Source organism: Aplysia californica, unplaced genomic scaffold (genome assembly GCF_000002075.1).
Source record: "Aplysia californica isolate F4 #8 unplaced genomic scaffold, AplCal3.0 scaffold00316, whole genome shotgun sequence".
In the NCBI taxonomy this organism is placed as follows: Eukaryota; Metazoa; Mollusca; class Gastropoda; order Aplysiida; family Aplysiidae; genus Aplysia; species Aplysia californica.
The window spans coordinates 446,810-508,496 of NW_004797586.1; the positions used below are offsets into that span (position 1 = coordinate 446,810).

General features: G+C 38.5%; 2 protein-coding genes across 5 annotated transcripts; one reads left to right on the forward strand and one right to left on the reverse strand.

Annotated features, from left to right (window-relative positions):
• Nucleotides 1-6,845: 6,845 nt before the first annotated feature.
• LOC101861297 (sorbitol dehydrogenase) lies at nucleotides 6,846-27,551 on the reverse strand. 3 transcript variants are annotated; one of them, XM_035970752.1, is made up of 9 exons: nucleotides 27,516-27,551; nucleotides 19,911-19,944; nucleotides 18,891-19,055; nucleotides 17,360-17,519; nucleotides 16,422-16,540; nucleotides 13,817-13,882; nucleotides 12,404-12,579; nucleotides 10,409-10,530; nucleotides 6,846-7,944 (listed from the first exon to the last, which is right to left on the reverse strand). In XM_035970752.1, exons 1-9 carry the CDS (start codon nucleotides 27,534-27,536, stop codon nucleotides 7,791-7,793), a joined length of 1,017 nt encoding a protein of 338 aa, XP_035826645.1. In that variant the 5' UTR covers nucleotides 27,537-27,551; the 3' UTR covers nucleotides 6,846-7,790. The 3 variants fall into 3 exon arrangements, with proteins under 3 accessions (XP_035826645.1, XP_005102246.1, XP_035826646.1); XM_005102189.3 differs by lacking the exon at nucleotides 27,516-27,551 and adding an exon at nucleotides 26,351-26,854; XM_035970753.1 differs by lacking the exon at nucleotides 27,516-27,551 and adding an exon at nucleotides 24,034-24,936.
• Nucleotides 27,552-31,323: 3,772 nt separating this feature from the next.
• Nucleotides 31,324-60,485, forward strand: LOC101861520 (pre-mRNA-processing factor 40 homolog A). Of its 2 annotated transcripts, none has more exons than XM_005102190.2 (24): nucleotides 31,324-31,350; nucleotides 35,915-35,968; nucleotides 36,401-36,470; nucleotides 38,676-38,738; nucleotides 39,958-39,992; nucleotides 40,782-40,892; nucleotides 41,341-41,461; nucleotides 43,095-43,125; nucleotides 44,447-44,605; nucleotides 45,585-45,684; nucleotides 46,074-46,211; nucleotides 47,546-47,637; nucleotides 48,363-48,471; nucleotides 49,070-49,220; nucleotides 49,920-50,053; nucleotides 51,197-51,403; nucleotides 51,739-51,855; nucleotides 52,350-52,406; nucleotides 55,185-55,259; nucleotides 55,737-55,910; nucleotides 56,284-56,386; nucleotides 57,292-57,362; nucleotides 58,228-58,353; nucleotides 59,699-60,485. In XM_005102190.2, exons 1-24 carry the CDS (start codon nucleotides 31,339-31,341, stop codon nucleotides 59,804-59,806), a joined length of 2,418 nt encoding a protein of 805 aa, XP_005102247.1. In that variant the 5' UTR covers nucleotides 31,324-31,338; the 3' UTR covers nucleotides 59,807-60,485. The 2 variants fall into 2 exon arrangements, with proteins under 2 accessions (XP_005102247.1, XP_035826647.1); XM_035970754.1 differs by lacking the exon at nucleotides 31,324-31,350 and adding an exon at nucleotides 34,573-34,616.
• Nucleotides 60,486-61,687: the final 1,202 nt, after the last annotated feature.

Sequence of the window (61,687 nt, forward strand, 5' to 3'; positions counted from 1 at the left end):
AGTTCTTCAAAAAAGGTTACAAATGCATATAATTTAACAGTGCAACTGATTTAATCTTCTCAGTCTGCTTTATTAATATTAATACAATACTGTAGCAGTTCAGAACAAGAACGCTTCTTTAGAACATGGGCTTCTTTTAATTTTACTCCTTGCTGCCAGACATTTGACTTGAGGCAAGAAGCAAGTCAGACCCTAAGCGTGGCACGAAGATGCTTATTTTTTAGTAAGTTTTGAGCTGTACTTTGACTTATTGGAGTTCGTGGTGGAGAACAGCCTTTCAGAAAAACATATAGATCTATGCCTATGTTATCAAAAAGACGCATTGTCCGCTTGAACAACCTGGAAAGCTCAGGGACGAACCAAGGTTTGGGCGCATTACATGTTTATTGTCCACATGTAACAGCGATTTTTGTGTACTGTAACCTGTGGTTAGGCACACACATTATTTTATTTTTCCAATAGCATGCCCTGTAACTGATGTTTGAAAAAACATCTTTATCTATCTATCTATCTATCTTAGATAGTATCTATCTATCTCTCTCTCTCTCTCTCTCTCTCTCTCTCTCTCTCTCTCTCTCTCTCTCTCTCTCTCTCTCTCTCTCTTATATATATATATATATATATATATATATATATATATATATATATATATATATATATATATATATATAGTAGTAGTAGTACATGTAAATGCCTTAGACGTTGAGCCCGAGGAAATCAAGTAAAGTTTAGTGTTACAAGTAGTTAAGTAGTTGACAAGTCAGGAACCATAATTTGACGTGGGGGTTGTCCCATCTGGGAGAGATATTTGGTCATTGGTTGTAGATGTTCATCCCATCGATATAATACATGTATATTAGCTGTCCCCGTGGTTTTATGCACCCCGCTTAATTTAGCAACATTCAATCATTTTTTGCATAATTTCTGATTATTTTCCGTCATCAATGTTTGTTGAAATTAACAAAATCGCATAATTTCACATTTTTGGGCTCAGTTTGTATAATTTCATTTTTAAAAAAATTTGTTTGCATAAAACTACGGGGACAGATCAAGGAGGTAGGCTACTTTTCGAACTTATCTGTCAGGGCCAACCTGAGTTAGGATAAATTTTATACTGTAAACTATAACAGCACAAAAGCTGAGATGCTTATAGACGTAAATGCATTCAAATTCGTTTGATGTCGGGACAATTTTCATCTTTACTATCACATGTTGATTAGTTGATTTTTAACATGGGAGAAGGCATTGGTGACGTCACAGCATGGATGTTGGACAACAAACTCGAGCCGAAGAGAAAAAGCGAACTGTTGATGTAGAGTACACATGCATATAAGCTCTAGGATTGGAAGGAATAATAAACTTTGAACACAAAGCAAAACCTCTGGGGAAGTTTGTTGACTAAAAATTGTCTATGGTCCAACACATTTCTCATTTCATTTGTGCTAAATTTTCTACTGCGAACTGAGTAAAATTGAGCAATTTTATTGTCTGTATTCTTGAACGAAAGTTGAATAAATTTTCAATGAAAACTACATTTGTAATTTCATCGTTTGTGTTCTTCAGCATGAGTTACTGCAACCCTCTCTACTCAGAACTACTCTTTGCAAATCTCTCGCGTATCGCCATTAAAAAACAAAAGCGCTTTTAACCCTATCCATACGCCCTGAGGTAATTTTGTACCCCCAGGGTTGTAGTCTTCTCATTTTAGAATACTTCTAGTACGAAGATCTTTTTGAAACTTTCAGTATTTCTCAAAAAATAATTTTGACAGACTGCTAATAGCTATGCAGAGCGTACGGATCGGACGGATTAACGAGTAAGTTTCCTCTTTGAAAGTTGTGGCACACAGTTCCCCACATCGTACGGATACGATGGGTAAAACACGACGTATGGATAAGGTTAAAACCAAGCAGCCAGAATCGTGTCTAAAAAAAAGGAAGAACGGCCATACCTCCCCGATTTTAGAATACTCCATTGGGCACCAACAACAGCTATTGAAGAAGTACTAACACGATTGTTGTTCTTTGTCATAAAATGTGTTAACAATAAAGCCCCCCCCCCTCTCTATTTCGAGCGACCTCATTCAAATGTATGTTCAACAAAAGTATCTAAGATCCAGATATGAGTCTCTTGTGAAAGCATCTTATTGGGAGGGAGGTTACAATTTGCTAGGAGGAGGTCCTTTTCTCATCTAGCTCCATTTCTATAATTCTCTTCCACAACATTTGATGGTTACAAAAGTCAAAATCGAAGTTCTAAAAACCATTCAATTTATAACCATTCTTCATAAAATGCCACTTTAACAGTTAGTCTTTATTTAGTATTCTTATCATGTTCTTAATATGATTTATATTGTCATCAATTGTACTGTAATTATTGCACAGTGTCTGTGGTACAGCATAATGTGCTGAGCTACTCTTTCATCTGTTCTGTGCGCCAAACCTACCAAAGAGAAAGCACAAAGAAATGGTCGCTTTTAAGCATAAGGAGGCTATCTCGAAAAATGCGGTTTTGAGAAAATCGAAGGTAAAGTTATTGCCCCTTGTTCAGTTTCATTAAAAGACAAGGAAAGTTTTCTCTATAACCAAGCAAATATATACACGAATGAAAACAAGCTTCTCCTATTGGTAGGGCAAAGCCCACTTTCGAAGTGGGTCAAGATTTCTGGAAACCACCGAAATCTGGGTTAGCCCGCTTGTCCTTAAGAAGCGACCAAACGTTGTTGAAGCAGGAAACACTTTTAACAAAAACAAGCAAATAGTGATGATACACGGGAAGAGAAAGAACAGAATTTAGGCTTTTGCGCAAAAGCCAACTGCGGGCTATAAAACAAAAGACCGTAAACACTACATCCCAATCTAATACACGAAGAGAGGAGAGTATCCCCTGTTCATTTTTAAGGCTTTTTAAATGTCAGGGGAAAGTCATGCTTCTCCTTGGAGATGGACATTGCCTCATATTCTATATGTGGAAGAAATTAGCTGAAAAAAGATACTTGTATACATCTGTTCAACACAACTTCTATTCCCCACTTACAGCATTAACTGTGTCCACAGTTTGTGTTGTGTCTCATTATAATTAAATGTATGTAGGCCTAGGCCTATTATGTGAGGCAGTTGGCTGTTTCTTGTACCCTGCTCAGATATTATCAAGTCAAAATGAGAGAGAGATTACACATTATTGTACACTTGTAAAATCTCTCATTAACTTAAGGTCTATATTTCCCATCTTAGAACTACAGTCAAACCTGACCAGACAACCACCTGTGCAGGACAACCACTTGTACAAACGGCTACTTCACCCTTTGCCTTTTTTTCTAAATGATGGAGTTACCCAATAAAGACAACAACTTGTATGTGTAATACTAACACAGCCGCTATATTTTTATCAACTAACAGCCTCAAAAATCTGTCCAAATTGCCACACAAATCTTTCTTCGCATAATGTGTTCAATGAATTATATTATATCCGCCCCATGACATTATGGATGACCCTTCATAATCCATTCATCTATGATCTATCTATCAGTAATGTTAGCCCCTTCGATGAATGAATTTCTCGCCGAACAGCATCAGGTCACTGGTCACTACCACAGTTTCCCTAATTTGACTAGTCGGTAACAAATTTCCAGCTACAGATGAGTGAAGCATGTGAACTGTTAAAATCTATTAGCCCTTCACATAACTGAACGGTTCTCTGACCACACACGAATCACACCGAGTGCCCCTCTGTGTACCCGGTCGGTAACAATGGACGTCAAAATTATCTTAATAATTGATAATAATAGATAGCATTTGCATAGCACAAATCCCCGTTCAACAGCAAGCTCTTTGTGCTTCACAATCTATACTATTACCCCAGCAGACCTGAGCATTCTGAAACAATCTCAACTTCCTTGGAAGCATACAGTGCAAACGGCCATTTATAGGAGCTAAAACATTAACAACATACTGACCAGATATTTCGCTGTCTATGGCCGAGTACCCATTCCCACCTGGGTGAAGTGAGGAAAATTTGTGCAGAGTGCCTTTCCCAAGGACACAACGCCGGGCGTGTGACTTGAAACCCCAAACCCACAACCTCATGATTACGAGTCCGGTAGCCTAACCACTAGGCCACCGACGCTATAGAAGTGTCAGTCATTTGCTAAGAATTTATTTGTTTTAACAAAGGCACTCAGTTTTCGTAGCCTGATTCGTTTCGGGTTTTTTTTTCGTTTTACCCATGCACACCGTCTTCCTCATCTGATACACTTGGAAGAATTTAACACTCACAGCAGTTGTGAAACCTCCCTTTCCGCCCTCACTTCCAAAAGAAAAAAAAACTAAGCCTCACAGTAGTCCTAAGCTTGCCACCATCTCCAGCTGGGACCTCGGAAGGGAACTGTTTGTTTTCTTCATTTTCATCAGTCCTGCCCAAAATGTCCACCTGTCTAAGACAACCACTTTTCTCCTTGACAATGGCCAACAGTCTTGGACAATTTCAACTGTTTAAGATTTTAACGCCTGCCCGTCTCCTCTTTCCAACTTTTAATTGTTGTTTACCTCAATATTCAATATTATTATATATTCAATATGCACCCATTCCGTTTCTATTTCTGATATTTTATCTATTAAAATATTTGTATGGAATACCCAAAACACACATGAAAAAATTAAATGAAAAGATTATACATGATAATGTATAAAATATGTATTTAATGTAATAGGTTGCAATCACCCTGACAGTAAACTGTAAACTCTGTAGTTTTCTTGTAACTTTTCCGAGCACAAATCAGTCAAAGTATTGTCCCTCAGTTTAAAATAAGATGCTTTCAATGTGGCTTCACAAAATGGAAGGAGCGCTGACTAAACAGGACAAACATTGGGTAAGATGAAATCAATACATTGGAACTCATGCTACTGAGCAATTTCACTATGAGAACATGTTTGCATGTGAAAACAAACTAAATATCATGAACGATGAAAGTACAATTGTTCCTGAAAGAGTGGAGCGAGCTTTATTCTGAAAGTGCTGTTCTTTTAACTTTAAAAAAATCTTAAGCACTTTTTAAGGAATGGCACATTTTGAGAGTCAAAGTTATTCATGAAGAGATACACAAAAGGAAAATAAGGATGATAAAGTCTCAGTTTTTTAAAGTTTCACAGCTTCAGATGATTCAGAGTTAATTTTCTTTACAATATCTACATGGTATTAAAGGCAAATTGTGTATTTCATCTTATGATCTGAAAACGAACAATCATTTTTCAAGAACTTTTCCACACATGTTGAACTCTAGCGCAAAACTTGATGTGCCACCATTCGGTCTTTTCACAGACCCTCACACAAATAAGGGCTTCATACTACATCTTAACTTCTCTCTTCATGTCAATGGTCATCAAAAAGTTGAGAGTAGATCTTGACCATTCCAAGGAAGATTATAATTAGTTGTCTATTGTTTATAGCAATGCAATGAGGAGGCCCCAGCATTTTTTTTTTAAAGAGAGACTCAATCATATGAGTGGCAGGGTACAAAAGAATGAATTTCAACACTATTAGACAATACTTCTTCTATACTTGTATTCTTAAACTTTAACATGTCGACCTTTTATTATTTGAAAATAAATAAAACTCCCCTTTTAACCATTTAACCAGCAACCTTGGAATAGAGTAAGTGAATCATATACAAGGTCATTACAAGATCAAATTCCCGATACATAATATATATATATATGGAAATAGAGTAGATAAAGTGGCATTAGCATGACTGCCTCAAAAGGTCAACCAGCTTCGTTATTTAGATGAATACAAAGGCACAATCCCACAGAAGCGACAACTCCTCTTGTAATGTATCAATAACTCAAGCTTTTCTTTCAAGTACCACAGGGACACAAGTCTGTGATATTTTTCTTCCTTTATCAATTAAAAAAAGGAAAATTCCTTTCTAAAGTTGACTGCGGATGAGTAGATGTTGTTAGGGGAGTGAAAAACAGATCAACTCATCCAAAGTTTCAACTTATCCGTTGGACCACAAAACCAAGGGACATAAACAAAATCTGTTCCACTGCTCATAATTGTTTTTAATTTTCGAAGGCTATTGAGGTAAAAATGGTTACAGAGCAATATAGATTAATCACCCCACACTCACAAATTTTGTACCTACGTGTGTGAGTTTGTGTGTGTGTGTGTGTATGAGTGTGTATGTGTGTGAGAGAGAGAAAGAGAGAGAGAGAGAGAGAGAGAGAGAGAGAGAGAGAGAGAGAGAGAGAGAGAGAGAGAGAGAGAGAGAGGGAGGGAGGGAGAGTAGAACAGTTGCAAGTATCCACTGGCGCCAGATACTAACAACACGAGAGTAGAACAGTTGCAAGTATCCACTGGCGCCAGATACTAACAACACGATACTAACATGTACCTCTGCATACCATGGTTATTGCGTAGTGGTGTCAAATACATTACACCCGCTCTAGCGCTCCCCTCACTGTTTCATTGAGGTATATTATGTAGGCCTATCATTGCGTGTTGATCAGCTCTTTATATTATTGTACTTATATGTTATGTTTCACTAGTGTCAAAACTGCTTTAAAATCTGATTTTACACATGGGGAAAAAAATCAATACAACCATTGCATACTTGCTGCTGGGGGTAAAAAAGCACTTCAACTCAAGCGTTTTGATGGTAGTGCTGAACTCAACATAGCAATTAGACTCCAATAAATGTAAAAAGTAAGAAAGGTTGGGACCCGACAAAAAGATAAACTAATCCAAAGATCAACTCAAGCGAGTTTAACACAAGTAGAATCGGCTGTGTAAGCTGACAATAAGGAACTCGAGCATTTCAAACCGACGAAGTTAAAGATTTTTTTCCATGTGAAATCATCGTTACAGTCTCGATTCACAGAATGATTGAGCAAACAATACAGTATAGTATTAAGTAAGTTCTGAATAACATGAGCACTGATTACAAAAGTTGAAGGTACACAATAGCAATGTCCCAGACATCTACAGGTGTCGGACAAAAAATGTACAACAATATGCTGCATCACATCCCGCAACAGCACATATAGAAGATAGGGAGTCAACAATCTTTGTAACAAACTTGAACTAACTGTGGCCCAACAATTAACAAATACATTAAACATTTGTTCTTAGAAAAAAGTTGTGAAGTCAGAGTTGGGACAATAACTAGTTATGTGAATTCTTAAATTCAAACCCAGTGGCCAATGGCACAGTTACAATATCAATAATTTGAACTAACATCAACATTTTAGGCTTTATTCAAACATATTTTCTAAACATAGACATTAATGCACAAGGTTTTCAGGACTTCCGTAGACTGATGTTTACTAAACATACACTGAAATGAAATAATGTTCTATAAATTCTAATCCTTCTTTCTGTTGTATATTTCTCTAAACCATCTCCAGTGCCTGCTTCAGACTATTCTACACGACTCTACAAAAAAGTCAAATAGTCAGCAAACTACATGTACATCTTAAGATAAATCAGAAATTCTGATGCCTCTGTGGACCATCAATAAGATGTGAAACGACCAATTCAATCAAATTAACTGCGTATAAAATATACAAAGAGTTCAAAAGTAATACTGAAAAACTAAAGTTTTGTTATCCAGACATATTTTTAATGAGGCTGTGGAAAATTCACTCTGCACTTAAAACTTAAAAGGATCCCCTGAGCTTTTTCACTACTTTCCGGATCTAGGGAAGCATACAAGTAGGATTTTCATGTAAATGTGGTGGCAATGGATAATGGTAATGCATCTTTACCAATTTTCTTGGCCAAATCACTGCAAATCAATTTCGAGTACAAGTGATCATTATTTTAATGCCTTCTCCTCTCTTTGCAGCCTCAAAAGCCTTGATGGACTCTTCCAGTTTGAACTTGTGTGTAATAAGTGGCTTCACATTCACTTTTCCTGAAGCCACCATGGCCAAGGCTGTGGGATAACTGTGAACAAGATGAGCAAAAAACACAAGCTTAAAATCCCCTGCAACACTCACAAAAGTAATCATTTTCTGTTGATGGTTTGTAGCCCAGAGAATGACACATGTAGGCCTACTGTACTGGCGATAAAAAAAGTACCACTTTTTGGTTGCATATATAAAAACAACATTTTTTTAGTCTTTACACTCTTCTCTTCATGAAAGTACTACAAAGTACTCTAAAAATTAGGTCATGTTATAAAATTAAGATTTTGGTGCCTCAATACGTATTCAAATTCAGCAAATAAAAAATTGGCATTTTCTCCTGACCACATGGTGGACTTTCTCTGTTCTTTGTTCTTTTTAAGAAGTTTAGGTCTGAAGTGTGTCTATCAAAAGCTGCAATAACATTTGATCATTGTCACCCTAGAAAGATACAGTAGTCTCCGCCTAAACGCACGCCATGCAAAAGCACGCTCCGCTCAAACGCACACTTTCGTCATATGACGGGTTTTTTACTATATAATTTAGATGTGCAAACACACGGTCACTCCCTTTAAACACATCCTCCGATCCACAAAACACGGTGACAGGGAAAGCTTGACAAAGGGAAATTTTCACTACAACCTGCACAGCTTGCATTAGACAAGCTTAGAAAACGGACATTTGGTGAGACTGCCCCTCACCCCGAACAAAGAGAGTGATGGACAGCTTTTTCACACTCAACTTTCCCCAGACAGTACAATGGTCTAGGACTGATTAGTGAACTGTTGGGGGGGGGACGGAAATGTTTTTTGATAGGTAACTGGAAATGAATCTTTGAGATAAGGTTTCTGACTGGTGTTTGGGTGAGTGCATCTAATGTTAAGTTAGACCTAGGCCTATGATGCGCAACATGCGTGAATGCTGTAAAACACTAGATAGGCCTCTCTACAGGATTAAAGATTAGTCAAGTAAGCCTAATCAGCTGCCTTCAAAGAGCTTATAACGTACTTGTTCAACAAATCATAAGAGTTCTCTGAATGTAGAGATCTATGATTTTGATGTAGTTCATGAATTTACGGTCGGGGGTGGTCGCTTGGAAAGCCACATGGCTGGGCCGTCGTCTCGATGACTATCACCATCAGTTTCCTCTTAGGCTATCCTGTTCCCGACATTTTATGGTGCATATCATTACATTGAGTCTGTCTTTCTGCCCCCCCCCCCCCCCATTCAACCCCTTTGTATTCTTTACCGCAGTCACGGAATCCTTCACAAAACAGTCACGTGTCGTCGCATTATCGGCCAAAATAACCCCCCACCCTCCAAGGGAGGTCATTAGAATAATAAAGAATTGAGATGACTGCGTCACTTCCCCCCTTTGCACAGGTTCATGCAAACGCACGCTCCGTATAAACACACGCTGAAGAGCCCTCCCGAGCACCGTGCATTTAGGCGAAGACTACTGTAGTAAGTTTAACACAACATCAGAAAGTTGATCCGTCGGCATACTCCACACGTTTTTGCTGTTGCAGTTCATTTAACACATTACACCCTAACTCGCCCGGGATTGCCCAGGAATTCCCTTACGCGCTCCACACTGACTCACCCGGAACCGCCCACGCCGACCCAGCGTCTTTAGAAACGAAGTCTCGCCTTGACGAGACTCTGGGACCGAGATTTTGATTTGCATAGTCAAAGCAAAATGTTTCTTCTTTCGTTTGATACCGAAACGAAATTTTTCGGGCCAGTAGTTTTAGTATTAGAGCTGATCGAAGTGCGATCGCGTTACCGACACTTCGAAAGTGTCTCGACTTGTTGAAAAGCGACACAATTGAGTTCGAAAACGGAAATAACGATGGATTTGAGCAAAATCAAGCATGTGACAAATCAGATGGCTCAGATTTTGATGAAAACGTTGTAGCAAGAGTTTGGGGCGATTCAGATTGATCAGACGTAGAAAATCTAGAATTTAGATCGAGGGCCCGACCGCGAGGCTGAGAGTGAAAGTGACGGGTCGGACACCCCGAATGAACTAAAGTTAGAACATTTCCAACAATTTGCGCATACATAAAGTTATATTTTTCTGAAACTACATTCAGTTTTCTTTTAAACTTTTACTTTTTCAGGATTTTTGGAATTTGTTTAGTATTTTTAAAATGTGTTTTTTAAACGCTTGTATTCACCGGAGGTGGGTTCTTTCCCCTTGCTTAGGATCTAACAATGGACTTCCCGTCCAGGCCCTTAGGGTGTAATGTGTTAACCTCTGTTTTTCTGTTGACGTTGAATGTCCTGGCAACAGCAGAAACACACGGAGCATGACAATGGCATGCTGAAGATAGCAGTTGTGGTTCAACTGGTTATGACTTTGACCAACAATAAGAACTTTTAAGTTTCAATTCATTCCTTAAGTTTTTTCAAGCCAGTCCTGAACAGATCCAGTAGAGTAATCCTTATTCTGTGAAGAAGAGTGACAGACATTTTTTTTTAAAAAGCATTAAAAAACTTACCAGTTGACATATCTGAAAATGCCCCTAATGTCCACTTCTCTAACTCCGGCATTGACCACGGGCATCTCAACATGCTCTTGCCCGAGACCAACCAGTACCACAACTCCCCCAGACTTGGTGGCCTGCCAAAACACACAAAAAGTGTTAGGTGAAATATTTTCAGAAATAATCTACTCACATAGGGCTCCCAGCACAACCAATGGTAATTGGAATTTTAAATACTGTATCATTTAGGCAAAGATTAGGTCAATTGAGAACAAAAGTTTTTTTCAGCTGTGGTTTTATTGCTGAAAAATGTGAACCATAGGTTGAGAATTTCATCTTTGATGCTGCATTGTGAGCACATCCTACAACTTGAAGCTTGAGGTGTGTGTGTGAATTTGACAAATTGTGACACTTTGATCAAAAATTCACATGTCACCATTAATATTGAATAGCTGAATCAAAGTGAAATGGTGAGTAAGGGCAACAGCGGCTGCATCTAACCAGGAACAAATTATAATACGGTCAAACAAAGATAACTTTACACAATTCATGGATAACTCAAACAATAGGTCATTCTCTAACTGAACCACTATATATTTTCTTGTATCGGCAGCACAGAATTCTCAGTCACCCGTATGGATGTGTCAAAAAGCTCATCTCTAAAAGCAGTATCAATTTTTTGTCCACAATTGTCTTGAATTCAAACCACGGTGCATGCACTATGGGTAACAAACACAGCCACATCAAGAGTATCAGGTTACATGAGCCCACCAGGCTCTCTCCCACACTGTGATTCATACACTGCTGGCATTAACCCTTTCCACCCACACAGCGCGCGAAGCGCACTAAACACTTATCCCCCACGGACCAAGGTGCGGGACCCGCTATATCACACCGGCACCAATCGGCGTCCTGTGGGGACATAGTGTTAAGACACATTATCAAACATAATCTGTAGTGTACAAAAGGCACTAGAATTTCCTTGAATCTAGTCACATGAGGGTGGGTCCAGGGTGGTGGGGTGTGATCAAAGACAGAGAGTGGCACACACTTGGCTGTATGGTGTACGAATTATGTGCATGTTCGTTTGACATTGAAGGTATATGTTGAGAAGTGATTACACAAGAGTGGTGAGTTGCCTGCTCTGACCAATGTTGGTTACAATACAAGCTTATCGAGATCTGACGTAAGAGCAATTTTTTACCGGGTAGTCATATGGCTAGTTAAAATCACTCTCTTCCTTTGTCCTACTTTGACACTGAATAAGATGCATACACTATCCACCCTTCAATCCTTTTATCAATACAGAGTACTTCATTTTCATTATGGTAGAGAAGAGAAAATCTTATTGTCTGACAATACAAAGCAAACGTCAAATTTTAGCAGAGGTTGACAAGAAGCCCTAAACTAAAGACAATAATTTGGGTGGTGCCCTCCAACCAGCCCACACAGAAATTACGAGCAGAGCTGCAAACCACACTTGTGTAGAAGCTTTTATCCCCTTCTAAATATACTATACATGATACAAGAATCAAAGCAATCATTTCCTCCTGACCAGAATGGATGGTATCTTCAAACTTGCATAGGACATCTTATCAAATCTACTATGGGACATCCAAACAAGAGACCTTTTCTCTAATTAAACCAAAGCAATAGCAAAATTAGGCACACACCAGTGAAAGCGTTAGCTCAGCAAACAATAACACCAGTGAAAGTGAAAAACTTTAACAAATGTATTATGTACATACATAGACTTGCGTATACCATGCACTCACGCATGCACGCACACACACACACGCATGCACACACACATGCACACACACACACACACACAAACATCCACACACACATGTGTGTTCCTCTATGTACATATTTTTATATGTGTATTGTATCGGTATGCCTTTGATTACTTGTACGTGTCTACTTTTGAATCTTGATATTACTTTTCCCTGTTTGGATGCTCTGTCGTTTTTTTAATTGCCAAAGATACAATTTACAACAGAAACTTACATAAATAGCTGTTTGGAGGCTTGAAGGAGCCCCGCTACACTCAATAGTAATATCTGGCTTCTCTCCCATTGCTTCTTCTACCAGCTGTGCTGTCTGCTGCGCATCACGACTGGTCACCTTGACTGTGTAGTCAGCTCCAAGTTCTTTGGCTTTCTGCAGTCTTGATTCATCAATGTCTAGTCAAGACAAGAAAGAACAATAATAATTTCAATATATAACATTCATATAGCGCATTTCCAAAAAAAGTAGCTCAATGCACTTTACATTGGAATACCCATTTTCAAAACCTTTCTTACTACTTCCTTTCTTCTCCTGCAATATATATTTATACACACACACACACATACACACACACACATACACACACACAGACTACTTTCATTCAGACGTACGCACAGAACGACTGTAATAAAAATAACACTAATAGCTTATGAAGGATAGGCCCGTAAGAACAGAAAATGCTTAAGATGTCTTTTGAAGCTATCAAGTGTTCTTAATATGGAGTAGACAACTACTCAGTTTAAATGACATTTTTGTGAAAAGAGAAAACTAAAAGACACAACTTCTCGCCATGCATAATTTAACTAAATGAAACTATATTTCTAAGGAAAGAGATAAATCTTTTCTAAACTCGTGACTTACAGCTTTTTGTTACTTTTCGATTCCCAGCTACAATTAAAATTTTGGAACTCCTCTAATGTGTAGCCTCATTTTGCCTCAGAAAAGGTACTGCACCAAGTATATCCACTAGAAACTTGCTCACAAATGGGCAATATACTGAGAAGCTAACATTTGGCTCAAGAAAGCCATTGGCACAGCCAGATGTACATACCATCAGCTGAGAGCTAGACCTGACTTATGCCCAAATTCCATGCTTTTGAGAAAATGGATTTTAAAGGCAAAGTGAGAATTTGAAAAGCTTCGACACACAATTAATCATGACTGTTTAGTTTTAGTAAGAGTTTTATAGCACTAGCAAGACAATAAGGTCATAAAAATGCCGAAGATTAGAGGTGTTACAAACGTGTAACAAGCACAGAAAAAGGAGAGATCAGGACGATAGATGTTTGATAGGAAAAAAGGAGCAAACCACACCAGAGCACTCGCACACCACCCACAATCATGACTGTGACAAAACTAGTGGGTACATGGGTTAGTTAATTGCTGATATGATGAAATTAAGCTACTATTGGCACTTCAGGTAAAAATAAACATTATCAATTCTGATTCATTGCTGCTATATGTGAATCGCTTAAATGTAGGCAGACATTTTTTAAAAATTTGATACTCACTGAGAAAATTATGCACAGCTTCCCACCACGTAAGACAAGAGAAGATTTAAAAAAGAGGGCAAAATTTATCCCATGGGAGAATCCAAAATCAGTTATGATGAACCAGACATGCATGACCTACCTGTAACACACACTACAGAGGCTCCTTTGGCCTTTGCAGTTAGAATGTTTACAAGACCAATTGGACCTGCAATGTGCAAAAGAGTGTTCGTATTCAGTTGGAAAGCATGGAATGACTCTGTTGAGACTCTTTTGAAGTAGATGACAATACTATAACCAGTGGGCAACCGATATCTAATGATTTGGGTAAAAATTTCCACAAACTAAACAAATATCATGTCGATGCCTGATTTCTAAAGTACAGAACCGTCGAAAAGGCAAATTAAATTGTTACCAACTCATCCACTTTGGTAAACACTGGGGGGGGGGGGGACTGAAAACCTCTCTTTCCCAACAGCAATTGCTTCATTCACAGGAGAGGCAAACAATAACAACAGGCAAAGATATTATAACAACTCGTCCACAGCGTCATCATCATCATCATCATTGCCTTTCTCACCCTGCACCAGGGTATAGGCCACGGACAAACACCTTCCACCTTTCTCTATCCTGGGCTAGCCTCTTGATGTTGTTCCATGTATTCCCACTTTTCTGTACATCAATTTCTGTGATTCTTCTCCAGGTTCTACGCGGTCTTCCCCTTGATCTCTTACCCTGTGGGTCCCAATCCAAAACTTTCTTTGTTATGCAGTTGCCTGACTTCCTGAGAGTATGTCCAATCCATCGCCACCGCCTTCTTCCTACCTCCTCTCTGACTGGGATGTGTCTTGTTTTCCTTAAAACTTCCACATTGGTGACCCTGTCTGTCCATCTGACCCTCTGTAACTTTCTTAGACACCTGTTCAAGAAAACCTGGATCCTCTTTATGCAAGTCTGTGATGCGATCCATGTCTCACATCCATACAACAGGACCGACTTCACATTTGAATTGAAAATCCTCAGCTTTGTTCGAAGTGAGATATCTCTGGTCTTCCAAATCCTATCCAAAGATATGAAAGCAGCCTGTGCTTTTCCAATGCGGGACTTTATTTCAGCACCTGTTCCTCCCTCTTTGTCAATTATACTCCCAAGATTGCAGAAGGATTCAACGTTTCCTAGTGCCCACAGCATCAGGGACTGATAAATAATTTAAGGCAACAGGTCGGGCAATGAGAGATTGGACAAGATTTTTTTGCCTTTTGGTTGGTAAAATATAGTGGCCGCCACCACGTTGGACAGTTATCGTCTTTTGGGAATGCCATTATATAGAAAAAGTGCAAGGAGAAGTGGAAAGTGGCTGTTTGAACAGGTGGTTGTCTTCTACTGGTGGCCATGTGGGCAGGTTCCACTGTACATAAGAAAGGGTGTATTATATTAAAAATATAACCCAGAAAAAAAGTAAAAATTGAACCAGAATTATATTGATATATTCTTTGCTTAGAATCAAACAACACATTCAGGATGGCCAAACTAGGCACACAGAAAGAGCAACCAGACAACAGTATCAACTACACTGAAAAAAACCCTCTTATAAATACACTATTTAAAGCACCACAGACACCACACAGCTTCCATGAGCTGTCCCGCCAATACCAAGTGATTATCTTCAGACGAAGAACACAACACATAAGACTGAGATACACATCATGTACAGGTGTTTTAAACTTTCACAATCACCAAAATACCAGTGTGGAGAGGCAGACCAAATTGTGGAGTACATCCTTCAGCACTGCAAGACACACAGGGCTTTGAGACAGGAAATGTGGCCAAAACCACAGCCACTACAAGAGAAGCTGTACAGGCCAACAGATCTACTGAGCAGGACAGCCAGTATATGACAGATACCATACTACAAGTGTGATGCTATCGAAAAGAAGAAGAAACAACACATTCTTCTCTGTCACATCAAAAGCTGTGGTATTACAGTTATCACTGTCACAGAAAGGTATTCATTTAAGTCCTGAGGCAAGGTGTAAGTCTTGAATGATTTATTTTGTTTCAGTCCTTTCTGGAACATTGAAGAATGTGTCTACAGGCCTGGATACATTACATTTCAGCTGATAGACTAGCTTGTTGATCAAGCCAGTAGAGAAGATCTGAACTTGCAGAAAGCTTTCTGTCATATAGTTTCATGCTGCTTTGCGCTGCTCACTGCAGTGTGAGAGAGCAACTTGATGATTAAGAGGCAGGCCAAATTTACTGAGACATCCACAAATTCTTTTTAACTTACGGTAGATAAGTTTACTGAGCATTTCAAAGCACAGTCCAAAACAACCTATTTAAGTTATTTGTATAAAAACAAAACCACAACAAATAGCGAACAACTCTTGCAGCCCTCAGACCCCTGAACAAAATCAATCATTGAATTCTAAAATGCAATAAAATATTGAAAACATTAAAAATGTTGAACCAATAAAAGTAATTTTAAAAAATGATTTTAAGACTATAAAAAATCCCAACCCCCTCAATCCATTGTCGCAGCCACTATTACCGGAGCCCCCCTTCCAAGTTTCAATTGGCCTATGAATTAGGATAGCACACAACACTGCCTAGCACGGTCCCAGAAGATCTGAGACAATGCCTCTCTACCAAACTCACTACTAAAGTAATTAAACTGAACTCTGTGACATTACTGTACACAAAGGTTGAGAAGTCACAAGGTTTAGACCATGCAATCCTGTACCTACCAGCTCCACAGATCAGTACTGTGCTGCCCAGTCCAACACCGGCCCTGTTTGTCGCGTGAACACCAACAGACAAAGGTTCCAGCAGAGCACCCTCTTCCAAAGAAACATGGTCCGGCAGCCTGTGTAAATCAAGATGTCAGTTAAAATCTCTCACACTGTACAAGTCAAGTTTTCTCATTGCCCAAAACCACTTCGGGCTACTTTGTCTGACAACATAGTAATCCTGGCAGTGAAAGGGTTACGGTCTATGTAACCATCAGTAACTATACTCATCTCCCAACAACATCCCATAGAGAACCACAGATGAGAACCCTTGTGTTTAAGCATGCCGTTACTCTAAATATTTTCCACACATCTTCTACACAGAAGTAAAAACAATTTTTGCTCTTTTACAAGGCAAATGTTTAGAAGAAGTAAAAACAATTTCAATCTTAGTGATGCTTTTTCAGCCATTAGTAACTATAAAAATGCTGACTGGCAAACTAGTCTAAGGATGGCAGTTGGAAATAAAGGTAAAGTAACGATGCAGTAGTTTGAGCCTACCCAGAGTTATTACAGAGAAATACATTCTATAACAATCTTGAAAAAACAAACAAACAGAAACCACAGAGATAGAAAAGAATGTAGTAAGACACAGTATCAACAGATGAACAAAGATGCAAGATTCAAATATAAGCATTTTATAACCCATTGCAAAACAAGAATAGGCAGCTTTTCAAAAGAATTTTGAGAGTACAAGCATTTCCTTGTTGACGCTTATGCTAACAAATGTAAAAATCAATATGAAACATTTGGACACACATGACTGATGAGATAATCAAGCAAAATCTCACTCATTGTTAACAGAAACAATTACCACAGAAAACAATATCAACAACTGCAAAAACGTATGATAATCTCTATATTATTGTTATAATCTCATATATATATACGCTTACTTAAAGCAAAAATCTGCATCATGGACATAGTAGCGTGCCAAGTTGCCATGATAAGGAGGAGTTGCACAAAATTTCATATCTAGACACAAGTTGTAGCGACCAGTTTTGCAATAGTTGCACATACGGCAGGGGACACCTGGTTCTATTGCTACTCTGTCTCCTAAAGGAAGAAATAGAAAAGTAAAAAAGCATCATTGATGAATTTGTACATGCTGTTACTAATACAAATAATAATACAACAGAAACAGTGAGCAAGTTCAGGTATTCCCAAAAGAAGATTAATTAATTAACAACATTATTTTCCCTTCTCGACTATTGTAATGGACCCTTTCCACTAATTACTAGTACCTCTCAAATCATCATTTTCTAAACCGACCACAATTTAATGAAAAGCAATATTTCTATATTGATCACTATAAATAAGGATTGTATGACAAAAGACAATGAAATAGGTCTTTGTAACAAAACAAAGCATGCTTAAAGCAATTCAGCTCAAATTCACTGACAACCCCATGCATGTACTTGAGCATTTTCCAAAAACCAGGGAAAAAATCTTACAAACAAAATAAAACCAGTGGCAAAATGACAGTTTAGGATTCTTGTTCGCATGTGTTTGGAAAAGAGTGGAATAAATGACCATGAGCTATAAAATAGGATTTAGTAGAGACTTTATCTTGCATATGAGCCGTATTGTCCAAAATATCAGTGGGTTTTTTATGTTTTTAATTGAGGGTCATTCAATGTATACCGAAACTGATTCATATAAATTCAATTTCTCCATTACACCGTCCCTTAGAGACAATTAAGATAAGTTCTACATCAAACTATCACAACACAACATCAACCTTTGTAACACACAAAATACCATTTTATCCACTTATTCTACTTTTGAGTGTTTATTGATAATGAATGCAGTTCGTTCTAGCAAATAACTGAAATGTTATCATGGTATTCTATCTTTTTCACAAATGTTTGTCATCACTGTTATGTATGAGTAATCAACATTTCAACAACAGACACCAGGATATCTCAGAAATCATTTGGCTACTTTCTCTGGCATTTGAAAACCATATCCACAGAATAGTTGTGCATGCATGGACGAAGGTTCATGTAAATTAATCAACATTATTTCATGGCCTCCATGACCCATCTTTTGGGAGCAGCTCATTTATGGAATTATCAGTGAAACTGAATTGGACTGCTTTAGACATGGCTTTGTTTTGTTGTTGGGACATGATATTTTGTCAATTGACTTACAAGACATGAGCAGAGAAAAATAATTTGTTAAGATTTCAGTCCGGCTCTGTTCTTCCATAAACTACATATATACTCAAAGAGAGTATAATGTATGTCTCGATCTTCAAGTGTATCAAATACATTCTGCCAAGAGCACTTGCAAACAATTATATCACAAGATTACATTTTTGTTAACCTGTGAGCCAGCATAAATGCCTATATTCAAATCAATGTTGTCTTGAGAATACCAGCTTATTTGTCATACCTGCTCACAATTTGTTTACAATCCACTTACCTACTTTCAAGGATGTGACACCCTGACCAAGTTCACTGACTATTCCGCTAGCTTCATGACCCAAAACCATGGGTGCTTTTACAATGAAGTCTCCGATCCTTCCATGGGTCCAGTAGTGAACATCTGATCCACAAATTCCAACCTCCTGCATGGATAGCTGCACCTCTGAACAAAAAACACTTATGTGAACAATGGAATCAAACAGACATCGCTAAAGATTTGTCATATATATATATTAATAAGGTTAACAATGCATAACCATTTGCACTTTGTGCCAACTAAAAGAGACATATATACTTGGTATGAAATTCAAGTTTTCAGTAAATCCAGAGAGTTTAGAGCATCTAGAGATCACTTTTCATAATTTCACATTTAATCTCTTTCCCAACTAGGAATAACTTCCCCAACAAAGAGTCTGCGGTTTCATTCTTTTAAAGCATCAACATTACTACGACAAATATGACGCCGAATTAAAAGATGAAATATAGTGGCCATGGCCACATTGAACAGGTGACCGCTTTACACAGTAAAATTAAACAACAGAACATCAGAACATCATCATCGCCACCATAAATAATCATTATCATGATCACCATCACACTTACCATTACCGTCACCGTCACCATCATCACCATCATCATCATCATCACCGACTTAACAATTCCCCTTTTTCTTGTTTCGTTTTTCTAGAAAACATAACAATTTGCACCATGTCAATACCATAACCAACATATGAGCACCAAAATAAGGACACAGGACAAAAACCAAAAAAAAGATAAAATATAGTGGTTGTGACCGCATTGAACAGGTGACCGCTTTACACAGTAAAATTAAACAACAGAAAAAATTGCAAGGGAAATGGAAAGTGGCCATTTGTACAGGTATTATACAGATTGCTGTCATGGTTGGTTCGACTATATTTACAGTGTGAAAAGGAACACAAAAACTAAATATGTTGAAAAGATACTGATCCCAACGTAAAGAGATACAACAAATGTGGTTTATTACACAGGTACTTACGTCCAGGTCCAGGTTTAGGCACAGGGAGATCCTCCTGCAAAACACAGTTTTAACTGACATTATTCCACCTCATCCCTGAATAAGCTATCAAGACATTGCTGAAGGTAAAAACAGACGCTCAAGTTTTCCTCCCAAGTTTTCTTGTTCATAAAATCAAAATCCCTCACCAAAACCCATTGAACAGTCTACAACAGAGTTCAGAAACAGCTATTTTGACAGAAAACAAAACTGGAGGTTGCTGGATGCTGAAAAAGGATATTTTCAATCAGGAGCTCTCCTGTGCACTTCAAACATAGGTAAGCTGTATGCCTCATCTTTTCAACTTTCTGTATGCCTTTACACTTGGGAGGCCAGCTCTCACTACAAATTTGGTGGCCTTCTGTAGCATGTTCACTGGCCTGGAGAAACATGGAGGCTGGCCAAACCTCTTCTCATAGTTTATGTTAATGCAGCTCTGACATCGGATCAGCTTCTCTGTAAGGGTGTAATATATGACAAGATCAAAGTAGAGTATACATACAGTAGTTTCCGCCTAAGATCTCAGTGTTTAAGAGCAAGGAAAATGAGGGATCTTGAAGCGAACAGGATCTTGGCCGACGAACTGAGGGAAGTATCGACGGTGACCCATGTTATGGCTCATATAAACCGGTAAAATGGTCTCCCTCCACTCTAAAATGAACTGACGAGACCCTTGGGTGGGTTTATGACATATGGCAAACAAAGAGTGGTCAACCTTGATGACCAATCACAGAGGCATAAGGAAGCATACCATTTACACTTATTATCCTAGCGTGAGTCTCAAGATCTATGCTTATCCAGTTGCCCCTCCCATTTACCTGTCCAAAATTTATAGCTTTCTATCTCTGACCGAGTTCTCCCACCTTTGTCATAATGCACCATTACATTGTGACCACACCAATTACAATTCAGTCTGTCTCCTAAATTATGGAATGGAGAAAACTGCTCCAATTCCAATGGTCTGGGAAGAGTTCACAGTTCTCTTGAACTTGTAGGCACTACCTACCCAGCGATTGATGTAAATTTAGGTGGAGAGCTCAGATGCGAGTGCGATGTTTGGGGAAAACAAACGTGTCGGTCAGTTCACACCTCGGTGTGATCCCGTCTGGGTCAAACATTGTACTATTTCATCAAGTTTTACAACGCTTATATATATGTGATCACATTCACGAGAGTGGCTGATCTTTAACGTGACAGGCAGTTCATTTATCTCAACTTTTCACTCTTGGTCGATCCGGTTTAGACCTTCAACGTGAATCAGAGCTGGGGGTAACTTTCGTCTAGTAAAAATTGTATTTTCTTAAAACAACCGGATCTTTAGCGAACCAGGATCGTCAGTGGTGGGATCTTAGGCGGAGACTACTGTATGTGGAAATTCAACTGGTTGTGGCGCAATGCAAAATTATTTAACCCAGAAATGTAGGAGCTACAAGAACCCATAATTATCATTTACTTCCAGCAGCATATCAGGTACTAATTTATTTGGTAGGCCCTATTTAAATAATTACTTCTGTGAATAGGCTTGTAAAAGACACCCTCTTTAGGATCATGCAACAAAAAATAACACAACAAAACAAAGCATGATCATCTAAAATTATTGACAGTAATAAATCTGTAAACTTTTCTAAGTTTCCTATAAAAACAGCATGTAACATATATTAGATTTTTGAAAAGCTTGATTTCATAAAAGGTATCTCATATTTGCGTTAATTGTTCCCTCAGAGATGACAAAGATAATGGTCTTGCGTACACGCTCACATTTTGAAGCCGGTTTAATAGTTACAGTCAAACTTAATAATATATCATACACCTGTCCGCCTGAATCTGACTAATTTTGAAGCGTTATTTATTGAAATTCTATAATCATTTTTCGTCTTTCGCTTAAAAATTGGAACGAAATTTCAAAGTGACCTGAGAGAAACTTCTCGATGTACTGCATTGGCGAGAGTGCATGCATTCATTTATCTTTTATTAATTTAATGAAGTGACTATTTCTCTGAACGCTCTGGAGAATTAGCTAGACATCTATTTCTCTGAACGGTTTCCGTTCTCGAGATTTTTTGTTATTTTTTGCGAGAGTTCAGCATCATTTTTCATTCTGCCACTCTGTGAGGACTGTGGGAACAAGCAGTTTTCTTCATCGAATTCAATGTCTAGATCTAGAGATTTTTTAATGTCTGATTATTCAGATACTTCAATGGTGGTCGGGCCTACGTTACCGGACTTACTTCATTTGAAAATGCCATCAAAAGGTTCTGTCATAAAACAAGACTGCTCGACTTTGGCAGTAACCTATTTTGCATTTAGTCACCCCCTAAAGCAAAAACTTCAACAACAACAAAATCCCTCCACCTCATTAACACCTTAGGCACCTATATACACACACACAAACATACACACACACACACACACATGCACACTCACTCACACACGCACACTTACTCACACACACACACATACACACACACATACACACACACACACACGGGCCACTCCATTCGCAAATAACCAAAAAATCTCCAGAACGGAAACCGTTCTGAGAAATAGAGTTCAAGTTTATTTTCCCGAGCGTTCTGAGAAATAGAGCCGATCTTAATTTAATGCCACTGTTTTTTGGTAAGAGTTTTACGACGCTCGCAACTTCTTAAGGATAACCAGAGAGCGCTGGACAAACTAAATTTTTCAGTGGGTAGGAAATTTTGAAGTTTGACCGGGATCTTTAACGTGCGCAACTTGCACACGTGACCTCCGAGATTTTTCACCCTTGTCCGAGAAAGCTAGGTGTAGATCTTTCCTACCAGAAGATCAGGGGTGTGGCTGAAAGACAGCAATAAGAAGGAGCCAAGGAGAAGCAGTAGAAAAGGCAGTAGAAAGAGTCAGAGCCCAGAGGACGGAGCAAAGGAGATGATGGGGAGGTGGCAAAAACTGGAGACGAAAGAAGACGACAGAACATTACTAGATAGCGGAAAAGGAGGTGAGGTGAAAGGAGACAATTTCAGAGAAGAATATTTTTTCGGTCGCTACCCGAATTCGAACCCCAGACCTTTGAATGAGAGGCCAACGCCTTAATCTCTAGGCCATGAAAGCCCCCAATGCCACTGACTTTTTATATAGGGTGGGTTGGGGCAACTTCGACCTCGGGCCAAATTCGACAGATCACTCAACTCGCCTTCTTTGTTAACCGATTATTCGACTTCATTCGCCGTACACCGTGTAGTATGAAATGATTTGTCGAGTTGATTTCATTCAGAAGCTATTTTAACCGCATTCGTTATCTGAAGTGACTATTTTTGTCAAGAACCGCGATTCCTCAACTGGCTCCGTTCCCACCGCGAAAGTTTCTTGTTCGAAAGAACAGTTTGACGCCTTTTGCCTTCATCAATACTTTCAGTTTTTGTCTTTGCTGACAACACAAGAAGACCAAAACAGGAACTATTGAAGAGTTTATACATTACTTATTAATTTTTAAACACCATTTGGCTTATTTTATGCATTATTTATTGAGTGAAAGGGTTTTTTTCTTCGGCACCCTGGTTTTTTTATTTCGACCGGGGGTTGGAGCAACTTCGACCGGGGGTTGGCACAACTTTGACCGGGTTGGGGCAACTTCGACCGACGTTCTAGAGAGTGTAATGTTTATGTGTGTATATATGTGTGTCTCTCTGTCTCTCTCTCTCGCGCGCTCTCTCTCTGTCTCTCTCTCTCCCTCGCTCTCTCCCTTTCTGTCTCTCTGCGGGCGTGCGTGCGTGTGTATATATGAGTGTATGTGCTTATGTGTGTATATGTGTGTGTGCATGTGTGTGTTCGCGCGTGTGTGTGTGTGTTGTTAGAAACGAGGGTTGAATTAGACGGTAGGCCTACATAATATATTAACACCATAGAAAGTACCAGTGACTGGACAAAAAAACCTTGATCTTTTTTTGTCTTCTTTACTCGTAATAAATGGCAACGGTAATAAATCAAACTGAACAGGTCCTTGTCTGATTCTAGAACGGCATACAGGAAGTACACACAGGAACACCTGACGAAAGCTGTCAAAGCCATCAAATATGGAAAGCCTCCAAGGAGTTTTAAGTCCTGAAGGCTACATTGATCGACCACGTACCTGGTCAGTCAAAGACCACCTGGGCACGCCCTGAGTATCCCGAGGGAGATTGAGGAAAAGATGGTTAAGAAAATTTTATATGCAAGTTCGAAAATTTTTACGTTCACAAAGAGGATGTTCCTTGTGAAGGCATGAAGGCTGGTGGGGAAGTTGAAACTCAAGATGAGATCGTCAACGAGGATCAAGTCATGGAAGTCCCTTTTGTTCCAGACTCCGACTTTGAGCGGTTTGTGGATGCCACTGAAGGAGACGCTGATTTGGGCAGCAACAGTAATGACTCAACACCCAGATCATCACAGAGCCTCATCAACAATGTCTCGCGATGAGTGCGAGAGGGCCTTTGATGGAGCGATTCCCGTCGGTGAGGATGCCGTTACGATCGAGCTACCGCCAGGTTTTGGAGACACCACCTCTGACATATGTTGTTTCTCCAGAAGACTGTCATCCCCATGGGGCCGCATACATTTGACGACTCGCCCCCATGAGACATCATTTTTTAACTTCACACCTCATATTAAAGGCAATATCTTGATTAATACTTAATGAATCTGTCGGAACATTTCAGTAAGACAGTGCATTCATTTTACAGCTAGGGAAACACGTGGGATGCAAAGTTCAGAATGTTTTTAATGTTAAATTTTCAAGCAATGCTCGAGGTAGGCATTTCCGAGTCTGATGATGGGGTTGCTGTTGACCCGGGTTTGGGGAAGCTGTTTACTCCCCCCTCCCCTCCCTCCCAAGTGGCAACGCCGAAGAAACCTTCGAGCAGAGCTGTCACCAGCCACAAGTTCGAGGAAATGTACATGATAGTGTTTTGCAAAGTGTATGCTTTTGATATTAAGTGTAGCCTGTTAACCCTTCCAGCCCCTTGCGCGTATATTTTCAGCAGCGCTTGTACCTCCCACTGTCCCAAGAGCGTATATTCTCAGTTTCATTTGGTACCAAATTTTTTTCTATAAATAAGCGAACCTAATTAAACTTTAATAGTTTTCATTTTATATTTGTTCATTTACCTTTAAACACTGTTGCACGTTATTATCTAAACCTCATTACAAAAAGTTACTACATTACTTTTTAGAATGCATGCCTCTTTTTCTGAAATACTGCTCTGTATTGGCTGGGACTGGGGTTAGGGAGTGCACAAAAATGGCTCGGGCTGGAAGGGTTAATATATATTAAATATCTTCAGTGTGTTGAGCCTTTATAATATAAGCTGCTTCCCTGTAGGCTAGGCTAAGCATTTTCCTGTGCACGGTCAATGAGTGTGGCCTTTCTGGGAGATTATCTGTGCCAGCGTGTGTCACACATTAGGCTTGGCTTTGGGTTCATTTGCACGTCACGTTTAGTCTGGGTGATGTCCTTGCATGTGAGTGGCAAACTGCGACCAAAACACAAGGGTACCACCCATAGCCTAGGCTACAAAACAGTGTAGGCTGGCCTAGATGGACTCCAAGACTCTCGGTCGAAGTTGCACCAAGGTGGTCGAAGTTGGCCCAACTGCCAGTCGAATTTGAACCTACCCCGGTCGAAGTTGAAACAAGTGAGGTATAATCACAAAAAAAGGTCAAGTATCAAATATTAGGGACCCCTGTATTAAAACAGAACCTGACGAAGGATCGAGAAACACCATTTTTAATTATAATTTAATTCCCACTAGTGCATCTTGGGTATTCCTGAGCACCGAGAGGAGCCGAGTGAAGTCGACTACTTATAATTCGCCGATTGTAAAAATCGGTCGAAGTTACCCCAACCTACCCTAGAATCTACATTAATCTATTGTACATGTACTATCTGTGTTGGGCCTATAATAGTAGGGAATGGATTAACAATACACAAAAGGTTTTTTTTATATAGATCTAGAGATTGTTGTTTGTTTATTTTTTTTAATTTCGAGTTGAGAGAGTCTTGAAGAATAGCTAGAATCTAGGCCTGTACAGTGACAGACAAACCCAGGAACAGATCGAGATCAGCTTCTAGCCTAGGTCAAGATAAGAAAGCAAACACTTGAAACACCCACTACTGCGGGCCCTATGCCTTGAGTCTTGAGAAGGGGAGGACCATACCTAATCTGACGGAAAAGTGCAAAGATATTTTATAATAATTAGACATAGATCTAGTCTAGATCTAGATCTAGATCTAGATAATCTATATAGAATCTAGATCTAGATCTATCTATATATATAGAAAATAGATTCTAGTCTAGATCTAGATCTAGATCTAGGCCTATAACAGATCAGATCTAAATTAGATCTATATAGAATCTAGCTCTAGAATCTAGTCTTTTAGTTGTAAACAGGTAAATCTCACTCCATCATACCATGCGTAAGTCATCAGTCTTGTAGAGCATTGCAGTCAAATTGATGTCAGCCATTTTCGTTGCAGCTTCTTTGATGGTTTGTTCACCAGAAGATAATGAAAATTCAGCTTGCAAAAGGGTCCAGTTTCAGCAAAGTGAAATGTATAACCTACAACTACAGGCAGGGGCGGACCCTGGTTCGTAGTCGTAGCTGTAGCCTAGCACTGACCGACTTTCTTTCTATGCACATAAATCAGTCATATCTAACGGGTTAATAGAAACAACAAAATTGAAATCGCACCAGTATTAATCGGTGACACCGTCCCAAGCAAATCAAGTATTTAATTAATTGATAGAATCCGAAACAACAGGCCTTCAATGCACACGCGTCTTCAACGCACTTATCAGACCACCCTGTGTTCTCTAAATCTCGTAAACGGGGACTGTGTCAAAATGCAAGTCTATCTAGTTTCAGAACTGCAGGCAGGCTGCGGGCTGAACCTTAACCTTTGACTCAAAACAAGTTTGACCCCACAGAATTATACACTAAGTGTAGAATTCTGTGTTTGACCCACAACACGACCGCGGCCAACAGCCACAATGAGTCTGCCAGCTGGCTGGGGTGGGAACGGAAAAGGGAAAAAAGGCGGAGGTGGCTTGGGGAGGGTGGGGCCTAAACTGTGTCAGCTTGGCCTAGCCTTAGAAGTGTCGTTCGCTAGGCTAGGCCTAGGTCTCAGAGATAGAAAAAACAGGCCTAGGCCCAGCACTGTCGACTGTCGACCCTCACCTCTGTTAAATTCCTGTTATAATATAGGCCTCCTAGCCTATACTTATACACCGACTGGGCAAATCTAGCAATCGTCGGTCTGGGTTTTTGTATATATATATTCATGATGATAGCTGATAGTGAGTAGGTTCAATGATAAATATTATTGATGAAATTATAATTTAAGATGTATTGAGTCGTGCCCCTTATGTAAGCAACAGAAGAGCTTAAATTAGCACTCTCTCTTGGGCAATCAGTTCGCCGACCTGGGTGACGTCACCACTGAGCGCACAATACGAAGCCGCCACACTTTCTGTAGTGCGACAACACATTGTTGAACACTTATATTGTCTCTTTGAACGTATTTAAACAAAAAACAAAGTGCGTTTTTAATGTTGACTAATATTAATTTGAATTTACTTGAAACTGAATAAGAATCATCAGTCAGCAATCAATATAATAGCCCTCTATCCAGCCGAAAGTGATCCGACTGACTATAGATCCCGCTGGTCTTGACGAAGCGCCCCTGACATATCAGGCTCTGCTAAGAGTCAAGAACCCTTATCAAGATAAAAGCTCGCTCCGCTTGTGGGCCGTGGTCGTGTTGGCGTTGAGATTCAGGTTACAGTTGTACCTTATTAGTCCTTGAGGTCAAATCTTGTTTTGTGTCAAAGGTTAAGGTTATGTCTACAGTTTGCGGAGGAATGCGCCTTTCGCACAAGAGAACAAAACGTAGTGCATAATATATTCTATAGACTATAGATCTGTGTTCCTGAAATGGTTCATATCTGGTTAAGGAAACAATCGAGGGTTGTAGCCTATGAACGATTGGACGCTTGATCTAATCTACTTTTTTTTTTTTAGAAAACAGAATAATATATAAGCTATTCAAATGTAAGCGATCACTTAAACAGAATGGAATTACATAAAACTTCACAGCATTGATTAACGTTGACCAACAAATTTACCTACAATAATTTCAAACAATCTAAAGAACTCATAAGTGTATAATCATTCAGGTACCGTAGGGCCTGTTAACTCTCACACACAAGGAAAACCTCTTTGTGAGTCCCTTCTCCAAGTGTATGTTACAGCAGTCTCTAAGTTTCCTTTCTCCGTCGCTGGATCTTGAAAAAGACTTTAAGGCAATACGTCAAACCAGTTGTGTTTTGAATTTGTATTGAATATCATTATTATCTATAGCTCTCACTGGCAAAATTGAAAGCAAACGAGGCAGGGAGATGAGCAACTTACTCGGAGAGCCTAAACAGCGGGTAATGGTGAAAGATCAGGACAATATTGTAACTTTTTTTTAAAAAGCGTCCAAGCAAATGAGTGAATGAAAGGCCGTAACGTACATGTATAGTCGCTTAATTATGTCTACCCCAGAACTGGCGCTTTATGGCCGTGGTTCTTAATATATCTAAATAAGACTGACTGAAATTTTCCAATTAACTCTCCAATCCAACTCTACTTTTTCTACAATCAAGCAGTTTGACATAAACACAAACTTGATTTATCTGCTCCAAACAATAATATGCAAGTACATTAGTCGTCAAATTGGGCAGAGTTCAGAAGTGAGGCTCGAGAGGGTATACGTACAGGTCCGGACATTACCCCGGTCTCCTACACCGCCCCTCCTCCTTTGGCAGGGGCAAAACACGAGGATCACATAGAACAATGACCCTAGAGATTCAGATTGGCACCAGTCGCTGTGAAAATAATTCAGTAGGCAAAAGAGTTCTGAGAAAGTGAGGGGGGGGGGGGGAGACTCGATGAAGATGGAACGAAAGGAAAATTGAAAATTTAACATACTGACTTGCTTTCAATTGTTCAGCATTTTATTTTCCAACAATTTAAGAAAATAATCCTACTAATTACATACTTACCATCCTATTTTATGTATGTGTCTCTCAGTCTGTTAAGTTTCTTCATATCAAACCAGGAACTTAAATTCGTACCTGAAAAAATTGGTACTTTCGTCTGTCCGCATTACAAAGAAATTCTAGCTTATTTACAGTGAAACTAGAATTCAACGAACTCGGATTCAACGAAGGGAGACAGATTCCCTTTTTAAAAATTCAAATATAAATCATCCATATATATAACTCTGATTCAACGTACAAATAAAATTAAATGAGTGGACTCTGATTCAATGAAGTCATTCGTAGGACAAACAGTTCCCTATGTGGCTCACGCATTTTTCTCCCGAAACGAAGCTTGTCTCTATTCCAAGGGACTATGGCTCGTACCTGCACCGTGGATCATTAGCCAATAGGCCTACTTTACTTCTACTTTTTCCTTCCTCTGGTATCCTAAGGATGTCGAGGGAAGGTGCAAGTTTCGGTCCTGTGCTAGGTGTGTAGTGTCTGCAACAGATTATGTTCCAGGACCTTTTTAACCCCATCCAGCCAAGCCTTTCTTGGTTTTCCTCTTAATTTGAAGCCGGATTAAAATTCTCGGGTGTTGTAAGCTCTAGCCGATAGTTGTTTCTGGGATATTCTGGTTAAATGTCCTATAACCATTGTTGACTCTTTGACGGTATCATCATTATCCGGTGCCTTGCCGACTGGCGTGGGCGATTATGGACCTCCACTTCACTCAGTCCTGCATTGCAGCAATGGTGTCTGTTGTTCTTGTTGCTCCTGGCCATGTTGATGATGTTCTTGGGAAAGAATACAGCAGTGGTTTCCCCTTGCCTGCTGGATTTTTTTTGTACGGTTTACTTTGCTAGCCTTTGTCCAAAATGACTAACCCACAAGGGTATATGGATTTTATTACTGATGGTATTCCAATTTGTAGACGTATGGTTTCATTTCTTATGCGGTCTCTTCTGATGACGTTGATGGTTTCGCGGAGACACCTAATTTTACATGCATTAATTTTTCTTCCTTGTGCCTTGTTTAGAGACCATGTTTGGCACTGGTATGAATGTTGGTATGTTAAGATGCTGTTGATGAGCAGGGATTTCATTTCGGTTGTGATGTTCTTGTGGCTGCCTATACTTAGCCTTTATTATATCCTCTTGCGTACACCACTATTGTTTTTCACAGCAACATGTGCGTTTTGACACGGGCGTGTCCCAGAGTGCTGTGAGGTCGGGAAAGGTCGGACAGGCGGCAAGTACAATATAATATTAAATGTGGAAATGTGGAAAGTTAACTGTTTGCCTAGTATGTGTGTCGGGGGAAGAGGGGGGTGGGGTGGGGGTGGGGGGGGGGAGGGAGACGTAGACACAACAACATTTTGGGTGTGGAATATCAGCAGAGATCATACAGACGCCTCACTGTTATATTTTTTCGGAGGCCCGACCAAGACTTTGTTAAATCTTAATTTAATTACCAATATCCCCTTGAAACTTTACATGACACTTCTGCAGGCCAAGAAACATACAAGAGGTATAAAGAAATGTATCCAGTTTAATTTTTATTTAAAGTTTCTCTATTGGGCCCCATATGAAAAATCGCTCTTTAGGTGCACACACAGAATCACTAAAATAAACGACTCTCTTGTAACACCTTATTTAATCTTTGGCACTTTTTTTCCTTACCAAGGAATCCTATATAGGGCCTTTTGTATTGTGTTAGCAAGTCGCCGTTCAACTCGTACTAAAATTAAAAAAATAAGTGAACTGTCCTTCTTCATTTAGTTCAGTGTAATATCTCAGACCATTGGCAACAAAAATATCGAGTGTTGACATAATGGGCCTATACACAGATATATGTAGACTACATGTATACTGATATAACATGTACCGGTATGCCTATAAAGCATATAATAATATCGTCGTTTTTGTATCAAGAATAATGAGTAACCGTGATTGATCTTTTTTGACAGGGTGAGTTTGTTTTAGACAGACAATGTAGCTCAAACCACATTTATTATGATTTTTACAATTTTTACACCCCCCAAACCCCCCCCCTAAAAACAAACAAACAACAACAACAACAACAACCAAAAACAAAACAAAAATAAAAAACAACAAACAACAAAAACAACAGCAAACCAAAAAACCAAAACAACAAACAACAAAAAAGAAAAACTAAACAATTCAGCATCCTGTGCCAAACAACAATAACAGACGAACTGCGGTCATGAATCGGGAATGAGAGGTGAAACCAGAGACCTATACGGTCTTTGGTGAAACTTGAGGTTAGTGATTTTTATAATGAATTTTTAGTCCAATCCAGAATTTAGTTTGAAGTTTCCAATTTCCAATCCATCTAATGCGAGTCGTTTCAAGATGGCGGCCCCGGTAAGTGTTGTTGTGGTTCATGATGCTCTTACTTTGCCTTGAATTTTAGCTACTTTTCTTGGGCGCATTACATCTCACGTCAATTAAGTGACGAGGATTTTATGGCCCGTATTTATATTTGACAGATGTCTTGTTCCTCAGTATATGTTTTGTCTTTCTAGATCAGTAGATGTTGCTCAATGGCAAAAGAACCAGTCGCACATATCTCTCTTGTTTATAACTTGAAAATGTATACCAAATACCAATTATCGATACCAAGCACAAAAATGTCAATAACATGCCTAGAAAATAGAGATCTAATCTAGATCTAGATCTAGATCTAGAATCTAGATTATATCTGTAGAATGCATTTTATTTGATTTTCATTTCGAGGTTAACCTTTAGATTTAGATCTAGATCTTTCTAGATTCTAGGGCTTTAATGTGGACTTTAACGAACAGAGCACAAGATCACCCTCACCCCTGGCCCCTGGTGGGAATAACTCGCCCGTTATTCTCACCCTGACCCGGGTGTGGGCATCATATAGATCCAGATCAAGGCAACTACTGATTAGCGTTGCCGTAGATCATCATCAATGCCTTTCGCGGCTTTTCACTAGCAATGCCCACTGAGCGTGTTTTGTTCTGCCGATTTTTGGCCCCCGCCGCGGGGGTGTTTCGTGGGACGCACTAACGCAAAGGTTGTCTTCAACTCGCTCTCATGTCGCTTCTCGTGAATGGATATGAATGAAACTTGGCAGCCAATCAGAAAAGAGGTCAATATCGTAGTATGCAGTTTGACAACTTTGTACCCATCCAAGAAGCAGTTGAAAACGTTTGCGAAAGTGGTTGATGTGGTGCGATTTGAAGATTTTTCGGAGCTGTCATTTGTCAAACTGACTGATACATTGTACACCATTTTTCTTTATTCCCTTAAAATTTCATGCTTCTGTGTTTAGTGATTTTTGCGTAATCTTTAAAAATGTGGGAGTAACTAAGGGAAAAAGCGACATTGCCATTTTTGCTCGTGCTGGGTGAACGACCGGCGGCTGGGAAATTTCCACTGAGTGAGGTCATCAGCCATCGGTCGCCTGGGGCGCTACAAACGAGGTCCCGCTTTTATTAAATGTAAACCGGAAGGGGGAGAAGGATACTTGAAAACTAAACGGGGCCTTGATAACTTGCGTTTTTGTTGCATTTTAGTCAAATACAATAGATGTAGTCATTTTTAATTTTGCTTGATTGCATGACAGAAGAATAGAAACAGAAAAGCAAACATATTGAGAAGTGGTATGGCATTGTGTTAGCGTTATGAAAACCTCTTCCCCCCTCTGGGGAAAGCTCACACTTGGACTCGTCCTGTGTGCTCTGTTTGGAAAAGTCTGGGAAGTTAGTCCCGTTTATACATTGATATCGTTCACGCGTTGTGCGTGCGTGAGAGAGAGAGACAGAGAGAGAGGGGGGGGGGGGGTGTAAATATGTTACATTTATAGTATGAGTTGTAGCCTACACATGTGAAATATTCCCACGACATGTAAACTATATTATCTAAACGCATCTTAATGTACCACAAAATAGGACACTGTCCAACAAAGGATATATATACACAGAGACGATCTTATTTTCTATTACAAAGTATGCATGCTTTTACTAGTGGAGAACTGGATTTATTAGACTAATAAATCCAGTTCTCTACTTACATTTTTATGACAAATTGATCCAGAGCATTGCTTGGCAAGGAGGAACCTCTTATGTTGCCAAGTTCCATTCAAATATCATGACTTTGGGAGAAGATATGACTGATAATCTTTGTAAATCTGTAAAGAACGCCACTTTTTTACCTGTTAATGTCTTTACAACTCAAAAAGTAAGATAGATATTAAAAATCTGACAGCATGACTAGATTCTGCATTAAAAACTGTACTAGACTGCCAAGTTTCATTTACATACTCCAAAAAATAGGCGAGCTATGACAAATATTGTCTCAAAACGCACCGAAAACCACCACAATTTTACCTATAAACGTTTTCATAACTCAAACATTAGGATAGCTATGACAAATCTGAAAGCAGGACTAGATTCTTCTCTAGAAAATGTACTGGGTTGCCAAGTTTCATTTAAATACTCAGAGAAATGAGCGAGTTATATGACGAATATTGTCTCAAAACTCACCAAAGAACGTCCCATATTTTGGGTTTTTTTCATTATATAAAAGTGTACCAAAAATTAATTGATTAAAAAATTTGCAACTTTTTTGTTTATTGATGGATTTCAAAAATTCAAAAAGTTCCATGCTCTGTGAAGATACAGCTACAAAATGCACCTATTTGCAAACACTTTCTGACAAAAAAACGTTTTTCGCGGTCATTGCTACACTTTCACCCCTGGCAGGGTATAGTCCACATACAATCTCCTTCCATTTATCTCTGTCCTGAGCCATCCTTCCAAGCTCGTTCCAAGTGAGTTTCATCACTCTCATGTCCCTTTCCACGGTCTACGCATCTCCTCCATGTTTCCCATGGCCTACCCCTGCCTCGTGCTCCTTGTGGGTTCCACTGCAGTGACTGTCTTGTGATGTTACCGTAGATACCCTTAATTTATTATTTTAAAAAATCAAATAGCCTTAAAATTGGGCTATAATTGTGAGTATCGGTATTTCTATTAGGCTAGGTATCAGATGCGTTCTTCTGCTCTAGACATTTTGTTCTTGCCTAGATTCTAAATCTAGTGTAGCTTGTTATTTTTTTTCACTGTTGTTTGCTTTTCATGGTGTGAAATGGCCTTCACCCAGCCCTTCAAAATATTAAATGATATTTAAATAGCGCTCAACCCCGATTTAAGTACACAGGCTCTGAGCGCTTTACATGAGTACAATAATGTACAACAGTAACATAAAATTTTGTGTTCTGACTAAAAGAAAATCACTCCAAATATTCATCTTATTAATTTAAAAACAGAAACGACTTCAGCTGACATTTGAATGAATCAAAAGATTTGATCTCTCTTAAAGTACTTGGTAAAGCATTCTAGATCTTGGGGCCTTGGTATTCAAAAATGCCCTTTCACCCTTTGTTTAAGTTTCATAGATGGTAAAATAAATTTCTTTTTTGTCAGCCGATGACCTTAACTGTGAATTGGAATGTACAGTCTTAACAGATTTTATAAATAGAATGGTGCATTATCATTCTAACATTTGTGACATAGGGTGGCCAACTTGTACAAAGTGTAATTCTTTTCTCAACAGGAAGCCAATGCAATGTCCGTAAACTAAACCTGAAACTTATCTAGGTCTGTACAACTTATAATAAGTTATTCTCTGTGCTGTTCTGTGTGTGTCTGCTATAGCAAACCTGAGGGGGGTGAGAATAGCGAGACACAAGGTGACAGGCTATTCTCTCCCCTTGTGAGAATAGCCACTTCCAAAGAATATCTTTATTGTTGAAAACGTTTATGGTATTATTTTATTTTACTCGGGAATCCGTCATGCTCAATTCTAAAGTCTAAATTAAGTTTTTACTAGATCTAGTTCTAAATGAAAGTCTTCTTTTCTGCAACAATATTAATATATTAATAATGATGCGTAGATGTAGCACTGGTTCACCGGTGTGGGGAAAGAAAGCTGAATTATCGGGCAGAAGAAGACAACAATTTTAGATCAACCAAAATGCTGGTTTTCTGTCAACATGCTCCTAGGCTCCTTCTTAATGCTGTCTTTCAGCCACACCCTTGATCTTCTGGAAGGAAAGATCTACAGCTAGCCTTCTCGGACAAGGGCGAAAAATCTCGGAGCTCCCGTGTGCAAGTTGCGAACGTTTAAGTTCCCTTGGTGGTCCAAATTTGATAAGTGTAGGCTTCGGCCGCCATCCGGGCAAAATTCTAAATTTTCTACCAACTGAAAATGTGAGGCATCGTGGTGAAATCAGCCACTTGTCAAAATTATGAAAGGGAAGAGACTGGCATTTTTCCTTAGGTTTGGGAATTTTTATCGAATTTTTGTTTTTTGGCTTAACACCTTTCATGCCCATTCAAGAACACATTTTTGTGTGGATATTACAATTATTGAAAAACATTGCTTAGAGACAAAAAGATGTACATTTTCTGAAATTTTCAGGTACAGCGGACTCTCAAACTAAGGGAATAATGCAACTTTGGTGGCCATTTTCTCACCTATTTTACCTTTGAATCCATTTGACCCCCCACCTCTTTCAATCGCCAATAGGTTGACTTGTGTCCCAGATGAATAGTGATATTTTCCCCATCAACAGCAGGACAAATGGACAGGTTTTAAGATGATACTAATAACTCTATATATGCCCCAAAATTGATGAGCGCCTGATTCCACCACGCTGTGACGCAAATGTTTAATGCTAACCAAAAAACAAACCAACAAAACTACAACCCCCACATGACCCTTCCGCCCCAGTTTTTCACGAGAAAACAAAAACCCTTTTGAATTCGCTGCATGGCAGTTCAAAGCCTGAGATCAGCCCCAATTTGGACCTCAGAAGGGAACGGTTTGTTTTCTTCCTGCCTAAGATACTGTATGTTTTTTATGGTCAGATAGTGATGAATTTCTTTTTCAACAGCCTCCTAATGCAAATGGAATGCCAAAGGCAATGATGCCTGGATTCAGGATGCCTGTGAGTTTTTTAAAGTTCTCTTTAAAGTTTGCGTAGTGTAGTAGAGGCTTCAGACTTTATTAGACTGAACAAATGCTAACATATTTAAATTATTCCAACAGTACAGTTTATGTTGATAAAACATAATTTATGTCGTGGAATTTTGTAAATATTTGAGTTTGGGAAGTAATCAATATTTGTTATCAAAATTACCCATTGTCTTGTTTTTCCATTTCAATTGCAACAGTATTCTTATGTCAATCTTAAAGCTAGATAGATGTATTTAATTTTACTGACATTATTAATCAGTTGTGGATGTGTCAGTGTGTTTAATGTGGAGTGGAGCGGAGTTAGTTCAGGTACTTATTCAGAAAGAATTTCTGTTGGACTGACCGTAATTTCTGTTTGGTTCATAGTCATTGATTTTAATGTTTTTTAAATTCTTTTTCTCAGATGCCAGGAGGACCAATGCCTCCAATGGGTGGACCACCTCCTGGCTTCATGCCACCTGGAATGGATCCTGGTAAGAACAACTCATAATGTGCACACATAGACACGGGGTAGTGAGAAAATGCTTCAAAGGGTTGTGATCAGTTTCCAGTGTTTCCTTTCTTTCTTGTATTAAAGTACATACAAAGCACTATAAGAAATTCTTTTTTAAAAAGATTTATAGTTTTTGGGTGGGTTTTTTTTCTCGTAAATGTTTTTTTATGGCATTCACAACCGCCTTATGTCAGAGGAGAGTGTGGGACACATTAAGAGTTTTCAGTTTGGCAGGAATTAATTTTGAATTTTGCCCGGGTGGTGGCTGAAGCCTACTCATATAGGTTTTAGGAACACCAAGGGATCTTTCGCGTGCGCAACCAGCGCACGGAGTCTCCAAGATTTTGTTGCCCTTTTCCGAGAAGACTAGGTGTTCCCTAAGATCAGGGGTGTGACTGAAAGACAGTAGTAATTAGGAGCCAGGAATAATAGTTGAAAGAGTCAGGAGCCCAGAGGGGGAAGAGGAGGGCCAGTAAGTGAAGATGAAAGCAGATTACAGAACATGATTAGAAAGGAGGTGAAAGGAGATAGTTTTAAAGAAGAACATTTTTCATCGCTTTCAGGTTTTGAACCTGGGACCTATTGAATGAAAAGGCGAACACAGTATCTCTAGACCATGAGAGCCTGCCTTCTAGGTCTATTATTTTACAGCTTAGTAATTGCACGCTGATGTACGAATTAATGCAGAATACAGGAAATATAAGCAGATTAGAAGAGGAGCGAGGCAAGGATGTGCTATGTTACCAGACCTCTTTAACATATATACAGTGAATCAATGCTTAGAAACATAGTAGAATGTCCTGGTCTCAAAATAAATGGCGAAAATATTAATAGCATGAAATATGCCGATGACAGTTTTAATAGCAGACTCAGAAAAGAACTTTCAGTTGTTTTTTGATACTGCTGTAGGGGAAAGTAAATGTAAAGGGTTATTGTTGAATGTGAAGAAAACAGAATGCATGGTGATATCTAAAAAAAGCAGCAAATCCTATTTGTAATTTCATAAGCAAAAGTGAAAAGCTCAAACAAGTCAAACAGTTTGAATATCTAGGATATATAATATCTGATGCCAAATGTTTCACAGAAATAAAACAAAGAATTGCAATGGCTAAGGGGATAATTTCAATAAAATGAGCCCAATCCTAAAAAAATAGAAACATCTCATTGACTACCAAAATGAAAGTTCTGAAATGCTATGTTATTATAATTAATAATGTATGGTCAACCCATCTGTATGGCTGTGAATGCTGGTCGATCACTAAAGGCAATGAAAATAAAGTAGAAGTAACAGAAATGTGGTTTCTTAGGAGACTGCTATCTTGGAGTGAAAAGAAATCAAATGAGGTAATACTTGATGAAGACCATGTGGGATACTCACTGATAACAGGAAAAGGCGAATGCAGTTTTTTGGACTTCTGAATAGGCGTAAATGTCTAGGACATCTAGCTCTCATTGGCAAAATTGAAAGCAAAGGAGGCAGGGGTAGGCCCAGATCAACCTACCAAGAGAACCTAAACAGATGGGAAACTAGGAAAGATCAGAGTAACGTAGCTTTTTTAAGAATATCAGAGCAAAGGAATGGATGGAGAACCATGATCGCTGTTGTCTGCTGCAGATATGGCACTTGATGATGAGTTATTGTTCCTGATGACATCGCCTGAAGAGCTGCATTGAAAAAAGAGAATTTGAGAGTATTGGCTGTGTGGTAACGTTCTGTTTTCCTGGTTTCTTGTTTCCCACTTTAGCGATAGACTTTGGTTGGCGGGTGCTCTGGTGTGGTTTGCTTCTTCTTTCCTATCAAACATCTGTCGTCTTTATCTCCCCTTCTTCTTTTTTATGTTTGTTACTCTCTTGTAACACCTCTAATCTTCCGGCGCTCATATGACCTTTTGCAGTTGCAAGCGCCGTAAAACCTCTACTAAAAAGAACGGACTTATTTTTTGCATAGTGTTGACATTCTGGATAGTTAAGATATTTTAGCCAGTAATTTCTGTTTGTAAGCTTTAACTTTTGTGGATTATTCAATGGCCTATTTCTAATGTTTGGTGTGATTTGTAGTGCTCGTACCGACAGTCTTGTATAAACGAATAATGCGAACTACATCTTGACTATTTTCTACTTTATGATATTAGAAATCTTCAACTAAAAGAGTACCCTTTTATCATCTCCTCTTGTCTTGTTTCAGTTTTCCCCATGAACCCGGCAAACATTCCCACTCCATCTGCTATGCCACCCCAGGCATATCCTGGTAAGGCCCATGAGGGTTTCTGTGTGTTGGATGTAAATAATGTTTGTTATGGAAAAGGAAAATTGAAACCAGGTTCCTATTGTGTACAGTGCGATTTTTCAAAGTTCAAAATCAAAATCATTCTCTGCAGTGGTTTGATATTGAAATATGGGGGGAGGGAGGTGAATAGTTTTCAATCTACATTTTTCTGTTGAATATCAATTCTTCTCCTTACCTTTGTTAGCTGAGGCAAATAACTCAATTACACCTGGTTGATATAATGCCTCAATTTTGCTACATAATTGTATCTCTATGAAAGATACATTTGGTGCATTTTTGTTGTTGTACAATCAAAATTGTGACACCCATTGTAGAGGGAAAAGATAGTTTTGGACAGGTGATGGTCTTGCACTGTTTAATTATAAAGTAAAAAAAACAAAACATGGATGGGGGATGAGAAATTGCCATTTTTGAAGGTGATTGTGTTATACAGGAACGGGTTAGAGAAGGTTTGACTGTATTCCTGTATCTCTTTTCCTTTGGTGTCTGAATCAGATAACTTGAAAATAATAAATCATCAATAAATGTTGGAAAAATGTACCAGACACTTTGTGACATAAACATAACATGTGGCGTCGGTGGCCTAGTGGTTAGGCTCTCGGACTCGCAACCGTAAGGTCGTGGGTTCGAATCCCGTCAAGGGCCCGGCGTTGTGTCCTTGGGAAAGGCACTTTACACGAATTTTCCTCACTTCACCCAGGTGGGAATGGGTACCCGGCTATAGACAGCGAAAGATCTTGTCAGTTTGTTAGTGTTTGAGCGCTTAATCGGCAGCTTTGCACTGTATGCTTCCCGGGAAGCTGAGAATGTTTCGGAGTGTTCTATGGTCTGCTGGGGTAATAATATAGTGTAAAGCGCATAGAGCCTGCTGCTGAGCGGGAATATGCGCTATACAAATGCTATCTATTATTATTATTATTTATTATTAACACATGTCTTCAGATGAGAAAGCTGCTTAGAATAGCCATGATATTTATTAAGTATGCCCATCTTTGCTGGAAAAAAACTTACGCTTAGACTAGATAAATATGCTATGCATAATCGTTTCTGTTTGAGATTGACATTTGTCTTATATTCAAACCTTGAAAATGTTAATACTTTTTCAGGGCTCTTGTCTCTTGGGGATATTTAAATATGTCCGATTCAACATTATTATTATACTCTTTTTGTTTTGTTTTAGGTGGAGACAAAGCTGCTACGTCCACAACAGAAAAGGTACAAAAAGCATTTTTGTTTAATTTATTGTGCTTGTATTATGGGACAAAACACTAATTTTAAAAATAACATTTACGATTTATGTATTTATTTACTTTTGATATTTTGCCCCCACTGCCTGATGTCTGCTCTTTCTTGTATTGTAGTCTGAGAGGAGGGTGTTGAGCATCTGTTTACGTTTTTATATGCTGCCTGTTGGATTTTTTTCATAGCCAGTTGGCGCATCCGATATAAAACTTTGTAGGCTACGTTATGACTCCACTTGCACGAAGAAGGAATGCAGTAAGAAATAGATCAAGCTGATGGTAATCTCTCATATGGTAAGATATCAATTAAAATTATCTTGATTGCTCAAAAGTAAATATACAATATTTATTTCTGTGCATCCTCTTTCCATCCATTCATTCGGTCTGCCTTCATAACGACTAGTTTGTGTCTAGTAATGCCTTAAACATAAACTTACTTTTACTTTACTTTAGTCTTTACTTTTCCGACCCAGCGGCCATTTGGGTTCTAGCCCTTCGGTCTGAGTTAAACATTAAAAAAAATAAAATGTTTTGACTGTGAAGGTGGGTGGTTGGCGGGTGCTCTGGTGTGGTTTGCTTCTTCTTTCCTATCAAACACCCATCGTCCTTTTATCCCCCTTTCTTCTTTTTTATGTTTGTTACTCTCTTGTACTCTTGTAACACCTCTGATCTTCTGGCGTTCATATGGCCTTATGCTGTTGCGAGCGCTTAAATACCTCTACTAAAACTAAAAAACTGACTGTGAAGTGAATTCTGTTCTCAGAGAAGTGCATGGGGGGAACACAAGGCCCCTGATGGGAGGATCTATTATTACAACAGTCTCACCAAGGAGTCCAGCTGGGAAAAACCAGAAGATCTTAAATCTCCACAAGAGGTGCGTTTTCTTGGCCCCATTGAATCTCCTTTATTTGAGACACATTCAAATGGTTATTTAAGTGTTGTGAATAGTTAACTCTTTTACTTTATTTAGATTTGATAGAAATAACTTGTTCACGAACAGACGCTAATATAAGCTTTTTATTGCATTCTTTCAGATTAGGGAAGGAAGAGTATTAAGTTTGCTTTTGTTTTGTTCGGCTGGAACATGCGACCCAGTTCTTCATAGTTAGGAAAATTACTCATTTAGGATTTGGGTTGAAAGTTGTTTTCAGGTTTTCAGTGCGATATTTTCTTCCTTGTTCTTGAAAGGATTTGACAAAACAATTTTTTCCCCGTGCTTATATGAAAGCGAATAAAAAATTTAATGCCTTTTTAATTTTTTCTCACTATGTGCACAGTAGGTTTTGACTTCCATTTTGTTATTTTTCAAAACACATTTTCAGAAACTGCTGTCCCAGTGCCCGTGGAAAGAATATAAATCTGATGCTGGCAAAGTCTACTTCCACAATTCTGTCACCAAGGAGAGTAGATGGACAAAGCCAAAGGAGCTAGGGGAATTGGAAGGTACACACCAGGATTTAAGTATAGATTTCTTCCGTTGCAGAGGGTTCTCTCAACTATGTCAATGTATCTTGTCGGAAGTATTGTTTTTTTGTTGGTGTTTACGTTAACTTCTGCCAAGCACAGATGGATAGGCAGCCTGTTTTTTCCACCTCTTTCAGCAGCTATTGTGTCTTTTATGGACTAGTCAAGCACCCCAGAAAAATTAGATTTTTCTCTCTTAAATTTTCCCTTTTGAAAGACCCTATTCAGTTTTGATTGGCACTCTTTTTATTCTGATTATTGATAAACCAAATGCTATAAACTGCAAATGATGTGGAAATACATGTGGTCAAGACACTTGGCATGGGTATGCATTATTTTTTATATCTGAATCATTTCTAGTTCAGTTCTAGAGGGATGCAATAGTGCTTGTTGTTTTATTAGCAACAGTCATTTCATCTGTGATCTTTATCAACTTTGAGTTTAGTTTGAATTTTTTGTTTGTTTTCAATCCATCAAAGAGTTGATAGTAGATACTCGAAACAAGCTGTTGAGCCTCGTATAAGATGCTGTTTTTGACACAACTTTATCAATAAGTTACAAAGATTCTATTCACAGCATGGAAAAGCAAAACACCCCCCCGGAATGAGTGCCTTTTTGTCGTTTCTTTCATACTTGACAGTATTTCATCATTCAGCACAACTTGTCTAATCTCAGTATTGGTCTGCAAATAGTCTCATTCTCTTCAGCAGTGAATGAGCTTTCCAACAATATGACTTATAAATGAATTGAGTATAAATTTTGCATTGGTTGTCAAATTTTCACAGGAAACTGCTCTTTTTCAGTGAGTCCGCTTATCAAAATGAAGAGAAATGCCTATTTTCTACTGAAACTGGAAAATTTAGGTCAATTGAGCATATTGAATTAGCATATTGTGTACAAATGTACATCATATTTCATTGTTAGCTAGTACTACTATTCAGTAGACTCAGAGAGGGCTGGTGCACTCTGATGTGCAGCTTACACAGGCTGCTTGGGTTGTGCTGACCAGAGTCAAATTTGAAAAACTTGGACATATGCACCTGATCACACTTTATTTAGATGTGTAACTCAGAAGCTTGAATGGCTGCTATGGAGAAAAAATTGATGTGTTTTCTGCCTCTTTTCTCAAAATGTCAGAAATTTTCATGAGCATAGGTTTGTTACCTCGTTCACCGGGTTGCTACAAAATCGGCACATTTTATGTCTGTGACAATAATAATCAAATTTTTTCATTTTAATGACACAAAGTTTTTCATTTTAATGACACAAAGTTTTTCATTATTGTCCAATTTTTATGATTTTGGTAACAAAATGCTTGGAATTTTTTGAAAATAACAGATTGCAATAATTTATCTCAAGCTATATATACATTTTAAAAAAAAAGGTTTTGAGGATATATCTTATCACAGATTTGTTTCTTACCTTGGCAGAGGCCCTATGTTGTCACAGCAGTTTGTTGTGTATGAGAACTTTAGGTACTTTGTCTATACTAAAAAAAGATCCACTAGTTATTTTATTTTTCTCTTTGTTCACGGCTCTGAGAATTGACAATTGTGAACAAGCTGTTTATCTTGCCCCCCCCCCCCCCCCCATTCCCCATTGATTCCCTCAGCAATGATTGCAGCCTCCGCTCCAGCTTCCTCGTAAGTACAAGAGAAACTTGCTGCTAAGTGACCCTTCCTGTTTTTCTAAGCTTACACACAGTAACACAGTGCTGCAATTTTCATACGTTTTTTATGAGCTCACAGGGTCAGATAGAAGAGCCCACCAATATGAAACTTTGGTTCAATCTAACCCGCTGCAGGTGTTGGAATTCAGAGTTTAGAGATGGTTGTGTGGGTGGTTGGCGGGTGCTCTGGTGTGGTTTGCTCCTTCTTTCCTATCAAACATCTGTCGTCCTTATCTCCCCTCCTTCTTTTTTGTGTTTTTGTTACTCTCTTGTAACACCTCTAATCTTCTGGCGCTCATATGACCTTATGCAGTTGCGAGCACCGTAAAACCTCTACTAAAACTAAAAAAAGATAGTTGTGGGAAGAAGAATAAGATGGCCAAGGGTGTAGAGAGTGGGCCTGGTGTGCAACATGATGATTGTGGTTGGACATAAACTGAGAGCTTTGATTTGTCACTATTTTTAGTTTTAAAATTTTGCTGAAGATTAACTTCCATGTGCAGCTGTTGTAAGGCTTTAAGACTAGAGAGTAGAAATAAAAGCTTGGGAAACACATATATTAGACATATTGTATTGTATCTTTTCTAATATTCTGCTCAAGCTTAGTATATTTTAGTGAGAGAACACTCAAGGCTTGGATCATCTAGACCTGTGCTGATTGATGTTTTTCATTTTTCGTCCTCTCTGTAGTTCCATGCAATTTGCTCTTACTGTTTCCATGTGATTCATTGCCCAAGATGGACGAGAATTACTATATGTGTAAGGATGCGGTGGAATTAGGGGCTCGTCAATTTTTGGGCATGTGGAGTTATTGATATAGTCTTAAAGCTTGTTCATTATTCTTGCTTTCAATTAAAAATATACCCATCTATCTTGAATAGCAGTTGAAATATTCACAATTGATGGGGTTCGCCTCCACCCAGTTTCAGTGGTAAAAAAGAGAGAAAATGGCTGCCAAAGTTTGTTGTATTCCATAGCTTGAGAGTCCATGGAAACTGAAAATTGACATTTTTTGGTACCCTGAATCAACACTTTTCAGTAAAATCCCCACATAAATGTGTTTTTAAATGGACTTTAAAAGGGTATGAGCCCAAAAAACAAAAAGTTAATAAAAATTGCCGGACTGGTGGGAAAATGCCATTTTCTCCAGTTTCATTACAATTATTTTGACGAGCGCCTGATTTCACCATGCTGCCTCACATATTTTTATTCTTATACTCTTTTTTTCCCTTGCTGTCATATTTTCTATGGTGTTTCTTTTTCTAATTTAATTCTTTTTAAAAATATGTCCTCAGAGTTGATAGTCCGTCGAATAAAAGTGAACCTTCCTCTGCCATTGAGCAGGCCATGCAAGCCACTCTGGCATCCATAGAGTTGCCTCCCCCGCCCTCTGCTGCTGCGGCAGCCACGCTGCCTGTAGTTGAGGCTCCAGTTGAACCGAAAAAGGAGCCAATGTAAGTGATAGTAACAATGTTATCATCAGACTTGCCAACTGTCCTAAATTTCCTGAGACAGTCTTGGATTCAGCGGTCAGGAATTTGAGAGCCTTATCACTTACGCTATGCTAAAACCAGTCCCGCTTGATGTAATTTTGTTTGTAGCTGTATGTAATCCGATGGTATATTGTTGGGTGTCCCTGGTTAGGTTTTGAAATAGTAGGCAAGCCTGTGTCATATTCTGCCTTCTTGTCTAGGGTACTGTACAGTATTATCTTCGGTTCACATTTTTCACTTTGGTATTGCAACAGAAGTTAATTGTTATGTTTTTGTTTCTAAGACCTTTTGTTTTTTGCTCGTAGATTTGAACATTTTCAAAGGAGAAGATTTTTGTGTGTTTTAAATTTGTTTTCTTATCTAGAGAATGTATTTCTGTGTGGATGAACTGATTTAGAAACGATTTGTAAAACTTCTGAAAACTGCATGGCAGTCTTGAGGATCTAAAGCAAACAGCACAGTTTGTGCGCTTCACCTTATTGACTATCTAAAAGTCATAAAGAACAAAGGAGTTATACTATTGTTGGTGGAAGAAAGTTTTAGTAGCCGTTGAGACACACAAATACAAATTGCCTGTATTCTTGTTATTATGGGAACAATTTGTGTATGCAATGCCTTAATGAAAAGAAAAATGTAGGAAAAGTAAGAGCAGGTTTGTCAAAATGCTTTAGATAGGAAATTCCCTTCGTATATTGCTTGCTTCTTTAATGTTGTTTGAATCGTAATCTAAAAGACTTTGACTCTACAACCTATCAGTCAACTGGGATATGTTTCTCGCTTGTTTTGCGTCTTGAAAAAAAAAGTATTATTTTTAAAAAACTGACAAGATGTCACATTGTCTGCAAGACCTGTTGCAGCCGTAGGGTGGGACCTGTACTATGTAGCCCTTTCTTTAAAGGATGTGACATTTAATTCATTTATATTTTGTATCACTTCACAGGCCTGTTGCAGAGAAAGAGGAGCCACCCAAAAAGGAGCAATATATTTTTAGAAACAAGAAGGAAGCCATTGAAGCTTTCAAGTGCTTACTCAAGGAGAAGGTACGAACACTGTTTCTTGTTCACAGTTCAGTCATAACGGTTGTCACTTTGGATTTAGTTCAGACCTGAATAGTTTGAGGATTTTTGAGATCTTGATCTTGTCATATAGGAATATTGATGTAAGGGAGGGCTCTTTGAAATGCTTGCAGTTTTAAACCTATTTTTTTTTTTTCGTTCTTGTCTTTGGTGCCAGATTTGAATAACACTGTCATTTAAAAAATTAATGACATTGTGTTTCCTATTGTTCAAACTCAAGAACTCATCCATACTGAGATATTCATAAGTGGTTTGTAGATACTGCAGGGATTTAATGAAAGTTTTTAAATATTCAGCAAAAACATTGTTGTCATCATCACGCAATGCATTTCTCTGTTTGAATTTGTGTCCAGGAGGTTCCTTCCACGGCTAGCTGGGAGAGTGCCATGAAGCTCATCATCAACGACCCTCGCTACGGCGCTCTGAAGCACCTCAATGAGAAGAAACAAGCTTTTAATGAGTACAAGACGCAGCGGGCGAAAGAGGAAAAGGTGAGAAATAGATGGGGTTTGGTACTGGGAGCCGTGACCAGGGTGCTAGAACAAATCTTATTTAATTTTAATGTTACAGAATTGGCTAATACAATTGAATGTGGCGTCGATGGCCTAGTGGTTAGACTTCCAGACTCGTAATTGTGAGGTTGAGGGATCGGGGGTTCGAGACCCGGGCCCGATGTTGTGTCCTTGGGAAAGGCTCTTTACCCAAATTTCCCTGACTTCACCCAGGTGGGAATGGGTACCCGGCCATAAACAGCAAAAGATTTTGTCAGTATGTTATTGTTTTAGCGCCTATAAAGGGCTGCTTGCACTGTATGCTTCCCAGGAAGTTGAGATTGTTTCAGAATGCCCTCAGGTCTGCTGGGGTAATAGTATAGATTGTGAAGCGCATAGAGTTTGCTGTTGAGCGGGGGTTTGCGCTATACAAATGCTATCTATTATTATTAAATTGTTTTAAGTTGGCCTCCCATTGTTGAGGAGAAATGTTGCCATTTTACACAGGTGGACGTCTTATAAAGTGTCATTATAATGTAAAAAATACATGCGAAGGGGGAAATGGCAAGTGGCTGTTGTACAGGTGATTTGTCTTATACAAGTGACCGTCAGAGCAGGTTTGACTGTATTTGTTTTCCTAAAACTGCTCGAGATTTGTTTTGTTCATTTTCGTGTATTATTATTCCTTTGTGAGTAGTGTGACTTATGTATATAGATTAAGAAGAAAAAAAAGAAAATCATAACCCTCCGGGCGGTGCCACTGACTGAAGTGTCTTCAGGCCAATCCCAAAGGGGGGACATTTCTCGTTCTAATGCACAGAATTGTAAATGGGCTGATCCAACAATGTCATGCTCATAACTGTGCCTGAACTACAACAGGGAACTGCTGCTTTTTCTTTCCTAATCCTTACTATTGTCATTTTCCTCTTTGTGCTGTTGAAGCTAGAAAGGTGAGCAGAGTAAGTCTGATTCCCAGTAAAAGGACTTCTCTGTTGACATCCTCTCCTTGACGGTCATATGACCTTATGCAGTTGCGAGCACCGTAAAACCTCTACTAAAACTAAAAATAGAAAATCATGTTCTTTGTTCATCATCTGGCCTCTGAATTAGTGAACCAAGCTCTTCATCATACTAGTATTTTGTTCTTTGAAAAGTGAAAGAAGAATTTTTTAAAAACTATGTTAAAGCATTTTGGTAGTGTGCTCAACTACTGTGCTTTGCTCTGTTCTCTAAACCTTACTTAACTATACCTTTTATTTTTTCTTCTGTGGGAGCATGTTTATGTCCTATGAATATAACTGTTATATTGCATAATATGTTATTGTAATTTCCAGGAAGAGCAGCGTCTGAGGGCTAAACAGGCAAAGGAAGATTTGGAGCAGTTTTTACTACACAATGACAGAATGAACTCCTCCATCAAATACTGGTGAGAAATGATCCCTTTACGTGTGTTTTCTGGTTACTGTATCTTATTAGAGAAAATTTTGCATTATTAAGGGAACTGTGGTGAAAATACAAGGGAGTAATTGGGGATGTCTCTCTCCTACACTTCACCTTTTTGTCAATCTGTCCTTATTCTGACGTGGCTAAGGCTGCACTAAAGCTGATAGTTTTAGACTAAAGTGTCATTGTTTCACAAATTTATGAATTTAAATGATTTTATATGTGAGCAAATGGTGTCAAAGTTGTCGATTGGAAGGGAAGTTCAGAGGCAGAATTATTTTATTGTTATCCTGTTATTTTTCAACATGCAGTTTTAAAACGGCGAGAAGTCAGTTACTTAACACGATTCCATGAAGTTTGGGTTTCTTTTTTCCTTTCAGTTTGTGGGCTTTTGCATTACTACTTCTGCAGTGCAGTGATTTGCTTAAGCACATTGTATTTGTTTTGTACTTGTAGTTCCACATAAGGCAAAGAAAACAAAAGTAAAACTGGAGACTGCTTTGACTAACAAGGGTGTTTATAATCCTGATGGTTTTGGAGAATAGGCAGGTGTTCAAAGAAATATGATGTAGGAAAATTCATCTTCCATGATATGTTGAATTACAGTTATTTAACTTTTTCGTGTGCAATGTAAAATTTTGTATCTCGTAGTACTTTGTTTGTGTAAGGCATTGAATGGATTATTCAGGTTCATTATGTTTTTTTCAGGAAAGCAGATACTATGTTTGGAGAAGATGAAGCCTGGAAGAGTGTCAGTGAGAGGGAGAGGAGAGATCTCTTTGACGATGTGGTGCATCTCATTGCAAAGAAAGAGAAGGTAATTCGATCGTCTTTTACATCGTCTACTGCATGCGAGTGTCTGCACTGTCTTATTTGCTATTGAGTGGATGATTGGTGGATGTTCTGGTTTGGTCTAGTCTTTCTCCTTTCTTTTTGAGTATCAATTTTCAAATTTCTATTTCTTGGCACACAGTTGCTTCTATTGTGCTCTAAAGAACAGGTCAGTGGTAACATTCTGGAATCATTAATATCAGTTTTTTTTAATGAATTGTACTGTGGTCTGAAGATTTTTTTAAACAACAATTTTGCTTTATCTCTATTTCTAATGGTAGTTTTATTATGCTCATAGAGGCTGAAGTGCATGCACTGGTTTTGGGAAAGATTTAAAAAACTGTTGAATTTTTTGTGTTTCTTTTTGTTTTTTGGTTTGTAGCTTTGACATGGATCAGCTTTCAGCTTTGTGTATACTCTGAGTAACCAAAGACATATATTTCATTCATATATGAATTTTTGTATTACATTTCTTTTGTGTGTGTCGTACGGAAATCATTGAGATAAATGCATTTTCTCCACACTGCCCCCTCTCCACCTTCCCCTTACTCTATCCTTTTTTTTCTTCTTTCTCTTGATGACAGGAAGAAGCAAAAGTCCTGCGCAAACGTAACATCAAAGTGTTCACAGAGATCCTCGACAACATGCCCAACCTGACGTTCACGACCACCTGGTCGGAGGCACAGCAAATGTTGCTGGACAACCCTCGCTTCACAGAGGACCCAGACTTGGAGAGTAAGTGAAGGCAAGGGGGCGGGTCCAGGTGGCTGATGGATGGTCTAGTGTGCTGGTGCTCATCTCTAGTTTAGTTTTAGTAGAGGTTTTACTGTGCTTGCATCTGCATAAGGTCATATGAGCGCAAGAAGATTAGAGGTGTTACAAGAGAGTAACAAACATAAAAAGAAGGGGAGATAAGTACGATAGGAAAGAAAAAGCAAACCACACCAGAGCACCCGCCAATCACCCTTATGCTAATTTCTTCCTGAGGAACAGTGGGCAGTATATTTCCATGAAAAAACCCAACAAAACAACTATTTGGCGACTATTAATATTGGCAAAACTGGCTAGGCATTTTTTGCTTGTTTTGGGTGACAATCTTTAGAATTGAACTTACAAATTAAAACTTATATTTGTTCAAATTAGTTATCTTTTATCTATATGTAGCAGTACATGTTAGCTGTCACTGTATGCTGTCCTTTCTAAATTTATTGTCTAAAATTTAATGCTTTCTAGAAAAAGAAAGAAAAGTGACATAAAACTAAATTGTGAGGATGATATGATTATGTCTTAATATCCTGATGTTGTTTTATATATGTTTAAAATAATTATTTACCCATATCATGTGTTTTTTTGTTTTGTTTGGGGGTTCATGTGTTCCTGGAGGAATTAAGTTTGTAGATGCATATAGTTTTTCCTGCCTTTTGCTGTTTCCAGATATGGACAAAGAAGATGCCCTTGTGTGTTTTGAGGACCATATCCGTTTGTTGGAGCAAGAAAATGATGATGAGAAGGAAAGGGAACGGCGTAGGCTGAAAAGAAACCAGAGGAAGAACAGAGAAAGTTTCATTGTGAGTATCGTGTGTCACTGTCTTTTATCAGTGCTGTTTGTGACTAAGGCTGTTTAGTGGAAGCTTTTGTTTTGAAAGCCTTCTTTCTTTCCTTTCTTCTTGATACTTTACATCTTAACATTATATGTGTGTATAAAATATATATTTATTGCATATGAAAGATGAGGTCTTTCGCCCAAAGGAAATGTATTTCCCTCTAATGCTAGAGTGCATAATTTGATTCTTGGGTCACTCTGACCTGGTAACTCTGGTTTTTCTCTTGCTTTTCAGTCTTGGTATGTGGGTTGATAGGCATGAGCTCTGTGTCTTTTTAGATTAAGATGGAAACGTGAGAGGTTTTGTATTATTGACACTTTGACAGTGAAAAATGGAAGAATAACAGACTTGGCTGGGCAACAGTGTGTGTGTTGATATTGATCCACCAGCATATGTTTTTGATTTTTGATGGATGAATGGTTTATTGTGGCTTTATGTTAGCTGAGAAGGCCAACCCGTATCAACCCCGAAACTTTCTGGCAAAGGGGGCTCTGGTGAAGGTTTGGTACCAAGGGGCCTAGCAAACTGGTAATCAATTATAATTTCTGCTAAAAGTAATGAAAGGATTGGTTTATTCGTTGGTCTGATTTTTTTTTCCAGTGTCACTTTTCTTTTAGTTCGTTTCCTAACAAACTTGTTATTACCATGTGAAATTGTTGCTCATTGTTTTTCCAAACAACATCTTTTTCTTCATGCACCCCGGGGCGGTGCTACTGACTGATGTGTCTTTAGGCCATTCCCAAAGGGGGGACATTAACATGTTCTTATGCTCAGTAGAATTGTAAATGGGCTGATTCATCAATGTCATGCTCATAACTGTGCCTGAACTGCATACAGGGAACTGCTACTTTTTCTGTCCTAATTCTTACTATCCTCATTTGTCCTCTACTTCTTTGGTATGTTTGTCTCTCTCTTGTGACCAACTATTTCCAGGGTGCCTTGATTGTCGAAGCAGACTTTGTACTGTTGAAGCTAGAGAGGTGAGCAGAGTAAGCCCTATTCCCTGTATGGACTTTTCTGTTGACATCCACCCCTTGGTGCTCATATGACCTTAGTTGCAAGCACAGTAAAAACTCTACTGAAAGCAAACTAACTTTCTTCATGAAGGTATTGCTGGATGAACTCCACCACCAAGGCAAGCTCAACTCCATGTCCCTGTGGATGGATTTGTTCCCGGTGATCAGCCAGGACATGCGGTTTGGCAGCATGCTCGGGCAGCCCGGCTCTACCCCTCTTGACCTTTTCAAGTTCTACGTCGAAGATCTCAAGTCACGGTTTCACGATGAGAAGAAAGTGGTTAAAGAGATTCTCAAGGTATCGTAATCAACATGATGGATATAGTTTAGTAGAGAAGACAAGTTTATAGGGTCTGCAGATCTTGTCATTTTAATGATCACGTCATGGATCGTCATATTTTCACAATAGCAATAAGTGTGCTGCTTTTTGTATTAATTCTATTCATTTTTATAATCTTATTAATTCCCAAGGCTGCAGTGAAGAAAAATAGTCCAATAGTGCTTAGTGTGGGTGGTGGGAGGAGTCTTGCTGGTAGTTAAATGAGTAATGTTGAATTTAGCAGCCCTGAATGATGAACTTTGTAGTATGGACGTGCTTGTTTTCTCACAAATACTGTCTTTTGTTTATTGCAGGAAAAAGGTTTCTTCATTGAGATTTCTACGACGTATGAGAGTTTCAGCAATGCTATCCTCAGTGACAAACGTTCAAGTAACCTGGACAGTGGAAACATCAAACTCACATACAACAGTGTATGTATCTATGCCTTGCTCATATTTGTTTTGTTGTTTCATGGGAATTAAATTGTCCTTGTATATGATATTGGGGTCATTGTTGTGCATATTTCTGTGGGCAGTGTTAAACGTTGAAAGAAATTTGCTCTGATTAAATATATTCCTCTAAGAAGTTAAGCAAATAACATTCAATTAAAGACTATTTTAATCCCATTGGTCTCGAAATTGATAAATGACTCTTTGTCATTCCTTCATTGTTAAGAGCTGAAGAGATAAGTCGTTTGTAAGCAAACTGCATTGCGTATACTGGTAATGGGTCTTGTCACTCAAGAATTAAAGATAGATAGATTGTGGCAGGCAATTGTTTTGAGACTCCCGACTTATTTGAAAATGCAAGATGTTTATTGGAAAATCATCAGGAAATCTCAAAATGTTAAGTGTAATAGGTCCTTAGATGTCTGATATAAAGATTGCTGCTCATTCCTGCTTCAATTTATGTGTTTCCTTTTCAGCTCTTGGAAAAAGCAGAGGCACGAGAAAAGGAAAGATTGAAGGATGAGGCGAGACGGGTAAGAATAATTTTTTGTTTGCTTTACAATTTAGAGGTGGTATGTGTGATAAATGAGAGGCAAAATTAATTACTTCTCGCAATCCAAAAATGGAGATTTCGTCCGAAAATCGACGACGCTGGGGTCAGATTTATAGATTTTCGATTGATGCCATTTTCTTCAAGTCTACCGTACCAGAGCATGTACTTCAATTTTCATATGTGAATATCTTTCACATATTAGCCTTTAAACTGACCTTTCATTGGTCAAATTGGTAAGAGTTCCACTAATGCCTGTAAAGTTCTTACTGACTGAGAAGAATCTTTCATTCCAGCCTTGACTTGAAATCTTTGCTGATTTTCTGCCAATGTGAGTCATTGGCTAAATGCTGCTATATAAATTGGTAAATTAAAAAAAAGTAAAGTTGTTCCCTCATCCGGTCCGGTCATTGGAGATTGCCTTTTTAGTGAGACAATTCCCTGGACCTTCGGCATATTGTAGTAAGGTGGCCAGTTTCTTTCCACACCGCCTTTACTTCCCCAACTTGAAGTCAGGTATTCATTACTGTTGGGTGGGCAGGAAGAGGCGAAAAAAATCTGTGTCCAAACTGAGGCTCAAATCCAGACTTTCCGCTTCGGAGACGAGTGCAAATTGGTAAATGGTAATGAAAAGTTGTAGGGTGCCATCCTTTTGACTACGCCCTTTGATAGCAGAGACAGGTTGAAACATTGAGTGAACAAGCTAAGTTGTGTGCTCCCCAGAGAGGAGTCATGGCTCTAATAGTATTTGATCCATAGTGGTTGATTGAAAAACAATTTTCAGGGACAAATTTAAGCAATTTTTCAAAGGAAAATCATAATAATCCTCATTTTCTGGTCAGATTGGCTTTCCTCTTATTGTCTTGACCCTACATCAGTTGGCTCAATTTGTCTGCATCAACTTTGTGTGTTTTAAAAAAAAGTAAATCTTGACGTGGTTATCTTTGTTTTGACAAGTTTAGTGGTTGGGTTTTTTTAAAGCTTGCATTAATAGTATAGTGTTTTGATCAGTTTATGTTCTACAGTATATTTATTTGAAGGTTAATTTTCCTACTAGATTGAATGAATGTGTTCCTTGCAGGTCTGTGCTTTCTATTTCAGGCTAACTGTTTTTCTGAATCCCTTTGTATGACTTTCATTTTTTTTTTTTGTGTAGGCTACACTTTTCACCTAAGATTCGCTTGTTGCTTGTGGTTTCCATTTTGACCTGGACAAGGTTGATAGGCACCATTGCAACTTTCAGTAGCACTAATTTTCGTTATCTTTTTTTATATTATTAGGGTTTTATCAGTAGCAGGAAGGTAAATTAATTCCCACTTTTTCTTGTGTTTGTTTAAGGTGGGAAAATTTCAAGCATTTGACTCTTATGCAGTTGCGAGCGCCATAAAACCTACTAAAACTAAAAAAGCATTTGACTGACATCTGTGATCTAGCGGTTAGGTGCTTACCCGTTACATTCAGAAGACAAGTTCAGTTTCAGAGTAGGGAACAATTTTAACTCTTTCCGGATATCGACGCGAGTTCACACCCCATGCGATCGTATCGCTGATATATCAGCAATAATAGGGTGCCTCAGTTTTGTATTGTTTTAACATGATTGGTCATTTATAAGTACTTATTATTGTTATGGAAAACTTGGAATGTGTTTAAGAAACGAAAACATCTAGTTTCACTTTGTCAAAGTGTCATTTTGCCAAAATGAGTGAATTAGTTCTAGCAGTCTTGCTTCAACAAAACGTAATTAGAGTAGAAATATCATAACTCAAACAAAAATTGGAATATTGCTTTCAAATAAAAAGCTGACCTTTCAGAAATTTATGGATTATGCTCTTGGCCTGTATATGATAAGATATCTATGCTGATTTGCTTTCACATGTTTTTTGAGTGTAGTGTAATTTTTTTCCGTCAAAATTTATTTTTCTCATCACCATCACTCATTCTAACCCTTGTAATGCATGCTTATATTCAAAATTAATCCTTTTTTCATGTTGGAATGTATTACTCATTCAATTTCCTTCAATTTGATATATCATATGTTATGTTTTGAGTGATGGTTTGCTTATATGAAGATATTTTGTACATCAACTGTAGCCAAATAGCGCCACAAGTTAATTACGTCTAGATCCCCAAAAAACTAAGTCCGGAAAGAGTTAGTATAAATAATATTGATATTAATATATGGCATTAATTATATAGCGCTCAACCCCGATTAAAGTACACAGGCCCTGAGCACTTTATAATACCATGATAACATAATAATATCAGTACTGGTACATTGTGTTCTGACCAAAAGAAATCTCTCTAAATATTTATCTCGTTAATCTAAAAACAGAAATGATTTTAACGGAATACATCTTTATGATGGGACATTGTTGTATTCCTCTCAGCTGAGGGTGGCCCTGACAGGCAGGCCACCTCATAGATGATCTAAATTGTGTTGATAGAGGCGTAAAACATCTACCAGTGCTGACAATTTTCCCGCGGATCCACGGATTTCCCCTTTTTTTGTTGGTTCCAAAATATTACTACAAAAGTAAGATATGTGTTATATTATTGTAGTTAGTATTAGAGTTCTATGTTGAAATTTCAGGATTGCAACGGGGTTGCTATATTTTCCTCTTTTTTGACTTTTTCTCATTATCAGCACTGATCTACAATTTTACTTTAGGCGTCTTGTTGAATATTGTGTACAGATCTAAGGTAAAGCTACTTTTAGATGTTACCATAGCCTAATGACTGTTATATGTTTCTCTCTTTTCAGCTGAAAAAGTTGGAGTCTGCTTTCAAGAACTTGCTATCAAAACACAATATTGATCTCGACACCAAGTGGGACCATGTATGTACATTTCCTTTGTTGACTTTACTCTTCCTTTGTTTTATCAGCATTTTGGTGGATTTTCACACTACTGATTATTTGTTCAGTCGTGTTGGTTAATTTTAGTGTTGATTTAAATGAAGTGTAGACATTTTTAAAGAATTTAGATGGCCATTGTTTCCATGCCTACTTACTGTTTTAATGCTAAATGTTTACTCTAGATTGAGCTCACAAAGTTTTGTTTTGATGGTTTCAATAAAATCTTTATAGAATCAGCTGTGGTAAACAAAGAAAGCAGACAAATTTTGGTTCAGGATGAGGGCTAGGGGGAAAAAAGGGGGGGGGGGGGGGGGGGGGACTGCAGTTTCCAGTTGGTGAATTGTGAGAAAATTTCTTTTTTAGGGCACAGAATTTGTTGATAGTGTATATTTGGAGGTTTGGCTCTGTTCCATGATTTGTGTACACATTGTTTGGTAACACCTTGTTTTGTATTTACAGATAAGACCAAAACTTGAAGGAGAACAAGCGTTTGAAAGCATCACATTAGAGGCTGAAAGAATCCGCTTGTTCAAAGAACACTTGATAGCCATTGAAGAAAGTTGCTCACATTATCATCCCAAGAAAAAGAAGTCTAAGAAACACAGGTCTCGTCGCTCTAGGTCTAGATCTGAAGTAAGTGTTTCTTTTTCAGATGTTGAGAATTTCAGTCTTGCTTATTGCTCTAGTTTTTCAAGACTTGTGCTTTCCTCAAGTGTTTGGTTGAGTACTCCAAATCAATTGTAATCAATGATTGTTGTTTCTGCCCATGCCAGACAATAAAACATTTATGGTGTACCCTATTATTAAATTTGTAAAGTCTAAACATGAATAGACTCTTTCTTCTCTGCTTAAAGTAGACAGGGAAGTTAAGCAATTGCAAGTTGATATTCCACTCACAGCACTGTTGTTGTTATATTTGCAAACCAATTAGTGCATATGGTAGAGCACATGGGATTCAGGTCATCTGAGCTTATTTATTCTTATACCGTAATTGTATGATCCCCAGAGTGACTCGGAAGACGACAGCCGGCATCGGTCGTCAAAGAAGAAGCGCAGAAAGTCAGAGTCTCGCTCTCCCAGTAGAGGGTCAGACTCTGACAGATCTCGAGGTAGTGCTGTGAACTCTCGTTTGTCCTTTTTTATTGGGTGTTTGTGTAACTGATGGGTAGAGGATGTTACTTGTAGGTCTTTCTTTTTTTTCCTTGTTCCTCGGTAAATTCTGTCACTTTTCTTTCTTTTTTGTTCTCACACTTGTCTGGTCATTACTGGTCAGATTCAGTCTTAGGTATCTGCAAATTTTATCATGTTAATGTGTATTTGTGTGCACTTATTAACGATAAATCATGGTTACGAAATTGGGTATTTAATGTGAAATCATTGCTAGATGACTGTATGTGATGAGCTCCTTCTCTTTTCAGTATAAATTGTTTTCCAGCTGCAGTATTCTGGTAATGCGTGGGTGAAAGTATCTCTGGTAACTCCATTTCTTTCTTATTCTCGGCTGCATAATCCTTTTACATACAGGACCACCATATGATACTGGCAGTGTGTTATTAAGCAGACCAAAGTTCATGCAGAGTATCATAGGATTCTTATGTTCTTACGATATAAGTGGCCATTAAAAAGTTTCTCGTTGGGTGGGTGGATAGTACATGGGCATTCTGGCTTAGTATGCTTTTTTCCTGCTTTTCAATATTGCTGTTGTCCAAATTTTTTTTTGCTTAAAGTTTCCATTGTTGTTCAAACTTGCTGCCAACTTTTTTCTCCACCAGAATATCTGGAAAGTTCTGCTTCTTAAAGTTTCTCTTTCTGTGAAACTCTGTGACTATTACTGTTTAGTTCCCTTCCTTATTGATGGGATGCTATCAGGGTAAAATAGTTTAAAATGTCAATTAGCTCAATTAGAATTTCCTTGAAACTCTGCATGCTCTTGGTCTGCTGGTGTTCTGTGTCTAGACAATGGATTTACACCTGTGTGTTGTAGTCATAGATTTCCTTTTTACCATCCCCACAGGAGATGATGACGACAGGGGAGCCAAGAAACACAAGAAGAAGTCTAAGAAAAAGAAGCACAACTCCCGATCAGTAAGTGCCGTTTGTTTTTCTCAACAGGATCACATTTTTTTTTTCTTTTAAAAGAACTACTGCGATGCTGTACTGTCAGTATAATATGTTGATGACCTCATAACTGTGTATGAACATTTTAAAAAATGACAGTTTGGAAGTGTTTCCTGCATCAGCTAATTCAATATGCTGCGTTTTGGAACCATTTAATAGTGAACTGTGAGGTCTTTTGTATTATATATATTATACGTGTAATTTTTTGCATGCCCTCTGTGCATCTACTTCTATGGTTCTGCTTTTCTCATGGCGGATGCTGAGGTTAAGATACTTTATGTTCTTTGCCTTGGGCTATATGCAAACAAACCACTTACAGCACTGTGGAAGTACGGAAAATTAACGGAGTGCCGTCGAGTCAAATTTATGAATACGACAAGTGACGAATGGCAAATCTTGCACTTTTGAGCATGCGCTCTAAGGTCTGTCTTTGCTTACTAGAGGCCTACTTCCGCCCGCTTTCAGTTTCAGTTCGAGAGTGGCACGAGTTCGTTGGCTTTTACTGCTTTAATATTTAGATCTCGTATCTTTTCTAGATTAAGTCTATGATGTCGTGTGATATTTCTTGGATATATGTGTGCTCTTTGTGAAATTTTGGCGGACTTAGATCTGTGCGTGTCTTGTGTGATGGCAGTTGCGTAACCATTTTCTCTCAAAGATGGCCGTCTGAAAAAGTTCAGTTAAAAAAATTCCTGTGGAGTTAACATCTCTGGCAGCATTGCGCTTTGCTTTGCGTTTACCTTCTTTTAGCATCTCAGCTCTGTTTTTCTTGTCTGTTTTTGGCAAATTATGGGCATTTTTGTGTAAGCTGCAATTCAACATTTTTACTCAGGCATCCCGGTCAGATGGCTCGGACCATGAGAGGGATCGGCGCAGCTCCTCCAAAATCACGAGGAAAAGAAAAGAGTCCCCAGAGCCTCCCCCAGCACCGCCGTCCAAGAGAGACAGGTCCAGCAAGGTAGGTGACGAAGCAGCACATCGTTTGAGTTTGAAAGATCTAAGAATTTACTAGTCTTTTTCTCTTACACCAAACTATCTATGGCGTTACATTCCAGGTACAAACTAACCAAATTGTTGGAAAATCTTTCTTGCAAGTGGCATTTTGTCTCAGGTGGCAAGTGGTGGGACTGGGTATGAGGATTTGTGTCTCAGTGGTCTACAGTAAATAAAAGCTGCTTTACTTTTACTATTTCTCTTTTAGTGCAATATACAGGTACAGAAAATAGAGGGCCATGAGTCTGCTGATAGTAGTCTTACAGAGACATGCAGACTTTTATTTGACTCGTAAAGCCACAACTGTGTGGCATCATTATAGATGTGAGCTGGGTGAAAAGTGTTTTAATGTAAATCAAAGTCGTTTATAAAAACCTATGTCCTTCCTGTGTTCTCTTTGGCAGCCTTTTGAGAAATTAGAGATGTTCTGATTTATTTAGGTTTTATTCCTAGTTCTGTGAAACTTGATTTATAGCAATCTGAATAGTTGAATGTACCAAATTTAGCCGGTCATCATTGCTTTTCCTGTTGTCCAAGGAACTAAAATGTTTACCAGTTTCCAGTTCATGGTTTTTTGTTAACTTCACGATTGCCGGTAGTTCTTAAATGCACTGTAGTAAATTGTACTCAGTGAAGTTGTTTGTTAGTTATTTTATTGATTATTTTCCTTTGCATAGTAATATAAACAAACAACATTTTTTTACACTGTTGCTTCACAAACTTTATTCATTTTGAAGATATAGATTTACCCATGCACAGTATAAAAATAATTTTGATTTTTTTTTAGGCAAGGTTCATTTTTATTTTGTAAAAAGAAAATTTAGTGAGATGAATCAGGACTAAGGCTGATATATTGTTGTGGGTCAACAGAGGTCTGTTGCTAAGGGTTTCTGTTTTGCAGGGGCTGGTTGTAGGTCTTACTTCTTTTCTCTCTGTTACTGTAGGTCGTACTTTTTTTCCTTACACAAACTACACCTTTGTTGTGTTGAGCTTCTCTGCTCTGTACTCAAATACTGTGTGTGTGTGTGTCTTTCAGATTTGAATTATGTATGTGGTTGACGGGTGCTCTGGTGTGGTTTGCTTCTCCTTTCCTATCAAACATCTATCATCTTTATCTTCCCTCCTTTTTTGTGTTTGTTACTCCCTTGTAACACCTCTAATCTTTGGCACTTATATGACCTAATTGTGTTGCAAGTGCCGTAAAACTCTTACCCAAAAAAAAAGATTTAAATTTTGTGTCCAAATTTTTTGATGGTCTATTTTTTATATTTTTTTTAAATTTGAAAAATTTTTCATTTTTGACTCTGCAGCAGCAGACTTCGGCCAGTCATTGGGAGAGTTCGGACAGCGGCATGAGCGAGGCGGAGTTGGAGAACCAGCGCAGGATGTTGCTGCAACAGCTGCAGGATGACGCCTGAGACTACAAGTTCACACTTGTGTACATGGACTCACACATAGGGATATACACATACATAATACATATGGGACACACAAACCGTGGTGGTGCACACTCGCCCCTCCATACATGTAGGTAGGCTCATGTACAGTGATGTGCGAAGGAGCACATATGCATATTCACAAGCACACACGTGCAAACACACACACACACACACACGCACACACACACACACACACACACACACACACTGTGCTCATACACCTGATAGACACACACACAGACTTTCTGACACATGTGAGGCACCCAAGACGCTGATGGTTGTAACACTTTGCGCTGGACTCGGGGCATAAATAGTTATCTGAATACAGCTTGTATGGGTTAGATTTGGGAATGGGTGGGGGATGATTACAGTTCAGTTTGTGTAATGATAGGGTGTATGCTTGCGTGATGATATTTGTTGAATGTTGAAAGTTGCGCTGTGGAGCCTCTTTAATTTAAAAGTTCATATAGTGTTCAGCGTGGATGTTTTTTTAATAAGTTAAGTGTGCTTTTTCTGCCCAACTGTTAAGGCGCGTTATTTGTTTCAGTATGTGTTGCCCAATTCGACCTCGTTTTAATCACCACTTGTAAAAAAACAACAGCTGTCAGTTGTGAACTTTGTATGACTTGAAGTTCATTAAAGAATTGTTCACACCTCCCATGTGTGTGTATTGTTTTTTGTTTTTGTTTTGTATATATATAGCATCAATGGTTACTTATGATGTGTCCTACATGACAAATACGTTTCTTTCCCCCCAAGCTTTGAAGTGAAAACCACCAGCGTTTGTTGTGTAGCGGTCAGGCACTTTTCCTTCACAAGTGGAGGACCCGAGTTCCACTTCCTTGTTGGGGAATTTTTGTGATAGAAGTCCACTTTCTAAATTGACCTGAGTGGGTGATTGGCAGGTGCTCTGGTGTGGTTTTTTCCTTCTTTCCTAACATCTATCATTCTTATCTCTCCTCCTTCTTTTTTGTGTATGTTACTCTCTTGTAACACGTCTATTCTTCAGCACTTATGACCTTGTTATGTTGCAAGTGCGGTAAAACTCTTACTAAAACAAAACATAGAATGACCTATATTGTGTTGACAAGGGCGTAAAAACACTTACATTCGAGAAATCAGAGCACTATCTTCCAAACAGCCTCAGATCTCAATTATTAGAAAAATACCCACAGGTTATGTGCCCTTGTGAGTAAGCTTGGTTGTGTGGCAATTTCTATTGCGTGCTGAAACTTAAGACCATTTATTGTTTGACTCTTTGTCATTTCGGGGACAGTCATGGTTTTTGCTTCTTCTCGTAAACTACGTCGGTGGTTGGCGGGTGCTCAGGTGTGGTTTGCTTCTTCTTTCCTATCAAACATCTACTGTCCTTATGATATCTCTCCTTTAATAATAATAATAATAATTGCATTTATATAGCGCATATCCATGCTCAAGAGCTTGCTCTATGCGCTTTACAACTATTATTTTTTTGTGTTTGTTACTTTCTTGTAGCACCTGTAATCTTCGGCACTTATATATGACCTAATTGTGTTGCAAGTGCTGTAAAACTCTTATTAAAACACACACAATCTCATAACTTGCAGTTTGTTGAAGAGTACATAATATTAATAATAATACTACATGTAAATTCCAGGCTTCATCCCAAGACATGATGTCTTTTTTTTATTTTGGAGTATGTACATGTACAGTGCTCTTTGTGTCTTTCTTCTGTCACTGGTGTGCTGGGTAGCCCTTAGAGATCTAACAGACAGTGGATAGTGGTGGGTGCTCTGGTGTGGTTCACTCGTGTTTTTTTTTGGTAAGCGTTTTACGGCGCTCGCAACTGCATAAGGTCATATGAGCGCGCGGGACACACCT

What these genes read in the sequence shown, in the direction of transcription:
- LOC101861297 (XM_005102189.3), bottom strand. Translation starts at nt 26,404, where the DNA reads ATGGCTGACATCAATTTGACTGCAATGCTCTACAAGACTGATGACTTA. An exon ending in GCCTAAACCTGGACCTGGAC is followed by an intron (nt 19,056 to 19,910) that starts GTAAGTACCTGT and finishes TTTTTTGTTCAG; the next exon opens with AGGTGCAGCTATCCATGCAG. An exon ending in CTCTGTAGTGTGTGTTACAG is followed by an intron (nt 12,580 to 13,816) that starts GTAGGTCATGCA and finishes TGTCTTGACTAG; the next exon opens with ACATTGATGAATCAAGACTG.
- LOC101861520 (XM_005102190.2), top strand. An exon ending in AGTGCTTACTCAAGGAGAAG is followed by an intron (nt 45,685 to 46,073) that starts GTACGAACACTG and finishes ATTTGTGTCCAG; the next exon opens with GAGGTTCCTTCCACGGCTAG. An exon ending in AGAGAGACAGGTCCAGCAAG is followed by an intron (nt 58,354 to 59,698) that starts GTAGGTGACGAA and finishes TTGACTCTGCAG; the next exon opens with CAGCAGACTTCGGCCAGTCA.